The sequence below is a fragment of the Callithrix jacchus genome, chromosome X (genome assembly GCF_049354715.1).
Source record: "Callithrix jacchus isolate 240 chromosome X, calJac240_pri, whole genome shotgun sequence".
NCBI classification, from domain to species: domain Eukaryota; kingdom Metazoa; phylum Chordata; class Mammalia; order Primates; family Cebidae; genus Callithrix; species Callithrix jacchus.
This window is the reverse complement of record NC_133524.1, coordinates 115,089,857-115,161,945: the sequence shown is the minus strand read 5'-3', so window position 1 is coordinate 115,161,945 and position 72,089 is coordinate 115,089,857. Positions and strand designations below refer to the sequence as shown.

General features: G+C 41.2%; 1 protein-coding gene and 1 pseudogene across 1 annotated transcript; one reads left to right on the top strand and one right to left on the bottom strand.

The window, feature by feature from the left end:
• Positions 1-21,799: 21,799 nt before the first annotated feature.
• Positions 21,800-30,023, bottom strand: PGRMC1 (progesterone receptor membrane component 1). The gene is made up of 3 exons (XM_035288172.3): positions 29,586-30,023; positions 25,805-25,960; positions 21,800-23,152 (listed from the first exon to the last, which is right to left on the bottom strand). The coding sequence occupies exons 1-3, from the start codon at positions 29,911-29,913 to the stop codon at positions 23,049-23,051; spliced, it is 588 nt and encodes a 195-aa protein (XP_035144063.1). The 5' UTR covers positions 29,914-30,023; the 3' UTR covers positions 21,800-23,048.
• Positions 30,024-30,520: 497 nt separating this feature from the next.
• Positions 30,521-44,930, top strand: LOC144581058 (acyl-coenzyme A diphosphatase NUDT19 pseudogene; annotated as a pseudogene).
• The last annotated feature ends 27,159 nt before the right edge of the window (positions 44,931-72,089 follow it).

Below are 72,089 nucleotides of genomic sequence, written 5' to 3'. Positions count from 1 at the left end.
TTAGCTGGGATAACCTGTAATCCCAGCTGCTCAGGAGGCTGAGGTAGGAGAATCGCTTGAACCTGGGAGGTGGAGGTTGCAGTGAGCCAAGATTGGCCCAGTGCACTCAAGCCTGGGCGACAGAGCGAGACTCCATCTCAAATAATAATAATAATAATAAGTTTTAAGTCATAGCCTAGTAACTTGATCTCAGTGATTCCACCCATTTTGGTTATTATACTATAGATATTTTACTATATACCCATTTTGGTATGCATATTTTGATGAATATATAAATATGCATATAATACATAACTATATAGTATAATAACTAAGCATAGATTATATTTTTGAATGTTTAATTGGCTTAAACAGGGTTAAAAACAAAGATTGTGTGGGGGAGAAAACCACAAACTTTTATTTTTTTTTTTGAGACGGAGTCTCACTCTGTCGCCCAGGCCAGAGTGCAGTGGCACGATCTCGGCTCACTGCAACCTCCTCCGCCTCCTGAGTTCAAGTGATTCTCCTGCCTCAGCCTCTGGAGTAGCTGGGATTACAGGCACCCGCCACCACACCTGGCTTATTTTTGTATTTTTAGTAGAGATGGGGTTTCACCATGTTGGTCAGGCTAGTCTTGAACTCGTGACCTCAGGTGATCTGTCTGCCTCAGCCTCCCAAAGTGCTGGGATTACAGGTGTGAGCCACCACGCCTGGCCTGGTTGATTATTTTCCAAAAACATCTGCTTCTGCTGTGTTATAAATGATCATTTATGAGTTAAATACTCTGCAGCTAAACCAGGAGTGGTGGCGCACACCTGTAATCCCAGCACTTTGAGAGGTTGAGGTAAGAGAAGTGAGAGGATTGCTTGAACCCAGGAGTTTGAGACCAGCCTCAGCAACATGGGGAGACCTGTCGCTACCAAAATAAAAAATTAGCTGGGCATATTGGCACATTCCTGTAGTCCCAGCTACTCAGGAGGCTGAGGTGGGAGGATGGCTTAAGCCCAGGAAGTTGAGGCTGCAGTGAGCCTTGATTGTACCACTACACTCTAGCCTGGGTGACAGAATAAGGCCCTGTCTCAAAACAAAACATTTTGCAGCTAGAACAGTGATTGCTGAGGGTAGAGAAAGGATTACAAAGGGTCATCAGGAAATGTAGAGGGACAATGGATATTTTGGCTACCTTGATTGTAGTGATAGTTTCATTAGGTATGTATACATGTGTCAAAATTAATCAAAACATATAGTTTTGATACATGTGTAGTTTATGTTATGAAATATATAGTTTATTATATATCAATTTTGCCTCAATAAAGCAGTTCTAAAAAATAAGTTCTGCAGCCCATGGGGTCACTAGGATTGCAGTTGCCAAGTGAGCCTGTGATATTCAAAGTCCTGTTCTGATCTCCCAGGCTTCCATCATGACTTACACAAACTTTGACTATGGATTCAGATGCCTATAGGCATTTACAGTGATGGCAGACAGAGGGGTGCTTTTGGTGGGTGAAGGGAGTTGCTATTGTAGTCATCTTTTTTTTTATCCTTTTCTGGACAAGTTTGTGTCAGCAGTTATAAATTGCTTCCTTTTAATAGTCGTTTTTAAAATCCTTTTCTGGACAAGTTTGTGTCAGCAGTTATAAATTGCTTCCTTTTAATTTGAAGTTTAAACAAAGTACAAAATTAATACATTCTTATTATAGACATCAAAAATTGAAGCATTAAGAAATGTACAATATGGGCAGATAGAGTGGAATAATAGATTGGAGACTCCAAAAGGTGGGAGGAAAGGAGGGAAACGAAGATTGAAAAATTACCCTTTGGGTATAGTGTACACTATTCAGGTGATGGGTGCCCTAAAAGCTCAGATTTCACCACTACACAATATATGCATATAAGAAATCTGCACTTATACTCCCTAAATATATAAAAATAAAATTTAAAAAAGGAAATGTACAAAGCATTTAATAATAAGGGAAAGTTTATTCTTTTCCTATAGTCCCAATCCATTTTCTAGGGAAAATATTGGTAACAATTTGATGTATATTCTTTCAGACATTATATATTATATGTGTGTGTGCATGGTCATGTGTGTTTATATTACTTTTACAAGAGCAATATCACATTTTACTTTATTATTCTGTCACTTGCTTACTTTTTCTCTAAAAAGTCTCATAGGCATCCTTTTCTGTCAGTAAATACAGATCCACTGTCTGGCTTTCTGCCTCCCTTGCTACTTCCAAAAGGTGGGAGGGTGGGAGGGAGGTAAGGATTGAAAAATTACCGGTTAGGTACAGTGTACACTATTCAGGTGATGGGTGCACTAAAAGCCCAGATTTCACCACTACACAATATATGCATATAAGCAATCTGTACTTGTATTCCCTAAATATATAAAAATTACTCCCTCCCTCTCTTTCCCTCCTTCTCCTCCTCCTCTTCCTCCTCCTTCTACTCCTATATTTTTTTTATTAGTTTTCAACTTGAGGTCTCCTTAAGGAAGAAGCATTACAACAGGAGTTGGTTGTCGTGCACCTATGTACCAGTCACTACGCTAGTTAATTATTAGTGACCTAAAGGAAGTTGCCAATGACATTGCTATAGCAATGAAGCCATGACATATATAAAAAGCTTCTTGGTTCACACTAGGTCCTCAATATTTTTTTAAAGTAGGTTTGGAGAATTAGCCCTCTGTTTTGGGAGAGTAATTTAAGATAAAATATTTATTAACATTCAATTTTAAGATCGAAAGCCTGTAAACAACTATGAAAGATATGAGAAGAACAAATGCCTCAGTTTGTTGTCATTTTTTGTCCTTGGGAAACAGGAATTTAAGTTGTGAAGATTTTTAAAGGAGGTCATTTTATTTTATTTTATTTTCAAAAACAATTGGGTCTTCTTGGGAAAATCAGTTCTTTATAATCATCCATTTTATCCAACATTCTTGATTCTACATAATTTGTGATAATTTCTAAATGTCAAATCCATGATAAAGGAATTTAGAAATTGGCCTCCATGATGCTACTTAAACGAATGACACTTAAACGAATTTCAGGCTTTGAAATCAATCCAAGAGAAACATTCTACAGTGTTTTAAACAAAGGCAGCACTGCTGGAGCAAATGGAGAGCTTGACAAACCTGATTACTTTGAAGAGAGTAACTCTGTTTTGGGTGTATATTTTCTGGAATGTTTTAAAAAAACTGTTGCTTTAAATTAGATTGTGTAAATAAATACCTAATGATTATAAATAAATTTTAGAGTTCAGTATATCTTAATTGAATATCACATTAATTTTTCTCCTAGAGGGGGCTTAGTGTTGACTCTTATTGCAAATTATAGCAAACTAACTGGACTTTTTCCATTTTGCTATTTAGATAATGCTTTTGGAGAAAGGAAATATGTTTATTCTCATATCTCATTTCAGTGTTGCTGTCATAAGAGTTTCTGGAATGTGTCTTAGTTACTGCTTTTAATGACCTTTTATAAAATCAGTCTATACAAACTTTGTCTTCTAAAGGAAGTTAACTTGGATTGTCCTTTAGGGTTATTAAATAATTCTGTATCTATAAAGATTTCGCAGTAAATTTTGTATTAGAATTTCCATCATCTGGCCATATATGTTTGGGTCTAAATTTCCCAAAAGTTGACATTAATGAGAAATTCTGGTGACATAGAGTCTGAATATGTCCACTCAGAAAAAAACTCCCTTATTGGGAAGCACTATTTAAAGTAAGCAAATAGAAGCTTGAATCTCCAATTCCGAGCATTAGTGATCTTGTTCACCTTAGGACAGCTTTAAAGAATTTGTTAGCATCAAGTACCAGCAAGCACTCATGTTTTGGTTTTTTTTTTTTTCCATTCCCAAAGTACAGGGCAAATTCACTTTGTCACTCATTAGAAAAGGCTGTCTCCTCCTAACTTTAACTTAGAGATCAATTTAGTTAAAGTCAACAGACGGGAGGAATAAGAGTAGATATGCCCATTTTAGACTTGGAAACCAACCTGGACAAGGGATGCTAAGTCAGGTGTGTGGGTTAGAACTATCAGTTTGATGCATGTTCATTAATGTGCCACCCTGGCACTGTTTCTATACCATCCCCAGCAGGTTTTTAGTGGAACTTTACATTTAAGATCAATTGTACAGTAGGTTAGAGATTTGGAATCTTGATGTCTCAATATATGGGCAAGTCATTTAATTTTCCTAAATCTGTCTGGATTTCCTCCTCTGTAAAAGAGGCATGCAAATGCTTACTCTCCGGTTGCTTCATAAATCAAATAAGATAAAGTAAGAATACTACCACTAATAAATAATATCATAGCTTATGTTTATTGAGAACTTCCAGGCACATTCTAAGGATTTCACCTGTACTCACTCATTGAATCCTTTCCCAAATCTTATTACCTCTATTTTATGGTTAAGGAAACTGAGACACAGTATATACTCTTTGAAAACTCCAAAAATTTTAAACAAATATTATTAAATAAATATATATTATTATTATTTTTCCCTTATAGAACAGATATTATTTTTAATAGGCTTTATTTTTTAGAGAAGTTTTGGATTTACAAGAAAATTGAGCAGAAGGGGCCTGGCATGGTGGCTTATGCCTGTAATCCCAGCACTTTGGGAGGTTGAGGTGGGTGGGTCACCTGAGGTCAGGACTTCTAGACCAGCCTGGCCAACATGGTAAACCCCATCTCTACTAAAAATACAAAATTAGCCAGGCATGGTGGTGCATGCCTGTAATCCCAGTTACTTGGGAGGCTGAGGCAGGAGAATCACTCGAACCTGGGAGCTGAAGGTTGCAGTGAGCCAGGATCATGCCACTGCACTCCAGCCTGGGCGACAGAGTAAGACTCCATCTCAGAAAAAAAGAAAATTGAGGGGAAGGTAGAAGGGTCCTATATACCCCCTGTTCCTACACATGCTTAGCTTCACCCATTATTAACATCTCCTACCAGAGTGGTTATAAGTGTGTCAATCAGTGAACCTACATCATCATAACACAAAGTCCATAGATTACATTAGGGTTCAATCTTGGTGTTGAACATTCTGTTGTTTTGGATAAATGTATAATGACATGTATCCATTATTACAGTATCATATAGCATAACTCCACTGCCATAAAAATCCTCTGTGCTCAGCCTATTCATCTTTCCCTCCCCTCTAACTCATGGCAGCCACTAATCTTTTTACTGTCTCCATAGTTTTGCCTTTTCCAAAAGGTTACAAAGTAGGAATCATAGTATGTTGCCTTTTCAGATTGGCTTATTTCACTTAGGAAGATGCACTTAAGTTTCTTCTGTATCTTTCCAAGGCTTGATAGCTCATTTCTTTTTGGGGCTGAATAATAATCCATAGTCTGTATGTACCACGGCTTATTCATTCGCCTGCTGAAGAACATCTTGGTTGCTTCCAGGTTTTGGCAATTATGAATAAAGCTGCTATAAACATTATATGCAAGTTTTTGTTTGGACATAAATTTTCATTTCTTTTGGAGAAATACCAAGGAGTGTGTATTGCTAGATCATATGGCAAGAGTATGTTTTGTAAGAAACCACCAAATTGTCTTCCAAGATGACTGTACCATTTTGCATTCCTACCAGCAGTGAATAAGAGCATTCATTGTATCACATGCTTATTGTGATGCTTCTTCCTTAAGGAGACCTCATTTGGTGTGGTCAGTGTACTGGATTTTGGACATTTTAATGGGTATGTGGTGGTATCTCATCGTTGTTTTAATTTGCATTTTCCTGATGACATTTGATGTAAAACATCTTTTCCTATGCTTTTTTGCCATCTGGTATATCTTCTTTGGGGAGGTATCTGTTAGGGCTTTGGCCCAATTTTAAATCAGATTATACTCTTATTGTTTGAGTTTTAAGAGTTTTTTATATATTTTGGATAACCATTCTTTATCTTCTGCAAATATTTTCTCCCAGTCTGTGTCTTATGTTTTTATTCTCTTAACAGTGTCTTTTGCAGGGCAGAAGTTTTAAATTTTAATGAAATCCAGCTTATCAATTATTTCTTTTCTAGACTGTGCCTTTGATGTTACGTCTAAAAAGTCATTGCCATACCCAAGGTCTTGTGATGTCTAAATGTTCCAGCACCAATTTTTTAAAAGACTATTTTTTTGCTCTGTTATATTGTCTTTGCTCCTTTTTTTCAAAGATCAGTTGACTGTATTTATGTGCATCTATCTGGGCTTTCTATTCTGTTCTGTTGACATATTTATCTTTTCTTTTGCCAAACCACTATCTTGATTACTGTAGCTTTATACTAGGTCTTGAAGTTGGATAGTGTCAATTCTCCAACTTTGTTTTTCTCCTTCCATATTGAGTTAGCTATTCTGGGTCTTTTGCCTCTCTATATAAACTTTAGAATCAGTTTGCCAGTATCCACAAAATAACTTGCTGGGATTTTGATTGAGATTGCATTGAATCTATTGATCAAGTTGGCAAGAACTGACATCTTGAGTCTTATTTGTGGACCACATATTTAATTATTCTTTTCCTTGTATAGATCTTATACATATTTTGTTAGATTTCTAGCTAAGTATCTCATTGTTTTTTTGTGGTAATGTAAATGATACTGAGTTTTAAATTTCAAATTCCACTTGCTTGTTGCTGCTATATAGGAAGACTATTGACTTTTTGGTATTAACCTTATATTCTGCAGCCCTGCTGAAATAACTTATTAGTTCCAGGAATCAGAAGATAATATTTTTAATTCTACTTGTAGTATAGTTTTCCTTATCAATTTGTCCTAAGTCCAGCAGTGCCAGCACCCTTTCACAATTCAAATCTGTACATTACTCCATCTGTATCAAAATTTTCTCTTTCACTCTCTAAGGTGGTCTGAGGACACCATGACAATCACAGTGGTGTATGATAACTCTGAGGCAACAGAGCTCTGTGCAGCTCAGCACCTCTACCTCAAGCTCATAGCAAAATTGATGATCAGCGTATTGGTCCCAGTGAGTCTAGAACCTATGAAGCCCTTTTCTAACTGGGAAGTTCTTGACCTGCTGAAGAGCATGATTTTCCCTGACCAGTTCACCATAGATCAGCTCTTCAAGATAACAAAGGACTTATCAAATTTGAGAGTGAGGTTGAAACCCGAAGTTTGGTTCAGATCCTGAAGACAAAGTTACATGAGAAGATCTTCAAACTAACTGGTTTGAAAAAAGACTTAAAAGTAGTGACTATAGATGCCCAGGGAGACTGGGAGCACTTCCCCAAGGAAAAAGAGGCCTTGTTGAGTGACGGGGCTGAAGAGAAGGACAATGAGAAGAGCCCAGATTCCATATATTTTGAAGGCTTGCCCTGTAAATGGTTTGTACCTAAAGATTCTAGCAAGGAGAAGTCATGTGAAGAGATCCTTCAGGTAGTCTTTGAAAGTTTTGGGAACGTCAAGAATGTGGATATCCCTGTGCTTGACCCCTACAGAGAAGTGATGGCTGATGGGAGATTTGGGAGTTTTAGCTTTGGCTTGCAGACATTTGAGGCCTTCATACAGTACCAAGAGGCAACTGACTTTGTAAAAGCCATGGAGTCCCTTCGAGGAATGAAACTGATGCTTAAAGGAGATGATGGGAAAGCTCTGGCATGTAACATTAAGGTAAGAAGCAGCCAGAGTTTCTTTCATTTTCCACTGTTCAGGTAAGCCTGAGTAAAAGCTGTAAGGAAGCATCTAGGATAAATTTTCTTAGACCCTACTAGGCTCTGATCAATAGCTAATGTATAAAGACTTTTATTATTCTTAACAAATGGATGTTTAGGACGAAAAACAATTCTGATTTGAACACTCATTCTTGTGCTATCAGACATGCTGCCAGCTGTGACTTTAAAGTGATTGTTCTTATAATCTGAGGCTCCGTCCAAAATACTTGAGGGCATTAAAGAATTCTTCATGGGCCCTATGGAATTATTTCATATGCTTACTGCATTTGACAAGTTGCTGAGAGAGAGGAATACATGCAGTTTGAAACCACATGGAGGCTGGGTGCGGTGGCTCACGCTTGTAATCCCGGCACTTTGGAAGGCCGAGGCGGGTGGCTTGCTTGAGGTCAGGAGTTCAAGACCAGACTGGCCAACATGGCAAAACCCCGTCTCTATTAAAAATACAAAAATTATCCAGGTGTGGTGGCACGCACCTGTAATTGCAGTTACTTGGGAGGCTGAGGCACAAGAATCACTTGAACCTGGGAGGTGGAGGTTGCAGTGAGCTGAGATCATGCCACTGCATGCCAGCCTGGATGACAGAGTGAGACTCTGTCTCAAAACAAACAAACAAACAAAACCCAACAACAGCAACAAAAACAAGATGAAAAAACACATGGAAAGCAGTTTTTTCCCTCTCTATTTCTGGGTCACAACTTATATTTTCAGGATGTCTGTCAGGTAAACTGCTAAAATATAATCCTAACAAACTTGGATCCTTTACTTTCAAAATCAGCCTGTCTACTTCATCATGTCATCTCGTTGATGTCTGCATGCTTTGGTCATCTCCTTCTTGAAGTCTTAACCCAGCAGTGGAAAAGATGCAACTACACCCTCCTTTTTCTCTGAATCAGTCTTTAGCATGAATTTGGACTTTCAGCTTCCAGTGTATGAGAGAGAGAGAGAGAGAGAGAGTGTGTGTGTGTGTATGTGTGTGTGTGTGCGTGCACGCATATATGTATGTACATGTGTGTATATGTAGCTAGTTATGTTAAAATGTATATTTTTAAATTATGAGCTACTCAGTCAGACAAATGATTTAGCAGATACTATCATGATCACCTGTATACCACCGCTCAGCTGAAAAAATAAAAAATTAGGCTGGATGCAGTAGCTCGCACCAGTAATCCTAGCACTTCGGGAGTTCCAGGCAGGTGGATCATCTTGAGCTCAGGAGTTTGAGACCAGCCTGGGAAACATAGCAAAACCCTGTCTCTACAAAAAATATAAAAATGAGCCAGGCATGGTAGCTCTTGCCTGTGGTCCCAGCTACTTGGGAGGCTGAGGCTGGAAGCTTGCTTGAGCCGGGAAGCAGAGGTTGCAATGAGCCGAGATCATGCCACTGCACTCCAGCCTGAGTGACAGAGCGAGAACCTATCTTAACAAACAAACAAACAAAAATAAATAAATAATAAAACATTACCACAAGATGAGAGACTACCTCCCGCCATCCAGTGTCTGGCTATAATTTTTTTGTGATTTGGTTAACCAAAAAAACAAGAAAATTATAGCCAGACACTGAACAGCAGGAAGTGATACTCATTCCCAGTCACATCCCCTTCCTTCCCCTCAGAGCTAACCATGATCATGAATTTGTTGCTTACCATTCTCATACATATGCAAGTAGCTACTTCTGCCTGCTTCTATTTTGTAGGCAAGTCTATTTTGAAGTATCTCAATCTAATTTTCACTTTATTTCAAGATTTGAAAAGTTATTTACTAATCATGATAGATCTTCTCTCTCATCAGGTTACTTTTTGTGCATCTTTGCTCCCCCTGCGCCACACACACTTCTATTTTTGTTTCTGATGATTAAAACAAAAATACATTAACTCATTTGATCTTTTTTAAGGAACCAGAGGTAATATACTGACATTTCTCCACCTGTCCCTATTATGGCACTGTGATGCTGCCTATGACCTCAGGTTTTTTTAAAAACAGCTTTATTGAGGTACGATTGACAAGTAAAACTGTATAAAGTTAAGGTGATGATTTGATATACTTATTTAGGTAAGCTACTCAGGGTTTTTTTTTAACAGCTTTATTGCCAGGCATGGTGTTGTGTGCCTGTAGTTCCAGCTACTCAGGAGGCTGAGGTGGGAGAATCGCTTGAGCCCAGGAGTTCTGGGCTGTAGTGTGCTATGCCGATCGGGTGTTCACACTAAGTTTGGCATCAATAAGGTGACCTCCTGGGAGCGGGGGACCACCAGGTTGCCTAAGGAGGGGTGAACCGGCCCAGGTCGGAAACAAGAGCAGGTCAAAACTCCCATGCTGGTCAGTTGTGGGATTGTGCCTGTGAATAGCCACTATACTCTAGCCTGGGCAACATAGCAAGACCCCATCTTTAGAAAATAAAAAACAGCTTTATTGAGGTATGATTGACAAGTAAAACTGTATAAAGATAAGGTGATGATTTGGTATACTTATTCAAGGGTTCTGCCAAAGAAAATTCTCAAGACTACAAGTACTGTTTGGCTGGTGGCTAAGAGGCAGTAGGAATATGAGTACTGGGATGCAGAAAGGACGATTTGAATTCAATTGATTATGAATTACCATGTACCTTCTTAGTTTTATCTCTCTGACCTGGGACATACCTAGCCAGCTGGGAAGCTTTTCTAATGAAACTGAATTGTTCTGGAGCAGGTTACGTCTGATACGACCAAGCACTTCAGTGAAGGACCTATAAGGAGGAGAAATCAGGAAAGGTTAAAATTACAAGAACTAGAAGAAGAAAGGAAAAAAGAAAAGAGAAGAAGAAGTAGCTGAAAGGTGTGTAGACCAAATTTAATGACAATTTTTTTTCTTTTGATATATGGATTCATTCTTTTGGGTGAATGGCTAGACTTGGTAGATAACATTGAGCTAGGGGGCAAGAATTGGAGCAGATTGGAAAATGCCATTGACGGCTACAGTCTTTCAACTGTGCTGTTACAAAACCAAAATAGCAAAACTGTTGAAAATAAGAGACTTGGGCCAGGCGGAGTGGCTCACGCCTGTAATCCCAGCACTTTGGGAGGCTGAGGCAGAAAGATCACGAAGTCAGGAAATCAAGACCATCCTGGCCAACATAGTGAAACCCTGTCTCTACTAAAATACAAAGAATTAGCTGGGTGTGGTGGCACGCACCTGTGGTCCCATCTGCTTGGGAGGCTTAGGCAGGAGAATTGCTTGAACCTGGGAGGTGGAGGTTGCAGTGAGCTGAGATTGCACCACTGCACTCCAGCCTGGTGACAGAGCAAGACTTTGTCTCAAAGAAAAAAGGAAACAAGAGACTTCAAAAAAATATGGTTGTCGGGGTGGACAAATGATGAGGAATAATAGAACTAGATAAATTAAGATGTCTGGAAAGAAATGATTAAGAAAAAAAAAGGACCATAAACTTTGATAGTGAAAATCCTAGCCTACCAAATTCAGAATTTTACCAATTTACCAAATATTATCAAAATTACCTAGCCTACTATTTTAAAATTTTTAAGAATTTAGGTCTGGGATGGAATTTCTTCTATAAAATGGTCAATAATCAAGCTAACTTGTACGCAAGAAGGCATGGATTGATTGGGAGTATTTTTCTTGTTGGCCTAAATTCTGTCTCTGAATTTAAAGAGCCTCTATATTATTTTTTTTTTTTCCTTTTGAGATGCAGTCTCACTCTGTTGCCCAGGCTGGAGTGCAGTGGCACGATCTCAGCTCACTGCAACCTCTGCCTCCCAGGTTCAAGCAATCCTCCTGCCTCAGCCTCCCAAGTTAGCTGGGACTACAGACATATGCCACTATGCCAAGCTAATTTTTGTTTTTTTTTTTTTTTTTTTTTTTTTGAGGCAGAAGGTGGACCTGTAGATGCAGCCGGGAGAAATTTTTGTATTTTTGGTAGGGACAGGGTTTCACCATGTTGGCCAGGCTGGTCTCGAACTCCTGACCTCAGGTGATCCGCCTACCTCAGCCTCCCAAAGTGTTGGGATTGCAGGTGTGAGCCACTGTACCCAACCTCTTTGTATTTATTTCTTTAAGTTTATCATTGATGTCCAATTAGGAGTTTGAGTCTAGAAGGAGCTATTGGATTGCCAAAGGTTGCCAATCGAGTACAGATGAGCCAAAACTACAAAGCTTTCAAAGTTAAATTTACTTCCTGGCCCTTCCTCATGCATGTTTATTCTTCTATACTTTCATGTAAATTGTAGGCATTCAGAAAAGGAGGCAGGCAGGCTCATGCCTGTAATCCCAGCACTTTGGGAGATTGAGGTGGGAGGATCACTTGAGGCCAGGAGTTCAAGACCAGCCTGGACAACATGAGAAAACCCTGTCTCTACAAAAATTTAAAAAATTAAAAATTAGCCAGCTGTAGTGGCACCTGCCTGTAGTCCCAGCTACCCAAGAGGGTGAGGCAGGAGGGTCACTTAAGTCCAGGAGTCTGAGGCTATAGTGAGCTATGATCATGCCACTGTACTCTAACCTGGGTGACAGAGCAAGACTCTGTCTCAAAAAAAAGGGGAGATAAAGAATACCCTTCCATGTGTCCCTTACTTTTTTGACCGGTGGGGTGATAGGAATTACTTGAGGTCATGTTTGTGAAAGTTGGCCAGCGCTTGAGCCTAATAAATATAACTATTCCCCCCCCAATCCAGGTTGAACATCCAATTTAGATAATCCTCTGACTTTTGGCTAAGTTCTGACTTAGGTAATTATTCCTTCTTTCCCTTTCTCCATGTTCCCATAAGGTCCTAACTGAGATAGTTTTAATTTTCAGAAAACAGCAGGAAAACAGCCGTGTTCTTCTAAGCCAGTATGTTTTTCTGATAGTGTGCTGTGTTAAGTAATATGTACCAAGGACCAGTTCTTACCCTGAAGATTTTCCTAGTACTTCGACTCATCTTTATTTGTCTGTGTGAAGCCAACTCATAAGTTTTATTCACAAGCAAAAGGAAATAGTCAACATGAAAGCTACATCGTGTGATCCCTGCACGTGGTTTGAGAATATGGGGGCTAAAGGCCCCTCCATTGAATAGCCTTCTTTCTTTGATACACTTATCTCTGCAGAAGACCTCCTTTACAGCTTCTATTTCACAAAGAAAATGATGTGTCTTTCCCCTTGACTGATGCTTAACAGTGTTTTGTTTTGTTTTGTTTTTTATCATAAATTGTCTGTGTCAGGCCCTGGGGTTAGCAGTGGTGGATTCCTGGAAGCTGAGATGATCTGTTCTTCCGTGGCAGCGGGAGGGAGGGAGGAGGAGATCAAATGCCTGATAAATACCTTCTGAGTGGCTTAATCTTATTCATTGTCCAGAAAAAAGGTGATTGGCAATAGAAACAGAAGCCCAAAACCAAAGCTGAAGCACCTCAAGAGCCGGACTCTTCGGAGGAGTGAGAGAAGTACCTAGTGGCTCAGAGGTGAGTTAAGGCACTTCGGTTCCTACGGGTACTCCTGAGGAAAATTTCAGGAAGGCTATTGCCAAATTTTTCTTAAAATTTGGTAGGTACTAACCGTTCTGAGACATTACCTTTGCAGTTGAGCAGTGGCCAATTGAAAATTCACTCCATGGAAGACTCATTGCTTTCATTGGGGTTTATTTTAAATAGGCTGACCTCTAACAACCTGGTAGTAGATTTACAAAAGGGATATCCACATTATCTAAAGGAGTTACATCCCACCTCTTCCATTTGACTCTCTCTCTCTCTCTCTGTCACTCACTCTCTTTTCTAAACTTCAGTACAGTATTACCCAGAGCATTTAGCTAGTGTATAGACATTTCTAAGTTCCTAATGGATGTAACAGAAAAATGCCAGGGGAAAAGAAGTGGATGGGGGTGGGTGTTAGGTTTGTAGTCTTCAATTTACTTTACTTGTCCACTCATCTGCAGTAGCTTTGGAAGAGTCTTGAGCCTTGTGACAAGCTCATGATAGTCTCGTCTTAAACTATTTGATAAGGAATTTCTCACCTCAGAGCAATTGTTACGTTTGGAGAGTTTCATTTTTGGAAGGTGTTTCTTCCCCTTCCTGACCTCCTAAAGATAGCCAGATTCTGCAGATGTCCTGGATTAAAAGCCAGAAAAGCTACCAAAGTATTAATTTAAAAATCCATATCCAGTGTTTTAAAGTATGAATAGTATATGCCGTTAGGATTATGTAGAGTTAATTTTATATGTATTTGCAATTTTGACCTCTTTCTCATTAGTGTGAACAATCAAACTTAGTGAAATCAGGATCAGAAAAATCTCAAATTTACATTGATAATAAGACTAGCTAAATCTCTTTATTTTCCTTAATAATCTCTGAGGCTGACTCCTCCTAAAGAATTTATCTCTTTCAATATGTGTGGTGTCTGATTCTTGGCCCCATAAATACTTATACCCATTATGCAGCCTCAGGTTCTAATCCCAGGTAGGGTGTAGGCACTGTGCTCTGATGTGTGTCAGGTGTCAGTGGGAGCACAGTACAAAGCCTCCAGCAGGGTGGGGCCTGTGGGCAGCACCTTTCACCTGCTCTGTGGTTATGTAGAGCAGATAGCACTGCAGACATGACTATGGATAGAACCATAGTCACGGCCACATTTGCTACTTGCTGCCTTGCTTCTTACTGAGCACAGGGAGGTGGGAGGGAAACTTAGAGACAGCCTTACCTGCAGTCCATAGTAAGAGGCTGGTAGAAAAAGAAAGGAGTTTATCTTTTATGCTGGTTGACCCTTTTAGATATATATTTCACCTATCAGTCTTTTCTTGTACTGGGATTTTCTGGGAGGGCTATAGATAATTTCTTATTCCTCTTTGTATCTCCGGCTCCTAGCACAATACCTGGACAGCAGGCTCATTGATTTTTGAACAAATGAAAAAAGACTCATGTGCTTTTACGGATATGTAAAGTGTGCCTTCTCACATAAACATTGGCATAGACCTACTCAAAACAGTTCATATTAGACTAAGACATTTAATTTTGCCTTCTGTTTCTTCAGTGCAATATTGTTTCTCATTTGGATCTATCCCAGATATTAGAAGTATCTTCAGAACAATGTCAGAAAGTACAATTTTCTTTGGAATTTTTTAATCTATTTAGTTTTTCATGTCAGATTTTTAATCTTTTTCTTTGAAGGGATCCACACAGTTTAACCCACAGGAGGTCAACATTATAGGCACCAAATCTAACGATTTCTCCAGTGAACACATTGAAAACTCTAGAGGAAGAACAGCTAAACACTCTGCATCTTCAAAATCAAGAGGAAATATCAAAATACCAGGTTGCCAAGTCAGACAATAAACAAAAACAAAAAATGGAGAAAATAACTAAGGATCACTTACATAAATCTTCCCACTGCCTTAGGGAAGAAAATTTAAGGGGTTCACCTAGAGAACAGAGAACTGAAACATTATTAGGTGATGACAAATATGAATTCAGTTTGTTTTTTGAGTTTAACTCCCTGGAGATTACGTTAATTAAAGGCCAGCCTCTTGAAAATAAAGACCACCACGATTCTAGTGAATCTGGTTCCAGATTATCTGGGAGAGGTGATGGCAGAAAACTTAAGGTCTATGAAACAGATGCATTTTTTTACTATGTTTTCAATCATGAAGCTCCAGAGTATACTCGTATCTGCCTAGAAACAAGTCCTGCAGCAGGTACATGTCAGTGGCAGAGGCATGTCGAAGCTAAGGGAGATGGATTTCAGATTAGTTTGAGAAAGTGTGGGCATCATTCAGTCAACTCGAGCCAAGTGGAAAACCAGGAAAGGGAAAAACAGGTTCAAGAAAATGATTACTCATCAAAGATTTGTACTCAGGATCGTAAGCATAAACAAGGAAATGTGGATTATGCTAAAGAATGTGCTAATGACTTTAATACTCATTACCAGGAGACAGCCCATGAAGCTGGTGATCAGCTGTCCCCAACTGATGGAAACAGCTGTCTGTTAGAAAAAACTCACACTTACCATATTGAAGATTCCAAATCCACAAGGAAAAGCCAAGCAACAGGCTTAGGTTTACAGTTGACAGATTTCTTAGAGGATATTAGTAGTGATTCTGAATGCTTCAGTGAAACCCTTAGCATAAACAAAGAGGAGGAGGAGAAATCTGTGGCCACATTTAATAGGTTCTCAGAAAAAGAACCTCTTGATACTGACAAAATGATCACTTGCAAACAAGATACATGGTCAAATCAGCAGACCTGTTTTTCAAAGTGGGAGCGCTATGGTGAGGAAAAATACTCTAATTACAAGTTTAGGACCCCAGGCAGGAAGTTTGGGTATGAACCAAGATGGAGATTTTCATGGCATAGGGATAAAAGTAATTTCATTAGACGTGAAAACAACAATGGCCAAATGAAAAAACAACCAGCCCCTGAATACTCATTTGATGAAGGCTGCTACCAGGAACTCAGTTCCTGTTATCTATCAGAGGATGTTACAAGAAAGAAGAGGAGGTTTAGTGATAGTATGTTTGACCAGCAAGTGAACTATGGGCCCTCTCATTTGCCCGTAACATCACCAAGAAAACATCACTCTTTCTATTTTGGTGATTTTCGCAGAAGCACTCCTTGGAATTCAGAATATAACCAGAATGCAGGAAAGCTTAGAGGAGCTAACTATTTCAAGTTCAATTCTAATTATAGCAGACATCATGATCAAGAGTATGTTGACTATGGAAGCTACTCAGGAAATAACTGTACTGGTCCTTTACATTTTACACGTTTTCATGGCCACTTAGGTCAAGAGTATCCTTTTTCAGAATATAACCAGAATGCAGGAAAGCTTAGAGGAGCTAACTATTTCAAGTTCAATTCTAATTATAGCAGACATCATGATCAAGAGTATGTTGACTATGGAAGATATTCAGGAAATAACTGTACTGGTCCTTTAAATTGTACATGTTTTCATGGCCCCTTAGGTCAAGAGTATCCTTTTTCACAATAAACATGTTACAAGAAAATTTAAAAACAAATATAGCCATTATAATTAACTACAGAGCAAGAGAGCAAAAGCTTCAAAACCTGGGTGTTTTATATTTCCAAAGCTTGTCAACACACCTGGAGTCACTTTGACCTATGCTTTAAACTTTGGCAAGAGAAACAATGTTTTCTATTTGACTGTGCTCAGGCTTTTAAATGCTACTTTATCCAAGGACAGACATTTCTACAGTTCAACTAAAACTTTAATTCTATGCCAGTCAAGGAGCAGATTAACACTGAGAGGGGTTGAGATGGCCCTCTGTGGTTTCTTAGCTGTTATAACATCATCATTTAGTATCATTTATCTCCAAAGACGACAACAGTGTATGAAGAAGGATCCTTTTACATGTTCTTTGATTTGGTCAGAAACACCATGTACAGCAAAAAAAACTTTCCTGAGTTTTATTTAGAAATAATTGTAGATAAAAGAGATAGCAGTTAAAACATAGATTTCTTCATGACATTAAAGAGTTGCATGAGCACCTACCAAAAGAAAATTGATCTTATTACTACAATTAAATATACAAAGAGTTGTCTTTTTCAAGACAAAGTCTTAGAATAAGAATATAAAAGTGGTCCAGATTGTCCTTTGAGGTTTAAGTGGTTAGTATTTAAATCCATTAGCAGGGTTGGTTTTGTTTTTTTTTTTTAAAGAAGACCATGGCTTTCCATTTTTAGTAAAACAGCAGGATTGAAATGATATAACCAGTGGAATTTGCAAAAGGAAATATTAAAAAATTGTGAGGCACCAGTCATGTCACTTGAAAAGAGGGGATGTGACAGTATTCTATTTCAGGTTATGTAATCTTTTCACTCAGGGCTGGGTGACCGCAGTTTGTAAAAAGTCATTGAATATCCCCCAAACTGAACTTTATTTTTTTTTAAACAACAACAAATAAGTATTTATTGGTCACATCACTTAAGTCCAAAAGTAAAGTGGTCTTTGGACAGGATTTGATGTGAGTTCTAGCTGTTTTTCTGTAATTTTCCATTCTAAAGAATCACTAAAGCAAGAGTCCAGTCAAATCCAAACTGAACTTTATTAAGCAGTAGCAAGTGCCTCTCTTCTCAATCCTCAGTAATGCCATGGAGTTGTTAGAGTCAAGAAAAAGCCTATAGTTTTGTAGCTGGGGAAAAATGTATATGTGTAGAATTTGTATACTCTTAAGCAATTGATCTTTTTACCTACTAGTTTTTGACTTCATAAATGTTTTTAAATTGAGATATTTTATGGATTCTGGAAGACTTATATCTTAGTGCAGTGCAGGTTCTATAGAAAGTTCAGCTGATCAATTCTGCCTTACCTTGCATTTAGGACCAGGGGCAGTAGATTACCTTTTTTTTTCTCCAACAAAACTATGCCTGACCTGGTAATTGAAGACATTAATGACATTAGAGACTGTCAGCAACAGGAAAAAGTGATTTTTAATCCACAGAAGCAGTAAAGGGCAAAACTTTGATATGACGTGATTCATTCAAACACTCTTCATCTGATATTCTGTAGAAAAGTACCAGCTGGAAGAGCCAGGTAGAATGCCAGTCATTGTGGTTGCCCAGAATATCACAATGTATACTCATAACCAGCCTCTTGAACAACCTGGTATGTGAAAGGGCTACAGAGTCTTATTTATCTTAAGGAAGAGCCCCAAGTTTCATCGATCTCTTCTAATCATAGAGCTGTTAGTACGTGCAAATAGTCAGAAATGAATATACCATAGCAGATGATGTTTATTATTATTAATAACCAGCGGATGATGTGTTGGCTCCCTTGTGTTCAGTTTCACTTTCAAGCCAGTGACTCTTCCATCAAAACCAGATTTGGCTTGTCAAATCTGAAAAACATCGCTCATGGAGCAAGTGCCTTGACTGTTTAAATGTTCAAAGTACTGTTGTCCAGAGTAGCCTTTTAAACTACTAACAGCTTGTATTTTGTAAGGCAACTTTCAGTAAACCAGATATTATTTTCCTTTGACAAAAACCTGCCTCTAATTTTTCATGTTTCATGCCATTAAAACAAAGAATATTACAAGATTGTAATGACAAACAGCTATGCTTGCTTTGAAAAAATATCTTCTGTCACTTGACTTTTCAGAGTTTTTAGACGTGAAAACAGTTTGCTGCTCAGTAGCCATACATAAAAATAAATTGTAGATTACATGATGTGCAATTTTTATGTGTAATAAAACCAGTGCTAAGTCATTTCTATATAACATTTTTGTCTTGTTTGTTAAATACCATCCTGGGACTTAGAAGAAAGTAAAAATACTGGTTTTATGTTTACATTCTGTATAACCCTAGATTTTAATATGTCTTATGGTGATACATTCTAAATTCAAGCCAACTTTTTCGGTGTGTAGGCCTTAAATGAGGAAGATGACTTATCCTGTACTTTTTAATTGATTGGCTTAGGAGCAAAATAGGACTAAAATATTATAACCACCTTCTTAATTAACGCTGTTATTCTTTGTTGTGCTAAGTGGTGCAAAAGTATTTTCTTGCATTTTCTTTTGTCCTTTCTATGTCCCTGTGCCCTAAAGTTCACAGGGATGTGAAATTTAAACTTTGTGTTTTAAGTAGGTATTTTCATGTATGGGTTGCTGGTAGTAATGTGAAAAAGCTAAAAACATGTCAATGTGTTTAAATTTCTCAGGTAGAAAGCCATGTAACCTGGTAATTTTTGAAAATAAGAACCAAATAAACATTTTTACTTGTTGCAAACTGTTTGAAATATTTATTTTTAAATAAATGCTGGTATAAAGTTTGGGGGAAAGTTTCTACTTACAGTATGCTGTTTTGCACTAATATTGCTGATCTCTTTTCTCATTTGCATTGTTAGAGAAATAATACATATTTAATTTTCAGATATATTAAAAAATAGTGAATATTCTTTGTTCATGTATCACATATATTGGCTAGCATCTTGCACATCCACAATAACATTTTCTGTGGAAATATAGATGCCTAATTTTAGTATCGTTTCTATTGCAACTTTTCCCATTTTGTGGAAACTGACATTGTCAGTTCATGGGACAGCACATTTTATCAGTGCTAATAAGAGGTAGCAAAATTGACTCCATGGAATTTCATCTGATTCCTTCGGCTCCCCCCGCCCCCGGCTCCCCCCGCCCCCGGGTGTGGAAGTGTTAAAGTTATACAGTATCAAAAAATAATTGTGGGTTTGTGATGGGGAGTCTAGTCAGAGAAGCTAGGGTCCTCAATAATCAGTCTTTGACAATTCAAGAGTTAACTCAAATTTCACATGAAATAGATAGCAAACTGCCTCCAAGTATTATAACAAAGGCAGACTGAACCTTGGAGTAAAATCTGGGCACTTTAGAGCTGAAAAGGTCTTTGTCGGGTTCAAAGAGCTCTTTCTGAAACAGCAAGAAATGTATGGATGCTTGTTCTTGATCTAGGATTTGCATAAATTTGGCCCTCTGAAGTAAGGTGAATGTTACATTATGCAGGGAAGCTGAAAACATAGTGAATGCTGCTTATGAACCACAGATGCTGGTACTGTGAAGTCTCTGCAGCTGGTAGGATGCCAGCAGGTGGGGAGCAAACCAGATGTTAACACCTCCCTCCTTCACTGGACATGTGGTTCTAACAACTACCCCTGGACACCACCATCTTCTTGAATGGCAGCGCCTTTTGCATGAATATGGCTTATGTATATGCTAGCTGGATTTGAGAAGTTTTTAGATCAAAGTCCTGCCTTACAGCAATATTCATTTACAGGTAACCAACACAATGTTGATTCAGCTCATGGAGGAGAATCAGGTTATTGGGAGTGAAGCTTTAATGAAGCTCTAGATCAGGGGTGTCCAATCTCTTTGCTTCCCTGGATCAGATTGGAAGAATTGTCTTGGGCCACACATAAAATATATTAACAACAGCTGATGAGCAAAAAAAAAAAAAAAAAAAAAAACTCATGTTTTAAGAAAGTTTACAAATTTGTGTTGGGCTGCATTCAAAGCTGTCCCGGGCTGCATGTCATGGGTTGGACAAGTTTGCTCTAGGTATTTTCCTCTTGGCAGCAGACAAGCCTGTTTAATTTTGCAAAATGAGTAGCCTAAATCTTCACATGCACATGAGATTTTAGGCTGCAAAGGTGGGCCCAACTTCTCTCTCCAACTCCTTCTCCAAAGCATAAGGCATAGCAAGTTACATGGTACAAAACAGGCACTCAAACATTTGGTGAATGAAACCCAGTGGGGGGAAAAAAAACACATTAAAAAAAACCCACCTCACAAGTACAAGCAATGTGGTTTGATAACACGAAAAATGGAAATTTCTTTGATTTAGGGAGTGTATCTCTTGTAAGAAAACTCTGCCAATGTTAACATTAAAATGACAAAACACTAATAGGTTGTCTTCATTTATACAACTGACTGCATATGCAAATCCGTTATCCTTCTTTTGACATGAGGTGAATTAACTTTATTACTATAAGGATTCCTGATACTTTCCTGATCAGACAATACATAAAAAAAACCCAAAACCCTTCCTTAGCACTTGGCAATGACAATGCCTTCAGTAACATTACTTCTTAAGAACCTTGCTATAGACTTCAAGGTGGAGGTCTATCATTTACAGTTTAGAAAGTTCTGATTTAGGCAAAATTTTGACAAGTCACAAAAAAAAGCAATTCAATTCACTATTTATTTACTTTTTTTTGTTTTTGAGACGGAGTTTCGCTCTTGTTACCCAGGCTGGAGTGCAATGGCGCATTCCTGGCTCACTGCAACCTCCGCCTCCTAGGTTCAAATGATTCTCCTGTCTCAGCCTCCCAAGTAGCTGGGATTACAGGCATGTGCCACCATGCCTGGCTAATTTTTTTTTTGTATTTAGTAGAGACGGGGTTTCATCATGTTGGCCAGGATGGTCTCGATCTCTTGACCTCGTGATCCACCATCCTCGGCCTCCCAAAGTGCTGGGATTACAGGCGTGAGCCACCGCGCCCAGCCTCAATTCACTATTTCTTAACAGGACAAGCTGGCATTTGGTTTGTGGTGTAAGGTCTCCATGAAATTTTGCTGCTGCTTTTAGAATACAAAAACTCTGCACTCAAAAGTAAAACTGGATTTTAGGCCACAGTAAAATGACTGAATCAGATTCCCTAGAATAAAGTTTTTAAAATAATTTAAGTAAGTCACCACACTAGAGTGGGTAAAACCATTTTTATTAACTGACCAAAGCACATCATTTTGTTTTCTGATTTGAGGGAAAATCATTAAACACAGATCACAAGAAAATACAACGACTATTTAACTACAATTACAAGAGTTTGAAATCTCACTAGTTTTTCACATAATACTTTTACAAATTCATACAACTGTATATATAGTCTACTTAAGCATAGTGTTAACCAAAAGAGCAATATCAAAGACTGAGACACTTGACTACTACTTTTGCAGTGGGTGGAGTTTTATAACAATGAATGTTACCTTATGAATATGTTTTACTTTAAAAACCACTTGGCTAGTGACTATACTGTTTCCTCATGGTTCAGGGGTGTGCATGAAGGCTCTTAGGAGAGCAAACACCCATTCCTATTCTGTATGTCCCTCTCTCATTTTCACATGAGAATAAGCAATTGAGTAAAATAACCAAATAACCATTGCCCCACCATGAACATGAGGCTTGAGAAGACAGTCCTACAATCTTCATCATATATTTAGGTTTTTAGGCCAGCAAGCTTTTTACCAAAGCTTTCTTTTGACTGTTCAGATCCTATTTTAATGCTAACTATATACTACTGTGTGTGTGATGGTGTCTGAGTGTCTATGTGAGGGCAAGGACAACAATGCAGTCCAGAAACACAGTAAATATGCTTTTTTGCAGCTGAGCTCTGTTTTGATATTTCATTTTGTTGCTGGACAGCTTTTTAATCAATACCAAAGTCTTTGGAACACTGCAGATTTGCTTTAGAGGTAGATAAAACAGAAATCATGCAGTTAAGTCAATTGAGAGAAAAAAAGGATTTGCTGTCTCTTTAGAGAACATCATGACTAAAAGTTGATCCTTTGCTCTCGGTGCACATTTCAGATTTTTACCTGTTTGGGGAAATACCCAAGTCTTCCTTGTCTTTCAGAAAAAACACATTTAAATTCATCCTGTACTAACTACAAGACATTTAAATTCATCCTGTACTAACTACAAGTAGAAGAAAAACAGTATTAACATGTGTATTACAGCACTTCAGTTCACTTCCTGGATTTGTGACACACAAACACATCATGCATTCTAAGACGAAATTAATTTTATTAGTGTCACTAGTGATGTTAATTTAAAAACATATAGCAAGTATTTAAAACTTTTCTAAATATTGTAATCACTATGTTTTAAAGACAGAATGGACTGTTACAAATGATTTTGCAAAATACAAAAATAGATATACTTCCACTGAATGCTTTAATCATTTTTCCGAGCACTCTCATCTTTTGGTTCTTCCTCATCTGAGTACACAGTGGGCTCCTCCCCCTCCTTCAGCAGTTTGCCCACGTGATGATACTTGACTGGAGATAGAGAAGAAAACACAAATGGTCATTCTCATTCTTTCTAAAACATCATTACCACATTTCAATTTAAAGCATTTATTAGATGCCTACAATATACTCAGCAATCTGTTGGGCTTCTTAAAGGATACAGAGGTGGTTTATACCACCGTCCTTGCCAACAGGGAATTCATTTTGTACAGAAGACAGACATATAAAACAGGTGGCAATGTCTGGCAAGAGTGTGTAAGGTAATATCAAAATGAATTGTTTGTGTGTAGAGAATGTTTAGAAGAACAAGGGCATATTATAAGTTTGTTAGAAGGGTTATATAAACACTTCATGGAAGGAGGATATATTCTGGAAAAATGTAAAGAAGGATTTAGGGAGCGAGTTCCAGAAAATGAAAATACCATGTACAAATGCATACAGGTGAGACAACATATCTGGGAAGCAATAAAGAGACCAAGTTGGCAGGAGTAGAGTTAACATTTAGAAGTTAGTAGGAGATAAGATTGGCTAAGTAGTGTGGGGATATGTTATGAAAGATCTGAAAAGCCAGCCTGAGGAGTTTGGATTTACCAGTGGCAAAGGGCACTGAAGGTTTATGAGCGAAGGAATGACAAAGTAAAATAGAGTTTAACAATAGTATCAATGTGATGTATAGGGCAGATTTCAGTAAGGAGAGATCTGGAGGCTAGTGTGCAGATCCAGGTGCAAAGGAACCAGAGCCAGGAATAGGGTGGTGTCCAGGGGAATGGAAAGGGAAGGATGTGTACTTTGCAAGAAAACTGGAAGAATGAGTTAATTAAGTGAAAACGAGCTCCCATAGACCAAAATGGGAACTCTGTGGAGGGAGCCATTCTGGAGGGTCACATGACAGGAGATCTACAACATGGAATGGACAAGTGAAGTCAAGATTGGCAAGAAAAAAAAAGGTTTCCCCAGAAATCTTTCAAAAAGAAAGTTCAATCCTATTGTGGGGACAGAAGCCATATCGTAGGGAGGAAGAAGGTGTAGAGAGGAAATGAAGCAGTAGTTAGCAACAAAAACTTACAAGAAGTTTGTTTGACAGTGAAGGGAAGGAAAAATAGTCTCATAGATGAAGAAGATAGCAGGAGACAGAATGTTTTTCCCAGCACAGAGAAAAACCTATGGGTCGCTAAAGGAAGTGGTAAAGGAGCCAGGATATGACTGGAGGTGTTAGAGAAAACAGATGTAAGGGTGCAAACCAGAATGCAAAAGACTTGAGATGGCAGCAGCAAACCTCCACATCACTGTAGCCAAACTAATGCAGGGTCGATCATCTGAATATCCAAAGCCAAAAGTCTCCTATTCCTGAATATGAGTAGGAATTAGAGGAGTAACCAACCTGTCTAACCAGGTAACTAAAGCTGCTTTTGTGTGAAATAACCGTCAGGAACAAGTGGAACTGTACCAGACAAATAAAAGCCGGGTGGCGTCTGGGAAACCTGCCGTAAGGGGAATCCACACCAGCTTTGAGTGTAGCTGAGGTGTCAAAACAGCAACTGGGGCCAGCCTTAAAGTGGAAAAAAAAATCACTCCTTTTCTCCCACTGATGAAGACAAACCCTAGAAAACAGAGCTTTGTAAGTTAGGCACTACAATTCATTGGTTTCACATAGAAGACTAATTACAAAGGCATCCTTATGATGCCAAAAATTAGGGACTATATTAGGTAACTGAACTATGTTTTCCAAAATATAAAGATTTGCCTCTAGACTTGGAAGTTATACTTAGCCTGCTTGAGACCCAAACTCAAAGGCAGAGACACAGCTGGCTAATTATTAATCCAGAATTCTCTCTGAAGCCAGCATTATTTTCAAACAAAATGGCTGGACATAGCCAAGAGAACATGTAATATTTAACTAATTATAGAGAACACACATAAAAACTGTATTTTAAATGAAAAATCTTCAAATAAATGCTTGTAGTCTTTATATACTATTTCATAAAATCTGGGAAAGACTCTTATTCAAATTCTTGGCAGTGAAATATTGCTAGAGTGATAATTAAACAGATCTGACAGAAGCCAATTCCTGAATTCTCCAAATCTGAACTTAACCCCTCATTCCTACTTTTCTCCAAAGACCTCAGCCCATAGCATAAGCTAGAAACAAGCATCTCCTTTTTAGTTTCTTTTTAAAAATGCAGACACCATTGTTGCTGGGCACATTATAAGCATCATTTGTAGATGAGGCCTATAGTTAGGCTCAATTAGATTCAAAGAGAAGCTGTTTCACAGAATACAAGTCTCCTATTCTTCAACAGAGATGTGGGCTGCTTTTAAACGGCAAGCTCTACAAGAGAGGCTTATAAAAATCCCTTTCTGTAGCCAAGATGGCCACTGTCCTTTCCCTGACACACCAAGCACCAAATCCTCATGTGGAATCTACACAAATCTCTCAAAATTTAAAAAATCAAAACCAGAAACCCAAGTTTCCATAGAGAACTAGCTAAAAATTGATATGCAATCATAGCAAGTGACTCAGCACTGCTACAATTACTTCAAGCCATGAACTTGATCCATCTAAGATTAAGGAGCCTATGAAAATGCACCAAGTTTTAGGTTGCTTAGTAATAACTATTGTCCTGCCATGAATCCCCATTACTAGTAGAAATTTGACCCAGGTACAATTTTAAAAATGCTTACAAGTGAACTGAGACTCCCAGTCACTCAGAGTCTCCTGCTGGGCAGCAGTGAGGTCAGAAAGGTCATCATACTCATCCTTCAGTGCTTCCTTATCCAGGCAAAATGTGGCAAGGCCCCTGGATGCATCTCTTCCAGCAAAGACCCCATACGGACCCTCTTCAAAAACAAAACAACACAAAACCAAAGATCAATTCTTTATTAGACTCGATTTCTCTGTGATTTATACACAGAAAATGGCTTCCCCATTCATCAACATAGCCCCATTTTTGAATATCAAATTCCATTCAGAAACCATAGGGATGTTGATATTTCGATCATTATGTACGAGACACAGAAAGACCTGTTGTCATTAAACTTTTAAATAACTAAAAGTAAATCAAACTGCTATACATTTGTGTCAGTAACCTGCGGTTTTCAAACAGCTAGTAAAAGTCATACGTCATTAGTGATCTCTTGGGTAGTAGTAGTAGGGAATCACATAAGATAATACTGAGTCCATGGGTTAGAATTCAACTTTAGAACATTGAACTGGGAGCCTGACTGTTCTAGGCACTTGGGGCTACACCAATGAGAGTTATGGTTTCTGAAGATAAAACACACTGATGTGTACATGAAAACACATTTCCTTATAAATATATTCTGATCTGTTTTAAAGAATCAAAGTTATCTTATAGAGATCTTTGGTTGTAAGGTTCAATTAAACATTAACTCATGGCATCTGCAGAGAATCATTTTATAAGAGTATCAGTGGTTCAAAAATCTATCCACATTACATAACCTTCACTGTCAATAAATAAGAGATAACACAGAGATCAGTCTTCATGATCTGTTTTTGGTAGGCTTGAGAAGACTGTGAAAATACTAAAATCTTCATGGAAAAGAGGCTGAATCAATACTGCAAAATAACTCTATAAAACTCAGAATGCTATGATTTATGATATTATACTGAACTTTTGTCTAAGAGAGCAGAAAATCATTCCGTAGGTACACAAAGTGGATATTTAGACTTATTTAAATATTGCACAACTACATGAAGAGAATCCAGTGTACTTTAAACAATGTGTTATTTCCCCCAAGGCAGATTGAATAGCAGCCCTGACATTTAAAAGTTTGTAGGTAAACACTGTGCCAAATATGAGAATAGGTCAAGTTTCAATATGGCCTGGTCACCTGAAACCTCAATACACTCCGAAATTTTTACAAATTAAGTAAATTTTATGACTTTTAAATACAATTAAAATTCCAAAGAAAAATGCTTATTTTTAATCATCATTACATGCTGCCATATCCACTAGAAAAGATAAAAAAATTCCCACATTTTTCTTAAATGTATACCTCTAGTGGAAATGGCAGCACCTAGTACTTGAGAATAGCAAACGTAATGGTTTGAAGCTCACCATTTCAGAAATTATGGTCATTGGCTTGGTAGAGTGAGTCTTTACCAAGCAAACCTCACAGAATATTTAAACAAGGTCTAGTGGGAACATTAAAAGTCTTTAAAAAATACATATTATTCAGCTCAATGTATATTCACTAGGATGCAAGCAGAAATTTGTATCTGTTTTGCTCACTGCTATATTCCCATATCTACAACAGTATCTTGCACAGTTAACAGGCACTAGAATGACTGATTTTTAGGAATCCTTTACAACATGAAGCATCACTTCCTACCATGATGTCACGTAGTCATGGGCTCACTGAATGACAGTGCAAGATAGAGACAGAGATCTCACAATAGGCGATCTTTATTACTTTTCAGAGAGAAAACTAAGGCTCAGAGAGAACAATGCTTTAGACAACGTCACACAACTAGTAACGACCCAATCAGGACTAGAATGCAGGTTCCCTGACTCCTAGTTTTGTGCTCTTTGTGCAGGCTGACATTCCTCTCAATGACTCTGCAAACTACAGTCATGAAGATGCCTCATGTACATGTTTTCACTGCCTTACGGTTGTGTTTAATATTAACAGGTACTTACATGATTATGTTTATTGATAAAGCATCTATGTGTGCTACTCTAAGTGACAAATCATATGTGTGGTTTGGTTTTCAAATTATTCTGACAGTTACATGCCTACAGAAAGCAGGTATTCTAAAATATCCACAGGCCCAGTGTGGTGGCTCATGCCTGTAATTGCAGCACTTTGGGAGTTGAAGGTGGAAGGATCGCTTGAGCCCAGGAGTTTGAGACCAGCCTGGGCAACACAGCAGCAAGACCCCATCTCTAAAAAATAAATTTGTCTCTAAAAAAATAAATAAAATATCTGCAAGAGAAAAACTAAATGAGTGAGTTCCTTACCCTTAACACATCTTATTTTGATCAGTTGGACTGGGAGATTAACATGAATGCCCGAGTTTCACCTGTGTACTGCCTTCTGTACTCTTCCCTCTCTCAGGCCAGTGGGGAATGAGCACCGTTGATATGGACACCCTCTACACTCCCTGTCTTTAGAGTCCATATTGGAGGATCAAAAACCTCTTCTTCCTCCTCTCCAAGTATTCTATAAAGCAGGACTTTGCAAGCCTGGCTGCCTTTCAAATTTACCTGGGGAAGCATATTAAAATGCAGACTCCCGGACCATCCTGAGACTCATCTGCATGTCTAACTCATCTGCAGTTATACTGGGAATCTGCATTTTTCCTCAGATGCATCAGGTGATTGTGATACGCAACCAGGTTTGCAAAAACCTCACCTCTAAGGAACCCATCAGGCCTGCCTCCTCCGACAGCTCAGCAGTGCAGCAGTTATCCATTCTTCATTTCCCTCTGGTTGGCTTTTCCTGATTCCCCCCACCCAGCAGTCTTCATAGCTCTACTCCTTTTGTTTCTCGGTATCCTCCCACTTCTCCCTCCCTCCATTTTAATTTTTTTTTGGGGGGGGCTTCTAATCCTTTCTCTCCTCCTATAGACTAAATACCATACTACCTTAAAAGCTTGCCATGTTACCATTGCCCACCACGTTCAGCCTTTATTCCTCTCTCAAACAGTCCCCTTCCTCCTTGTTCACCTTCCAGCGTTTCCCCATCTGCCCACACACAGCACAAGCGCACACATACCAAACACATGCCACACACATACCTGACGCATGACACATTTCAAGTGCGTGTGCACACACACCATACACACACCCCTGATAAATCATACACTAAACACGCACACACCGCGCATGCACACTTCGCGAGTGCACACACACATCACTATCCACCAGGCACAATGCTTTTACCTGCGGTTAATCCTATCTCTGCGGTTTCTCTCACACACTCACATTCGGAATCTACTCCCGGCGGCATTGGCCTTCCAGTCTTCTCTAGCTCTGGACCTTCTCTCACTCTCGCCCTCTCCTCATCGCTCCTTTATTTCCCCTCCTAGAACCCGACACTACCCTCTCCTCCTTCCAGGAATCCTCAAGCCCAGCACCTTCGGAAACTCCCCCAACAGCCTTGGCTTTGATGTGCTCCCCCCACAACGCCTTCGAGCTTTGCGGTCCCACCCACCCCCAGCTTAAGCGCCTCAGCCTTCTTTCTCCAACCCCCTCCCAGCGCTGTCAGCGCGGGCCGGGGATCTGCGTCCCCGACTGGCCCGCAGCCCCTCTGGAGTGCCTCTTACCCCCTGCCAGCCCCGGGAGCCTCCCAGCTCTCCGATTGCCCGGCTTCCCTAGCTCGCCGCCATTCCTCCCTCCGCTCAGGGGCGCCCCGCTCCCGCCTCGCCTCTCTCCCGCCCAGCCCCGTGCCGGGGGGCCCCCTTCTTTTGTCTCCGCGGCCCCCTAGCTGGCCGACGTACCGGGCCCATAGAACTTGCGGCCTTTGGTCACGTCGAACACCTTGCCGTTGATGGCCATCAGTATGCGCGGGTCCTGGACGCCGTCGAAGCGCCGCAGCTCGGCAGGGGTGAAGTCGCGCCGCTTAAGGCGGGGCAGCGGGGGCGGCTCGTCGTCGTCGCTATCGCCGCTGGCCGCCGGCTGGTCCCCGCGCACGATCTTGTAGAGCAGGAAAATGCAGAGGCCAAGCAGCAGGAGGTTGAGCGGAGACGTGAAAATCTCGTGCAGCAGCCCGCCGTTCTCCAGCTCGCTCGGGTCGGCGCCGGTCGCTACCACATCCTCGGCAGCCATGATCTCTAGAGCAAAGGTTGGGCCGGGCTAGGCAGGGCTCCGGAACTCGCCGCTTTCTCCTCCCTCCGAGCGAGCGAGTGGCGCGCGAGGTTCGGCGGCCGCCTAAGACTAGCCGGGAGGAGGCAGGGCCGGAGGGGCGGAGCCTCCAAGCCCCGCCCACCCCCCGAGGCCACCTAAGCGCCCCGCCCTTCTCGGTTCCGCTGGGCCGCCCTCAGGTCCCCCACAAAGCCTCTGGAGTCCGGCGCCGCTGCTCCGCGGCTGCGCGGTGCTCCCTCAGTTCTACCTGGGAGGCCCCAGCCGAACCTCACGCCATTCTCCCGCCATCCTCTAGCTGAGCGCGACGTACGCGCTGCCCTCCTCGGCACCCCTTTTTTCCTCCTCGCAGACCGACCCGCTGGGAGAGCCTCTGCTTTGCCCGGCTCTGTGCGAGCGCCCCTCTGCCACCTGATGCGCTCCAGACACCGACTCCATTTCTCTTGCTGCAGGCTTTTCCCTGCTTCCATTCCACAGCCCCTCATCTTCCCCCGGCCGTTCCCGGGCCCTGGAAGCTGTCTTAGGAGACAGGAAACTCATTCTTGGAACTCCATTTTCTATCTCAGAGCCCTACATGACTCATTTTCACCTTGGAAACCCCCGTTCGCTCTCCTTGATGGCCCTTCCCCAATTCTCCCCCAGAAGCTGTGGGACCGACTCCCCGGGCATAGCTAAAGTCAGTGCAAATCTCTCCCTATTATCTGCGAAAACGAATCGGATCGCCCAGTTAACTTTGTGTTTGTTGTCCGAAAAACCCTTTTGCAATTATTGATTTGCTCAGTCACCAGGCATCAGCAAGCAACGTTCTCTTGTTGCTCTTTTTTTCCTCCTCAGAATAATGTGCAAAGTTTCTTTGTTTGGCAGCGTTCTTCTATTTGGACTCTGTCAGTCTACCTTTAACAGTCACAATAACCCTGAGCTGGAGCCCAGACAAAGGCGGGAATTTGTAAGGATCCTAGGCCTGGTCCCTTCCTTTCCTAGGTACTTCACCCGGCCTTTGATGTGCTAACAAGCTGCACAGAAGTTGGCCTCCAAGTAGGAAGGGGTTGCCTCGTCCTAATTTGGCCCTTCTTCTGGTGGCAGGGGGAGGGGAGCAGAAGAAAGGATAGAGAGGGAAACAAATAATTAAAACCAAGCCCTGCACACATCTGCCGCCCAGAGCAGTACTTTTCCACCAAGCGTTGTTGGCTTGCACATAATTTACTCCTCCTCCCAACACGCAAGACACTTGAGTAAAGAATGGCTTCTTACCTCAGAATTCTAAAAATTTCTGGCAAAAACTGCTTCCATCCCTGCCCCTCACATCTTCTTAAATCATTTTAAAGTGATAACAAACAACCTTTGTATCGGGCCCACGCATTTTTCTCAGAGCTAAATTTGGGATTCGCTGAAACAGCCCCTCCAGATCTTTTGTCAAAACCCTTCGATTTAATCACGGGATACAGGCTCAAACTGAGGGCCCCTGGCTGTAGTTAGAATCTATCTCTCTTAACATGTATGGCCAAAAAAATTAGAAAGCTAATACATTTATGAAAAATATTTTCATTTGCAACTAACATGACAGAAGGTTAATATTTCTTTGAGGGTTCATTTGGATTGATGAGAAAATCTACAAGATTCTAGTCAATAAATGGGCAAAAATAGAAACAGGTAGTTCACAAAAGAGAGCATGCCAGTGGTGAATAAGCATTTGAAAAATGTTCAGTCTCATTTGTAATAAAAAGAAAACATGGAGATGCCACTGTCACCTACTACTTTTCTGCAGGAAAGATAAAAGGGAAAAAAAGGATAACACAGTATTGGCAAGAGAGTGGTGAGACTCTCATACGCTGTTGGGTACAACCTTTTATTATTCATAAAAATATTTTCTATTCATTAATTCCACTTCTAGAAATCCGTTCTTTGGCCCAGTAATTCCATTTTTAGGAATCCATCCCAAGGAAGCAGAAATGTAGACAAAGATTTCTTTACTAAGATGCTCAGCAGAGATTCATTTTTAATACAGAAAAGCTGGAAATAACCTAAATGTCCGACTTCAAATAAAATGACTAATTAAAAGGCCATTCAAATATTATCATTGTGGAGTCCTAATTAGGGAAAGGGAATCAGGCTGGTGGGAGCATGAAATAGCAAAAAGAAAAAGAAAATAAGCTACAAATCTCCCTTTCTTCATGATCCATGACACAGCCTTTCTGCGTAAATAACTCACAACCTTCCCATGCCCAACTATCACCAGACACCTGTAAGTTAGGTCATCGCAACCTTGTCGTTTTCAATACTACACAAAGACCTCTTCAACAGACAGCATAAACACCATCCTATAAAATTTCCAGCAAGCCTTTGTCTCCTGGCAGTCGGCTTCTCTCTTGCAGGCTGCCTGTTGTCTCTCTGGCAACATATTTTCCTACTTTCTCTCATCAATCTACCTTCCTTTAACTAAAACTGTCTTGGTAAATTATTTTAATCCCGTGCCAGCAGCCCAATCATTCCTTCCCTACACCAGTGATGACATGGCAAAATGCTTGTGTTTTAATCTTGAGGGAAAAACAGGATACAAAATTATATCCAGTATGAGCTCAACTATGTCAAAAAATTCATAAAAGTAAGTGTGAAAGGAAACATGTTAAAATGTTAACTGTTGCAATTGTTAGTTTCTTCTTTATACCTTTCTACATTTTCCACAATGGGCACATGTCACTTTTAACCCCAGGGGGAAAATTGGTTTATTATTTATTTTCTGAAAAAAATGTAGAGTGATAATACATGTTCACGATAACAAACTTAAACCTGGAGTGTATGAAGTAAAGAATGAAACTCCTTTCTCCCTCTCCCAGTTCCCCAAACAGTACTTACATCAGGCCCATACATTAGCTGTTTGGCTTATATTCTTGCAGACATATGCAACACGCACACACACACACACACACACACATATTTTGTTTAATAAAACGGGGGTAAATTTGATCATTTTTTTTTTCTAATAAAGAGAGACACAGAGTAAAAAAAACAAAACAAAAACCAAGCCATTAGCTCCCCACCCAGGTAACCCCTGCTGGAATGTTTTTTCAAAGTAATATTTGTCTAAAGTTAGAAAATTCAAACTATGGGAAAATATAGAAGATAACTGAAGGACGTTTCCTCACTCTTGATTCTCTTTCCTCAAAGGTAACCACTATTAAATCTGGGGAAAGTCTTTTCATGGAGGAATGCGGGGGATTTACAATTCTCATTTATCATAGTCCAGTGTCCCTTCTGCTACAACGCCGTGTCCCCTTGGAGAATAATGAACTAAAGGAAGTCCTACTTCACATGGAGGGTAGAAAACTTGTGCTACTTAAGACCTCAAGAAGTGATACAGTTTAAAAATATAAATGCTTGCAAACCAGATTTGATGTTCAATAAAGTGGGCGATTAGCTAACATTGGGATGTAGAGATTATTGAAGAAAAGCATCCCATCATTCAGGCTCATGTCAGAATCAATGCTGGGTGGAATGGCTTCCTCCAGGGTGGCAGTTCTCAAGTTATCTGGAAATAAGCAAGAGTGCTCCTGAATAAACAGCCCCCTTCAGAACATGAGAGTTGCCTTAATATGCTCTTTGGCTCCAAATCAATTCCTAAAGCCGATGTGCTTGACCCAGGGGCTACTTATTTCCCAAGATACATGTTAAGTCTTTTAGTGTTTTCAAACTTCTGTCTCCTTTTAATTATTTTCAAAGGTTTTAAAGAGCTTTTAAAGAAAAATAGAACAATTGTCTGATTAGCTAGAAAATGTTTGGGAAATAATTCAGCCTCACTAGGAAGCAAATAAATCCAAAGGAACATAACAACGCACCATTTCTCATCATCCAAACGACTGGAGAGTGCTTTTTTTCTCTTTTGTTTCTTGGAGCTTTTTAAGAATGGTAATACTTGGTGTTGGCAAGCACAGAGCAAAACAAGCACTCTGACACAATTGGCAAGAGTGAAATTGCTAGAATGCAAGATGCGTTTTGTTCACCGATGTATTTCAAGCCCCTAGACCATATCTGGCACATAATGGGCATGCAATAAATATGTGTTGAACTTAATTATATTGTAAGTGGGTCTACACTTCCTAGAAAGCCCTTTGGCAATATGCAATAAAAGCCTCAAACTATTCTTAGCCTGTGGCCAAGAAATTTAACTTCTAGGAATTTCCCCTGGGAAGTGTTCAGAGATGTGAACAGAGATTTGTGTAGAAGAATCACAAAGCATGATACATGATAGCAAAAAGCTGGAAACAGCCTGAGTATCCAGAGATGCTCCGCATCTCACTCAGCGTAAATGCTCAAGTCCTTATAGCACCTACCAGGCCCTACAGGATCTGCACTTCTCTACCCACTCTTACCCTTAAGACGTTAGGATCTCACCACTTCCTTCCCTGGGCACTCAACTCCTGCTGCAGTGCCTCCTTGCTGCCCTTTGAAGAAGCAGGTATATTTCCAATTCAGGGTTTCTGTACTTGTCATTCCATTTTTCTGGAATGTCCTTCCTCAGCCATTCTCATGAGTCATTCCCTCACCGCTTTCAAATCTCATGCCACCCTCTTCCTACTCCTCATCCTCCTTCCCCGCTTATTTTCCCCCATTGCATTTACTGCTTCCTAATTATACAGTATCATTTCTCATTTTTTAAATCTCTTCCAACTTGAACATAAGGTACACAAGAACAGAGGCTTTTTTTTTTCACTGCTATAATCCTTGTACTTAGAATAGTGCCTGGCATATAGTAGGTGCTCAATAAATATTTGTGGAATTGAGTTTGGGTATGGAAACCCATTATGTCAAATACTCATGCACAGAAAACAAATCTGTACTAAATGGACTGAAAAGTTAAGAGTTATCTCTGGGTTGTGAGATAGTAGGTAATTTTTGCTATCCTCTTTATCCAGTGACTATAAACTCCTTTGATTATTGTAACAAGCAATAAGAAGCTTAAACATTTAAAGACCGGAAAACAAAATTCTACTGTTGCCAACTATGTTTTGAGTGACAGAATATGGATCCACATTTCCAATTTTAGAGACTGGAGACCCCCAAAGGGACCTGCCCATCTACATCCACTCAACCAGCCTTGATTGAGCTCTAGCTCCATGCTAAACTCTGTGGTGGGCCTGGGAAGCTAAGTCCTTTCCCTCAAAGAAGGAGCTCACAGTCTAGCAAGGGGAGACAGTCAAAAGGTACAGATGCTGCAGCTGAGGTCTCCACATGGTAAGGGGGAGGTTGGCGAGGTATGGTGGGAGGTGTGATCTAGGAAGGTTTCATACAGGAAATGATATTGAGCTGAATCTTAAAAATGTTCATGGCCCCAGTTAAGGCTATCAGTAAAACAAAAAAGAGAAAAAGAAAAAAATTTCACAAGGTGGACAAAGAAGGGGATAACTTTTCCAGGGAACCAGTAGTTCTTGAACTTTAGTGAGGACCAGAATAATCTGGACAGGGGGGAGGGTACTTATTAAAATGTCTATTCCTAGGACCAGCCCCCAAAGATTCTAATCTAGCAGGTCTACGGGAAAGCCTAAGACTCTTTAGTAATAGCTGACATTATTTGAGCACTTACTACTTACCAGGCAATGTTCTAAACCCTTTTGTGGATTATTTCGAGTACTGTTCCTAAAACACTGTGAGGCAGGCCTGGCATGGTGGCTCACGCCTGTAATCCCAGCACTTTGGAAGGCCAAGGCGGTTGGATCACAAGTTCAGGAGTTCAAGACCAGCCTGGCCAAGATGGTGAAACCCCGTCTCTAACCAAAAATATAAAAATTAGCTGGGCATGGTGGTGGGCGCCTGTAATCCCAGCTATTCGGGAGGCTGAGGCAAAGAATCACTTGAACTCAGGAGGTGGAGGTTGCAGTGAGCCAAGATTGCACCACTGCACTCCAGCCTGGGAGACAGAGTGAGACTCCATAAAAAACAAAACAACAACAACAACAACAACAAAACCCACTGTGAGGCAGTTGGTTATATTATCCCATTTCACTGCTGAGGAAACAGTTACAGAAAAGTTAAGGAACTTTCTCTACTGTCACACAGCTAGCAAGTGGAATGTAAGAATTCAAATACCGTCAGTCTGGTTCAAACCTTGGCTGTTTACTATTAAGTTATTTTACCTGCATTCTCACAGGTGAACAGGCACCCCAGGTGATTCCAATCCAGGTCAGAAACACTGAGATAGAAGAGGCAATCTGGGGCCGGGCATGGTGGCTCACACCTGTAATCCCAGTGCTTTGGGAGGCCGAAGCTGCTTGACTGCTTGAGCTTAGAAGTTCAAGACCACCCTAGGCAACATCGTGATACCCTGTGTCTACTAAAAAATGCAAAAAATTAGCCAGCTGTGTGGTACATGCTTGTAGTCCCAGCTACATGGGAGGATCACCTGAGTCCAGGAGGTCAAGGCTGCAGTGAGTCATGATCGTGCCATTGCACTTCAGCCTGGGCAATAGAGTGAGACCCTGTCTCAAAAAAAAAAAAGCATTCTGTGAACAAAGGTACAGAGGTGCTGAATAGCATGTCCCATTTTAGGAAAACCCTCTAATGACTTCCCATTTTCAGTGAAATAGAGTCCTTGGCACGGTTTACCCAACTGTGGTGTGATGCCCACCCAGATTTTACCTCCCTCCCCCACTTCAGGACCCATGCACTCATTCTCCCAGGTCCCCAAATGCTGAAGTGTTGGTGACTGACAGCTTGCAATGAAATCCTCTTCCTGAGATTGCACTGGGCTGAAGAGAGCTTTCTAGCCCAAAGTCACAAATCCTTCTTAGTGCAGCCTGCAGGTAATGAATGGCCAATACAGGGATATAAAGTCCTGTCTGCCTTTCCCCATCTAAGGACAACTCTGAGGAGTCATACCAGGCTTAGAGCTTCCTGTGGGATTGATGGAAGCTGCACTGTGACTGCACTGAAGCTCAGCTTGTCCCACTGCCCAGTCATACTCCCTTGTCTTACATTTCAGGTGTAGATCCCAAGAGCACCTTTCAGTCAGTTTTCTACATAGTAAACTCCACTGCAGAGTCTCTTTCTCAGGAAACCCAATCTTCCATGATCTGGCCTCAGCTAACCTGTCCAGCATTATCTCTTGCTACTTCCTTCTTACTCTCAACACTCCAACCATAATGAAGCTAGGAATGATATGGCCAATGTCACAGCTAATGTATATTTACTGAGTGCTATGAACACTTTATATTTGATTCTATTTATCTGGAATGCTCTTCCCCATGTATTATCACGGGTCACTCCCCTTCCTGCTTTCAAATCTCATTCATCTCACAAGTGAGATTCTATTATCATCCTCTTTTCATAGATGAGAAAACAAATACATAGAAAGGTTAAGCTACTTGTTCAAAATCACACAATTAGTAAGAGGCAGTGCTGGGATTTAAACTCAGCAGTCTGGCTCCAGAGCCAATGCTTTACATGAGATCATTTTGCTTTTTCGAAGTGTCATGTTCATAGGAGCACAGAAGTTGCAATTGGAGGGGTAGAGACTGGAGCAGGGACACCAGCCTTACCACAGGAGAAAATGAAGGTTTAAATCAATGTTGGGATAGTGAGAACATAAATGCAAGGACAGATTGATAAATGTTAAGGAATTGGATGGGACAGGGCTTTGGATTCCTCCTCCATTTCTCCCATTCCTTCTACATCAGACTTATGCCCCAAATTTTTGCTTGAGTGGATGTCATATCATTGATCAAGAGATGATATATAGCGAGAGTAGCAAACTTGCAGAAAGGACATTGTATGCAAATGGGGGTTGTATCTTAAAGTGTGGTTCATAAACCAGCAGCTTTGGCACCCACTGGGAGCTTGTTGGAAATGCACGATCTTGGGCAGTATCCCAGACATACTGAATCAGAATCTCTATTTTATCAAATCCCCAGATGAGTCACATGCACATTCATGTTTGAAAAGCACAGGTATAAGGAACATTCTGGTGGGGATATCCACTAATATATTCAGTTGGATATTTGGGTTTGGGGCTCAGGATGGAGGTCTGGACTGGAGGGGTAAAGATGAGGTATCAGCCTATGGGTGGTAGTTGAATCCACTGACATCAAATTAGATTCCAAGGAGAATATAGGGCAGAAGTCTCTCTCTTCAAGGCTCATTGTACAATGTCCTAAGCCAAGGTTGAAGACTGTAACCTTGGCGACTACAGCTGGCTTGAACACATGTTTATTTGACCCTCACATTATTTTAATTTTTAAAATATTAGACATAAGCACTTAATCAACAGATTTTTACATAAAACCTGTATTTCCGACGTAAAAATCTTCTCTTAAAAAATGAAAAGATCATTTTGGGAGGCCAAGGTGGGCAGATCACTTGAGGCCAGGAGTTTGAAACCAGTCTGCCCAACAACGTGAAACCTTGTCTTTACTAAAAATACAAAAAATTAGCCAGGCGTGGTGGTACACACTGGTAATCCCAGCTACTTGGGAGGCTGAGGCACGAAAATTATTTAAACTCAGGAGGTGGAGGTGGCAGTGAGCCGAGATTGCACCACTGCACTCCAGCCTGGGCAACAGAGCAAGACTCTGTCTCAAAAAAACAAAAATGAGCAACAACAACAACAAAAACCCGAGAAGATTTGGCATTATATCTCTGATTAGCAGCTGCCTCCTTTAGCAGGCACACCTAAAGAAGCCCCACTTGTCCCTGCTGTATCCCCAATGCTGAGAACAAGTATCAGTCGTCTTTTATCACAATTGCTCTATTTTCATTAAAGCAGAATTAAGTGGATAATCAAATTTTTTTTGTACCTATGACTCTATCAAAAGTAGAAAATGAAAGAGAACAGGGTTACTATTTCAAAATAAATACAGGGCAAGAACACATTTCTTTGTGAATTCTGGCATATACTACATTGCCACACAGCAACCGGACTCAGATTACTTACTTATATTACTGGCCTGGCATTTATAGGCAGGTTGCAGAGGAAAAATAGAGCCAAGAGAGAGTCTTGGGGAAGATTAATATTGTAGGAATAAGTGGAGGAAGAGAAACCCACCAAGGAGATTGAGAATAAAACCCGCAAGTGGTAGGAAAATGGCAGAATAGTGTAGTCCAATAGAAACAAAGGGAGGACAGAGGGTTTCCAGGAGGGAGAGGTTCACAATGCCGAGGGTTGTAAATGGATCAACAAATATGAAAATTAAGGTGTAAGTTGGACTAGGCAGTTAGGAGGTCCTGGGTTCCCTATGCCAGACTCCTTTTAGTGTGGCATGAGAAGGGTGGAAGTCTGGTTCCAGTGGCCTAGGGAGTGAGTGGAACATGAGGATTGAGGAGATCTACCTCTCAAACAAGGTTTTTTTTTTTTTTTTGAGATGGAGTCTCACTCTGTTGCCCAGGTTGGAGTGCATTGACATTGATCTCAGCTCACTGCAATCTCCGCCTTCCAGGTTCAAGCGATTCTCCTGCCTCAGCCTCCTGAGTAGCTGGGACTACAGGTGTGTGTCACTATGCCTGGCTGTTTTTTGTTTGTTTTTTGGTTTTTTTTTGCATTTTTAGTAGAGATGGGGTTTCACCATATTGGTCAGGCTGGTTTTGAACTCCTGACCTTGTGATCTGCCCACCTCAGCCTCCAAAGTGCTAAGATTACAGGCATGAGCTACCGTGCCCAGCTTCAAACATGAAGTTTGATAAGCTTGACTAAGGAAGAGAAGGTAGGGAAAAGAGGAAATTGGATTTCCTGGTTTGATTTTCATTCTTCTGAAAGTTGTTATAGACTTCAGTTGCAGCAAGATAGGTAGTAATGCTTACAGGTTGAAAGTACAGGACAGAATGGGTATTTTTTTTGTTTTGTTTTTGAGATGGAGTTCTGCTCTTGTTGCCCAGGCTGAAGTGCAGTGATGCAATCCTGGCTCACTGTAACCTCCACCTCCCAGGTTCAAGTGATTCTCCTGCCTCAGCCTCCAGAGTAGCTGTGATTACAGGCGCCCACCACCACGATTTTCGTAAATTTTTTAGTAGAGACCAGTTTTCCCCATGTTCACCAGGCTGGTCTTGAACTCTTGACCTCAAGTGATCCACCCACCTTGGCCTCCCAAAGTGCTGGGGTTACAGGCCCCGCCCAGAGTGCGGGGCTACCACACCCCGCCCAGAGTGGGTGTTAATCAACCCCGTGGCATGGAATGAGTCAGGAGACCAGGAAATTGAAAGAACAGGTGGAAGGATCATAGCTTCTCCTTTAAGAGGAGAGGGAGAGGGAGTTCAAACCTGACAGCTTCAATGTTTTCCATGAAGTAGGAGGCAAGGTCAGCTGTAAGGGGAGCAGAATGGGGAGAGAGGGGGAAACAGCAAGAGCTTGAGTGTTAGCCAACGCTAATATTTTCACCATTCCCTGCATAGGGGCTTTTGGAAACAGGAAGGAACACGAGAAATACAGGCATTATGTTGCCTAGGAAACACAGTGGTTTGCTAAAGCAATAGTAAGGGCAAATCTTATTAACCCTTTCATAGCCATTGTCACCAGAGCAATCGGTGAATAGGGATGGAAGTAGAGAGAACTTTGCTCCATAGAACACACAGTGGACATCCTCTCTAGCTTGAGGAAAATATGAGGGTATGAGTAGCCCTGGGACAGAAGACTTAAATAAAATAGTAAAGACCATCAAAGGAGTGGCAGGCAGTGAGGTGTCAAAGGCATTCCCCTATTTCCTTGTGCTTGTGAGTGCCCCCCCACCCCCCCCCACACTCCATCCCTTTGCATGTATACAGGTGCAATCCCACTTTCCCATCAACCAGAAATATCTAGGGCTAATATGTGGGAATTATCCTTTCTTGATTTTTCTGTTTTTGGTATGGCAAGATAATCTAATTGAAAATGAATTGTCTTCTGTTTTTTTCTGCTATGAGTTCATCACTAAACAAAATTTATCTTTTTTTCCCTTACTCTCACCACAGAGGATGGCCAGGGCTTTGTGACAAGGAGATCTGAGCTTTACTTATGCCAGCAAGAAAGTAGAGAGCACTTTGTTTCCCAAAAGTCTCTAGGTTATTGAGAGCTTTGAGCTGAACAGAGAGTGAAGGTCTCTGAGGATGAGAAAGAGTGGAGTGTGGATCAGCTATATCCCCCAAGCCTGGACACATATAGTGGTTGGGAGGCAGTGTCTCAGAGTGTCCAGGATCCATGCCCTGGTCCACACACCCGCACCCATGACTCCCCAGAAGCCCATAGGTGTGTAAATTCTACCGAGGAAGACTTTCCTTCCAGACTCAGTTGTCCTGCCTAAGCTGATGCTGGTCCATCATTTTTACTGACTTTAATCAATGTGGATGACCCATCCCACACCATGACCTTCCACTTCCTTGACTTTCTTCACCTCCAACCACGTTTTCCTCTTTGACATAATCATCTATGTAGAAAAGCCAAAGAATTCTACAAATAAGCTTCTAGAACTAATGAGTAAGTTAGCAAGGCTAAAGGATACGAGATTGACATATAAATATCAATTTGATTTCTATATTCTAAATATTTGATAGCAATGAACAATCAGGAATCAAAATGAAGAAAGAGACAATAACAACCACAACAACATTAAAATATGAAATAATTAGGGACAAAAAGTATATAACTCCATTTAGATAAATGTGTAGAAAATGCAATCTAATATATAGTGACAGAAAGCAGCTCAGTGGCAACCTGGGGATAGTGAATGAGGAAGAGCTCACCCAAAAATTTTTCACCAAAAGTTACAAGTGAACTGTGCTGTACAAGAATTATACTATATAGTCGAGATCGATTTTCTCTCCCACTCTCATTCCCTGTGATGACTCTATGATGCCATTTTCACTGTCTACAAACCTTCAGCGTCTCCTCTCTATTCCCACTCTCAGCTGATGATACTGCATTTCATTTCATTAAGAAAATAGAAGGAATTAGATGTAAACTATCTTCTCCCTGACACCAAACCCACCAAACTCTACCTGTAGCCCTATTCTCTGTTTTCCTTCTTGGTACCCTGCAGAGAGTGTCTTTACTCCTATCAAGGGCCTTCCCCTTGAACTCTGCATCTGTTTGCCTAATTCTCAAAACGCTGGCTTCCACAGTTTATCTTCTTCTCTCCTTGATCATACTTATGAGCAGATAAACATGCTTGAGTGTTTCTTCTTCTTTTTTTTTTTTTTTTTTTTTTGAGACAGAGTCTCACTCTGTCACCCAGGCTGGAGTGCAATGGTGTGGTCTCAGCTCATTGCAACCTCTGCCTCCTGGGTTCAGGCTATTCTGCCTCAGCCTCCCGAGTAGCTGGGACTACAGGTGTGTGCCACCAAACCCATAGTCCACACCACACCGGGCTAATTTTTGTATATTCTGTAGAGACAGGGTTTCACCATGTTGGCCAGGGGGTCTCAAACTCTTGACCTCATGATCCACCCACCTCAGCCTCCCAAAGTGCTGAGATTACAGGCATGAGTCACTGCTCTCGGCCTGTTTCTTCTCTTTTAAAACAACTTCCCTGGGACCGGGGGTCAGGAATTTGAGACCAGCCTGGCCAACATGGTGACAACGCGTCTCTACTAAACATACAAAAATTAGCTGGGTGTGGTGGCACATGCCTGTAATCCCAGCTTTTTGGAAGGCTGAGGCAGGAGAATTGCTTGAGCCTGGTAGGCATAGGTCATAGTGAAGTAAGAGAGTGCCATTATGCTATAGCCTGGGCGATGGGAGAGAAACCCTGTCTGAAAAAAAACAAAAACAAAAAAACCATCCCCTGACCCCAAATCTTCCTTCTCGCTACTGCCCTATATTTTCTGTTCCCTGTGTATCCAAATTTCTACAAAGTTTTCTCTCTATATATCATCTCCACATCCTTGCCTCCTATTGTCTCTTCCACTCACTCTACTGGGCTTTTGCCTGAATCATCCCTTCAATGCCATTCTTGTTTATGTTCTGATTCCCTGGACATTTTTGTAACTTTGTCTTTGGACTCTGTCTCTCAGAGTACCAACTACAACCCTTTGTTCTCAGAGGACTCTGCACACAGAGTACAACATTTGACAGAGTTGATCACTACACCTTGAAATACTTTCCTTACTTTGTTTCTGGGACACATCCTACATCCTTTGATGGGTTTCCTCCTTTCTTATTGACTACTCCTCAGCTTCCCATACCATTTCCACCTCCTTTGTCAGACATGCAAATGTAGGAGTGCCCCAGATATGTCCTGGGCCAGCATCTGTTCTCATTCTCTCCTCAGGTGATTTCATTCAGTCCTAAGTTTTTCATATACTTATAACTCACATATTTAAACTTTGTATGAAAGACAAAAGGCAGGAGGAAAAAATGTAAACTTTTGGCCAGGCACAGTGGCTCACACCTGTAATCCTGTCACTTTGGGAGGCTGAGATGAGTGGATCACTTGAGGTCAGGAGTTCAAGATCAACCTGACCAATATGGTGCAACCCCATCTCTACTAAAAATGCAAAAATTAGCCAGGCGTGGTGGGGGGCGCCTGTACTCCCAGCTACTTGGGAGACTGAGGCAGGAGAATCGCTTGAACCTGGGAGGCGGAGGTTTCAGTGAGCCGAGATTGCGCCATTGCACTCCAGTATGGGAGACAGAGCAAGATTCCTTCTCAAGAAGAAAATAAATAAATAAAATAAAAATAAATAATAAGGGCCGGGCGCGGTGGCTCAAGCCTGTAATCCCAGCACTTTGGGAGGCCGAGGCGGGTGGATCATGAGGTCAAGAGATCAAGACCAACCTGGTCAACATGGTGAAACCCCGTCTCTACTATAAATACAAAAAAATAGCTGGGCATGGTGGCGCGTGCCTGTAATCCCAGCTACTCAGGAGGCTGAGGCAGGAGAATTGACTGAACCCAGGAGGCGGAGGTTGTGGTGAGCCGAGATCGCGCCACTGCACTCCAGCCTGGGTAACGAGAGCGAAATTCCGTATCAAAAAAAAATAATAATAAATAATAAATAATAAACTTTTTACCCTGGTCTTACCCCTGAACTCCAGATCTGTATACATTAGGCATATGTGACATCAATAGGCATCAGAATCTTTACATGTCCTAAACAGAACTTTTAATTTCATCCTTGCCTTAGTCGGTGTTCAGTGGTGAGAAACAGAAACTGCTTATTTAGAAGAGAAAAGGATGGAACACAGGGAATTAAGGGCTTACAAAAATCAGTGGAAGGGCTGGAATAACGAGCTATAGCCTCAGGGTGTAGGAATGACTACCAGGACTCTATCACTAAATAGGCCCATTAGGGGTACTGTAACCTCTGCCCTCAGTCAGAAACGGGGGTTCAGGAAGCCTCCTCTAGGATGCTGGGCTTCCAGAATAGAACAGCGCCCAGGACCGCCACGCCCGGCCCTGCAATAAGAGCCTGGCCTCTCCCTCGAGCCGCAGCTGGGCCTGGCTGCCTTCTGCGCCCGCTTGCACTGGCCGTGCCATTTCCTGGGGCTGTGCGCGCACCTCGACTGCCTGCCCGACATCTGGGCGCTGAACCACTGGAGCGTCTAGCTCACCCCTTTCTCGCGCGGCGCCACTTGCTCTTCGACGCGGCTTTCTTCCTGTGCTGCCTGCGCGAGCCGCTGCTAGTCTACCCCGACTTGGCGGAGGTGGTGGGCAGCCAGTGGTGATCTCCATCAGAGGCAACTGAAAGTTTCTTATCAAAAAAATTTTGGCTGGCACCCCCACAGTTCTACGAAATGAGAAAACTTGAAAACTTTGCCTCTCTCTGACTTGCACAAATTATGTTTGGATCGTGCATTAGAAGGACTGGAAAGGTGGCTGCCCACCACCGTGTTAGCTGCTGATGAGATGCTCCAGCTTTTACCAGATGATGAGCTAGACTTAGACGATTCAGACTTTTTAGAAAATCTTTTGTCTGCTGAAAAAAAAAAAAAAAAACCGGAAGAAATCATAAAGGGCAAGCAATTTCACCGGATAGTGATATACAATCGCCATCTTTATGATATTCACGTGACTGTTAATTGTATCACGTGACTGTTAAAAAGTATCGTTTATCCTAAGAACTCCATATTAAGAGCCATTTGTAGGGTGCTCACGCTTGTATATAAACTGGCCTACTTGAAGTCCTTCTGAATAATGAGGGTCGAATTTCAACTTGCTTAAAACTTAAGGAAATTTGTGCCTATAACAGTTATTATACAGCCATGCGTGGTGGCTCACGCCTGTAATCCTAGCACTTTGGGAGGCCGAGGAGGGTGGATCACTTGAGGTCAGGAGTTCGAAATCAGCCTGGCCAACATGGCGAATCCCCATCTCTACTAAAAATACAAAAATTTAGCTTGGGCATGGTGGCACATGCCTGTAATCCCAGCTTCTTGGGAGGCTGAGGCAGGAGAATTGCTTGAACCCAGGAGATGGAGGTTGCAGTGAGCCAAGATTGTGCCACTGCACTCCAGCCTGGGTGACAAGAGGGAGACTCCATCTCAAAAAAAAAAAGAAAAAGTTATTACAATGCAGTGTTTCTTATTTCAAGTGTTTTAGGGAGTTCTCTTGCTTATTTTATTCTTTAAACCTTACATTGTGCCATATGTATGATGTTTGTAAAGTATTAATGATCTTGTAAACAAAAACAAGAAAAAAAATTCACAATGGTTCCCACTTCTGTATTGTTTTATTATCTCAAAAGTTTAAATAAGATGTTCTTCTGCCATTGTTCTCGATGTCCACTGTATTAGCACCTTCCCTGATTTGCTTTGGATGTTGATCGGTGAATTTCTTAGACTTTCTGCTGGAATTACTTTAAGGGTGGCTGATTAGATGGTGAAAATTAGACTGAGACACCCTTCAAGTGGCCATGTCATTGTTTTCTTACTAAGTCTTTAGCTTGATGACTAAGATACAATTCTTCTTAAAACTAAATGCCATTAACTGTTTCCCAAATTAGACATCTATTTTAGTTAATATTTTAAAGAAACATGAAGCCATAACAAAAATCATTGTTTTTACTCATGAGTGTTAACGAATGTAAAGAGGTTACAGATATTTCATTAATGATGTTTATTTTTACTATATTAAATATGAGTAATTTTTCATTGTCTTTAGAGAGGAATAATGTCTGTTGATTAAAGGTGAGAAATAATAGTTAAGACACCAATTCTGTGTCAAGATCTTTGACTGTATTATGCATTGTACAATTGACTTCATTTTTCATGAAATGCCTTAGATTTCCTACTATAAAATAAAAACAATGATGAATTAAAAGAAAGAAACAAAATAATAGAACACCATAGCTGCAACCCAGAGAAGCTGAGCCACTACCACTGCCACCATAAACTGACTCTCAACAACCATGAAACTAGTGACTGAGACACGGAAGCACTGACTTGGATTGCTACAATTATTGCAAAAGTCTCTTGACTACCATCTCTCTCTCCTCTGCCCCCTTCTCAAACATGCACACACACATGAACACACACACATTCCAGCCAACACATAACACTTGGGATGTGCAAAGCAGTATTCCAAGTTCCATTCTTATATTATTTCTATTATTATAATACCATTTTACAGGGGAGTAAACTGAGGTAGAGAGAGGTTAAGTAGCCTAAAATTACAGTTATATATATATATACAGCCTAAGAGTTGTATATGCTATTATCTGCCCTGCTCTTATCTCTGAACATTTCTTTGTCAGAGTTTTCCATGAATTTACAATTCTTCATGAACATATTTTTAATGACTGTATACGATAATATCATATGTATTTACCACAATTTATTTGGCCATTCTCCTATCTTGCATATTTAGATTTATTTCCAATTTTCTTTATGAACAGTAGCTGCAATGAGCACTCTGCATACAAATTATTTTGCCTATTTCTGATCATTTTCTTAGGATACACTCCTTAATATTCAACTCTTGGGTCATAGGCTATGAAGATTTCTAAAACCAGTATTTGAGGGTCAGTAGTTGTGAATATTTTTAATGCACTTGAATATATTAATGGGCATACCAGCCAGTAACATACGAGAATACTTGTCTCACTATGCCCTCCACACTTAAACCATGCATTTTCATCTTTTCCAGTTTTTGCTATAAGTATGCTGCATGCAATATTGACATGCTTACATTAAAAATGTGTTCACTGTTTTTCTGAAATTCCAACTTAACTGTGTATCCTGTATTTTATTCAGCAACCCTACTTGAGGTGGATGTCCAAACGCTCTTCTTTTTTGAGGTATTCCTCCATTATGAGCCTGGAAAACAAGGCTGAGGCCTCCTACTGTGGAAACGAAGGGAAGCACATATTCCCTCTTCACAAGTTCTGAGTGGTTAGGAAGCCCATGGGGGACCCAGGCTCTCACTGAAGACTTTGGATCTTGGAGGGTTTATACAAAAAGTGACCATTTTGAATCCATTCATAGAAATGGCTTCTAGCAGACCAGAATGTCAGATCAGTGGGGTCCAGATGTAGCAGTGTTTTTGCGGTGGTGGTGGTGTGTAGAGGTGGTAAAGGTGGCTGTTGCTGGTAGTGACATACTAATCAAGCTGGTCCTATGGCAAATCTTGACTGGGGTCCTCCTATGATTCCTGACAATTTCTTTATCCTGGTTTACCTGCCTTTCTGTTGATTCTGCGAAATGCCCAATAATTTGCTAAATTCAGCTAGAGTCAGTTTCTGTTGTTTGCAACCAAGAGCCCTAACATTTATAAATACAAGCCCAGATGGACTGGAGAAAAATTGAAATACTGATATTGCCAAACTCTTTTGTATTCCTAAAATTGGAATTTTAAAAATTCTCCTCACCAAATGACTGTTAAGGGAAAGGAATTTAGCATTTTCCAAAATAAGCACTAGATGGTGCTATGAGATAATACGTTCGTGATTGTATCATTGTCCAAATAATAAGGATTAAGATCACCAATAACACCATCACCAAGGATACTGTCAACAAGAATAGCTAACATTGAGTGCCTCATATATGCCAGAAACTGTTCTACGTGTTTTACAGAGTCGTAAACCAAAAATAAAATTCTAAGACCTCTGCCCCCCAACCAACTGATGGACCCTCTCCTTGGCCAAGTGCATTCCAAAATTAACTTGGAAAACTAGTTCAGGCCGTGATGGGAAGTGGATGTCAGACATGCCTCATTATGCCCCTCTCCCTCTTGGAATTCAGGCACAGCTGACTAGAATTAATATCAACACAGAGACCTTAAGACTGATAGAGGCACAGCGGCTCATGCCTGTAATCCCAGCACTTTGGGAGGCCAAGGTGGGTGGATCACCTGAGGTCAGGAGTTCGAGACCAGCCTGACCAACATGGTGAAATCCCATCTCTACTGAATACCAAAAATTAGCTGGCTATGGTGGCACATGCCTGTAATCCTAGCTACTTGGGAGGCTGAGGCAGGAGAGTCACTTGAACCTGGGAGGTGGAGGTTGCAGTGAGCCAAGATTGCACTACTATACTCTAGTCTGGGCAACAAGAGCAAAACTCTGTCTAAAAAAAAAAAGACTGAGAGAGCAGACTCTTAAGTATGATAAGAAACATTTATAATCTATTCGCTCTGAAGTCTCCTATCTGGAGGCTCCATCTACATGACAAAACCTTGGTCTCCACAATCCCTTATAGTAACCTAGACATTCCTTTCTATTGATTCCAGGTCTTTAGATGATAACTCTTTCAACCAATTGCTATGAAAATAAATACATAGAAAATCTTTTAATCCATCTATGACTTAGAAGCAACCCCCTCACCCCTGCCCTTGCTTCCAGTTGTCCCTCCTTTTCCAGATAGAACTAATGTACATCTTACATGAATTAATTGATATATATCCTTAAAATGTATAAAACCAAGCTGTAGCCCAACCACCTTGGGCACATGTTCTCAGGATCTCCTGGGGCTTGTGTCATGGGCCATCGGCCACTCATATTTGGCTCCGAATACATCTCTTCAAATATTATTTTACAGTTTGACTCTTCATTGACAGAGTGAACTCATTTCTTAAAACCAATGAAGCAAGTAATTGTATTAACACATTTTACAGAAGAAGAAATCAAGGCATATTCAGGTTAGCTAACTTATCCAAGATCAGAAAATCATTTACTGGTGAAGATAGACTTGAACCAAAGAAACCTGGCTGCAGATGCTGTACTCTGAACCAAAATGCTCTACTACCTGTTGTAATTATATAATATAGCCGACATTTACTGATGGCCAACTGTGAGCCAGGCATTTTGCACAATGGGGTCATTATTGCCATTTTCCGTATGAGGGAACCGAGGTTCCAAAAGGCTAAGTAATTCATGTTTCCACAGACAGAGACACAAAGCTGAGAGCATTTGTAAATGTAATTCCATGATGTTAGTAATGAAATGAAAATAAATACATAGATAAAACACTAATGTTTGTCACTTTAGAGAGCAATTTCACTTTGGGCAGAGGGAAAAATATACTTTGAAAATGATTGATTTACATTCCAATTGTTCTGTAAAAAAATTAAAAAATATATGATTGGCATGATAAATGATTTCCTTTTCATTTCAGCTCTTCAGAGAAGTGTAGACAAAATATTTTCCCTCTTTTGATTTTTCCCTTTAGGAGCCAAAGGCAGTATGAAAGCTAAAGGTACAATTAGAGCCTGGCTTATTTGGGCTCTTGCATTTCCTAATTATGAGGATGAGTGTGTCTCATGATCAAACTAGATGAATTACGCAGCACCCAAAACATGTAACTTAGGTAGGCTCTGGAGAGGAACCGGTCCTCTTAACAAAATGATTGCAATTGTTGTCTGGAAATGTGAACTAAGTTAAATAGCTAATAAAAGTTTGAGGCAAAGGGGTAATGCTACCAAAATGTATTATAAAATGGCAACATTTAAATCAGAGTGACAGGGATGCAAGAAGAGACAGATCAGTGGATCAGAACAGAAATAAAATAAAGCAAAAATATGTGTGTATATGTACACATGTATACATATACATACGAATTTATAGGGTAAAGGAAAGATCACATTTCAATGGGAAAGGGAAGGATTATTCAATAAATGGTATAGGGATGATTTGCGATCTGGGATAAAACAATCACATCATGTACTGAAATAAGTTACCATTTATTTCTCCCAACTGAAACCTCCTTTGCAAAAAAATATATCAGTGAGAAAATTATGGCAGCATGGTGGGGGACTGGAGATCTGATCTGGCCAACCTCCCTTTTGCCTTTAGCTTTCAAGCTGCTTTTAATTAATCCTAGGCTTAAGCCAAGCTAACTTTGGGAAACGTTTAGTTTACAGTTTAAATGATAATTGTCTTTCACCATAACTCAACCGCCTTTGTAAAGCTAAGGAGAGACCACCACACCAAGCAGGGTAAGAGGAGGCTGAATTCTGCTAAAGTGCAGACATAAACAATTACCCACTGTTATTCTGGGGGTCACAAGATATGCAACTTTCCCAGTTACTGCTGCAGATGACATCCCTATTGCTGAACTTAAGATTGGCCATTTGAAACGTCTTTTCAGGTTTGCTACATGTCTGACACTGATGGCTCCACCTGGACCTGTCAATCCCGCCTGTGGCCCTACCCAGAAGCAACTCAAGGCAAGAAGACAGCTTCGATTCCCTGTGATTTAATCCAACCAAACTGCACTCCCCATCCCTATCCCCCTGCCCACCAAACTATATTTGAAAAACCCCTAACCTCCAACACTTTTGGCTCTCCTCAATTAAATTCTTTCTTTACTGCAATGTCTTGAATTTATTTTGTTTTTGCAGTGGGCAGGAAGAACACTTAGGGCAGTTACATAACTGCAACTTTGTACCTTTTGACAAACATCTCCCCATTCTCAACCCCCACTGCCACCCCCAGCCTCCGGTAACCACCGTTCTATTCTTGCCTTTATGAGTTAGATTGTTTTAGATTCCACACATAAGTGAGAACATGTGGTATTTGTCTTTCTGTGCCTGGCAGCAAAGATGTTTTAAAAATCATGACCCTGAACATTATAAAGCTCTTTCATGTACTGGTGAGGAGGAAAAATTGCTCTGGTCTTTCTGGGTGGCAATTTGGCAAGATGAAAGAAGCTTAAGAAAAGTTTGGATTTTTTTGTCCTAAAAATGTCATGTCGAGCAATTTTTCCTAAGGAAATACTTGTAGTACAGATAAAGATTTCGGTACAAAGATATTATTCATGTCAGCCTTGTGAATAACCATTAAGAGAATAGTTACATTATAGGACAGCCATATGATAGAATGTCATGCAGCCATCAGAAATGATGTTTACAAATTTTTTTAATGACACAGGAAACTATATGATAATAAATTAGATAATCCAGATGAATAAGTTTCAAACACTCATCAGACCTATAACAGGTAAACAAATTTATTTATTCAGTGATTAAAACCTCCACAACACCAACACTCCCTGTCTGCACCTTTTATAAAGAAGAGTCAAAAAATAAAAATAAAGAGGAGTCATTTTGTGATGAAACAAACTATAGAAAGCTTGAGGTTCAGGTTCTGGATCAACGCAACATTGGAAGGGGGGTAAGGTTTGTCTTCCCTTTACCGTTTGTATGTTTTGATTATCTCGGGGCACTATTTTCTCTTTCCAGTTGCCTCCTGGAACAGCGCCTCCTCCTTATTTGACAGAGAAGGGAAAGAAAGGGTCTCCTGGTATCACTTTCCCCTTTAGCAAAATTTTTTCTAAGACAAAGAGCAAGTACACTAATTTATACACAATTATACTTTTTCCCAAGAATATTTTCATGCGAATAGAGGTCAAAAGCCTAAGCTAATAGAATGAATCCCTGATAGCCTGGCATTCAAAGCCATTTACTACATCCTCCTACTAGTCTTCTCACGACTCCCCTATGTAAACTAAGCTACAGAAACAGTCTCTTGCTCTTCCAGACCAAGGTATCTACTTACTGCACACTCTTCCCTGAATCCTCCACCACCAAGTGCTCAAGTTCTGGAGTTTCCCACAATTCCCTTCCATTTAAAAGCTTTCTTGCCTACCTACTCAACTCTTTTTTTTTTTTGAGACGGAGTCTCACTTTGTCACCAAGCTGGAGTGCAGCGGTGTAATCTAGGCTCACTGCAACCTCTGCCTCCCGGGTTCAAGCGATCCTCCTGCCTCAGCCTGGTGAATAGCTGGGACTATAGGCATGTGCCACCATGCCCAGCTAATTTTTGTATTTTTAGTGGAGACAGGGTTTCACCATGTTGGCCAGGATGGTCTTGATCTCTTGACCTCGCTATCTGCCCGCCTCGGCCTACCAAAGTGCTGAGATTACAGGCCCGAGCCACCACGTCCAGCCCTCAACTCTTACTCATCCTTCAGGTCCACCTACATCCCATGTCACTCCTGAATTCTTCTTTATTTACTCTTTAACTCAGTTTCATTTATTCTTTAATTCTTTAATTGAGCACCTACCATCTTCCTGGCACTGTTCTAGGTACAGGAGACATAGTGGTGGTGGAAACATACATGGACCCTGGCATCATGAAACTTAGTTTATTGGGAAGCATCAACATCAAATAAGTAATCAAACACATGTAATAACTGTATATTGTGATACATGGACTGAAGGAAAAAACAGTGCAGTGAGAGAATAATGAGGTGAGGGGAAACAGCTTCCTTGAGTAGCCCAGCTGTCCCTGACTGCTCCCTAAGTTAATCCCCTAAAAAATTTCCCTTACTGTGTTCAGATACCCACTCCAATAGGTATTAGGCATCCTCTATGCACCAAGCTCTGTGCAATAACAACGCCAGTTACCACTGATGGAGCAGTTGCTATATTTCAGACACTGTGCTGTACACTTCATATATATCATCTCATTTAGTCCTTAAAATGACTCTTTGAGGGGAGTATTATTATTATCTCCATTTTACAGTTGAGATGACTGAGTCAGGGAGTGGCTCAAGCACTTTCCCAAGGGTCATTTAGTTCGTGACAAAGCTTGGAATTAAACCCAGGTTGTTCGGATACTGAGTTCAGTCACTTAACTGCGATACTCTATTGTACTCTGTAAGATGTGTACGTGTGGTATATGTGTGTGTTGGAGAGGTTACACAGTTGAAGAGAGCAGCCTAATTGCTGGCTTGCCATGCACGCACTGACCATATCACGCCATATTTGAATACTCTCCTTAGTGGCCAAGGGAAAGGGAAATAAATCCACTCTTCTGGGAGTCAGGGAGTGGGGTGCATGGGCAGTGGGGCTCCCAAGATGGATCTTGGCTGAATTTGTATTTGTTTGACAGAGAAGGGAAAGAGATTGAGAGGCTTTGAGAACAGCCTGTCCAACAGCACAGAGATGGAAAGAACACAATACGTTTGAAGAATGAGCAATGTGCTGTGACCATGCTTGGGGCTAAGGCTAGCACAGCGGAGGCGGGAGGCCGGGGGGGTGCACAGATTCTTCCTTCCATTTTTGGAAATATATGTCCTCTTTTCCCAGTGAAGGTGTCCATTTTTTTTCTCATGTTGAAAGCAAAGCCTGGAATTTGAGGAAGGTACAGAGACAGAAGGTCACATACCACCCCTCTGCTTTCCAAAGAGTAGAAGATGGTAATCGTAGGAAACACGATAAAACTGTTAAAGGCAAACTACATAAATTTTGAGATAAGTCATGGCTGTCTTTTTTTTGGGGACAGTCTAAAAATTGAAAATTTCTCCTCAAGCAAGAAAATGAAAACTTTCCATAGCGAGCAGTCTGTGCTCTCCCTTGGTTCCTTAAATCCTTTCGATGACTTTATGCTGGGTAATTGACATGATTTTTGTTAATAGAACTATTCCAGATTTTAGCGACTCTACTGTCCCATGCCTCTACTTTCTGGTATCTCCTCTAGTTTCCACAAACGCACTAAGCACAGACTGGTGCCACCATTTCCTCAACTGCAGAAAAGGCACAGTAATAGTCCCTATCTCACAGAGTTGTTGGGAGGATTAAATGAGATATTGGAAGGAAATAAAGTTCTTAGCACAGAGCCTGGCCCACAGTAAGCATCCCCCATCAATGTTAATATTACTGAGATTTGTTGGTTGAGTGTGGGATTTTTTGTTTGTTTGTTTGGTTTCCAAATAGTAAGCTGGGAAAAGAGTCATTTGATGAGGGACAAAGGAATCTTCTTGTTCTTAACAGTCCTAAACACAGACAATTTCTAAGGTCAACCTCACTGGGGTTACTGTAATCATTATGAACTTAAGAAAGATTTCTAACCAATCGCTAAAATGATTCCCATCTCCACTGGCTTGCTTCTTTATCGAGGGCTAGCAAAAATCCCCTATTTCTCCATGGAAATCAGCCTATGCAAACTTCATACTGAACAGGCCATACCTTCTTGCTTCCTGCCTCTTTTTTCTTGGCCTCTGGAAGTATCCCACCGATTCTTAATCCTGGTCTCAGCATTAACCTCCTATCTCTGCTCTTCTAAGTTGGTACACTTCATTAGCTATGGTTCCATAAACTCTAAGATGGCCAAACTGGAAAGAGCCTTTGATAAAAATTAGTCACACTCCTTTCCCTCATTTTCGAAAAGAGAATGCACCAGAAATGGGGGATGGCTGATTTAGCCAAGGTCACACATTGAGTTTGTGGCAGAGCCCTCCTTAGGGTCTGAAGGCTTTGCAAATACAGCACTGCATTCGTTCTCTAAGTTCATGAGACAGGTAGCCTTCAGTGTTGACAGCAGTGTCAAAATGATTTTCCAGACACATCTCATGGGTATAAATTAATATCGATTTATGGGAGTGTCTAGGCACGACTATGAACGATTATCCCACTATGACTATCCCATAGAAACGTTTAGGACTCCCAGCCTGACCCAGCAGCACAGCTAGTCTTAAACAGGAGTGAAGCCTGATTTTGGTGTGTGCTCATCACACCTTTCCCTTTCCCTGGAGTATTTTGGCGCCCACTAAACACTGCTCTGGAGAGCAATTACACAGCGAGGGGAAGAAGAGAGCCTGAAGTTGTTTTGTTCTTCTATGATGCCTTGTGCATGGTAGGGGCTAAACAATTGTTGAACTGAATTTCATTTAGCTCTGAGGGGACATATTCACCACAGTGTACATGAAGATGTGCGCTGGACTGCACACTGAGAACACCCTTGATAGCTCATTCGAGCTGGGGAGGTGAATTAAATGTCTGCCAGATGTTAAGGAAAGACATGCTCATGCCTAGACTCTCAGGAAAATAAGGGGAACACAGTTCATCCTTACGTCAATGTTCCTCAGAAACACTGCCAAGGCCAGTGAGACATTAGGTTTTCTGAAATGTGTGCACCAACCACTTTCATGGAGTTTGTTGGGCTTTTGGTTTGTTTTGGTAGATTTAGTTGAAATCTTTTTTTTCCACCCTATAGCCTCATCATCAGAGAAAATAGCCTTCCATCCACATTCATTTACTCCATCATTAGGCTTTCTTAGTTTGAACAAAAGAGGATTTAGAAAATTTAAAAGCTATTGCTAAATATTAATATAGCAATTAATATATTATTATTAATATAGCAATTAATAATCAACTTTTTTTTGAGATGAAATTTCTTGTCACCCAGGCTGGAGTGCAGTGGTGCAATTTCGGCTCATTGCAACCTCTGCCTCCCAGGTTCAAGTGATTCTCCTGCCTCAGCCTCCTAAGTAGCTGGGATTACAAGCATGTGCCACCATGCCTGGCTAATTTTTTGTATTTTTAATAGAGATGGAGTTTCACCATGTTGGCCATGCTGTTCTCGAACTCCTGACCTCAGGTGATCTTCCCACCTCAGCCTCCCAAAGTGCTGGGATTACAGGTGTGAGCTACCGCACCGGGCTAATAATCAACTCTTAAGAGCAATTTGAGAGTGAAAATGCAGCCAGTCCCCATTGTGTATAACTATTTAAGGGCTTTGTATGAGACACGAATGCAGAAATCTACCTGATTTTTTATATAACAGCTTTACTGAGCTATAAATCACATATCATAAAATTCATTCCTTTAAACTGCATTATTTATGTTTTTTTTAGTATATTCATGGAGTTGGCCAACCACTATCATCACTATCCAATTTCAGAATGTTTTCATCACCCCAAAAGGAAATCCTGTACCCATCAGCTGTCACTATTTCTTCCTCCCCTAGACTCTGGCAACCACTAATCTGCTTTCCATCTCTATGATTTTGCCTATTCTGGAAAATACAGTCTCTTTGATCTGAATGTCATGCTCCAGTACTGAGCTCTCTATGTTGTCCTCTGAGCACTTTTGTCTACATCATTTTCTAGGCAACAAACACAAGAGAAGAGGCCACCAGGACAGGGGAGTCAGGAATGTACCCAGAATTATGAGCACTTGAAAAGTTGGTACCACAAAAATTATCACTCTGTCACCCAGTCTAGGCTCCAGTGGCCAGGCAGACCTGGGATGGTACAATCATGGGACAGGCCTCAGGGTTAGTGCAGTGAGGGGTAGCTGAGGCCTTCCGAATCTCTACACAGCATGTCAGGGTGCAGCCCCGGGTCTATTTCTTGCCCAATTCAGACTACTAGGCAAACAGAGCTGCTCAGTAGCTCTGTTAACAGGCAGTATAAAGGAATACAATGTGAAGATATGCTTGATGGTAAAAGCATCACGTTCCTTGTCCTGGTCACCATGGCAATCTAGACAGTCCCTAATCTCAAGCCAACGTCGTCACATTCTGCTACTTCCTCTCTCCTTTAAGGCAGATTTCTCCTGTTGAGAATGCTGGAGAAGAAAAAAAAAGAGAGAATGCTGGAGGATGAGGCAATTGGGGAGCTGGCCAATCTTAGGATCCCCCTAAAATATGAAACCTTTTCAGTTGCATTCCTTCTATCTGCAGGAATTAGTCTCAAGCTACCTACTCCAGTGGAGTGTTGTGCTTCATTTAGTTGCCTTGCTGTCTCCAGGACACAGACTGCCCTTTCTTTCCCCTCCAAACTGAGCTCTCTCTCTTGTTCTTTCTCTTAAAGGCAGTGTCACAGATCCAGTTCCCCTGCCTGGAAACTCTATCCACCTTTAACTCATCCATTTCCTTCATATCCAACAAGGCATCAGTTTTCAGAATCTATCACCTTGACGACAGTCCTTACTGGACTCCCTACCTCTAGTTCTGCCTCTTTAAATATCAGCCTCCACACCACTCCCAGATGAATCCTGTCAGACATTACTTTTGGCATGTCATGATCATGCTCAGAAGCTGTCAAATATACCCTATCCCATTCCTGCCTTAGCAGTCAACTGGAAAGCTCAACCACACAGATTCAGCATCAGGTGCCATGCATCAGCAGAGCTGCCATCTGGTCCTTCTCGCTGCCTCTGTCTTGCTCCCGTGCCTTAGAGCTCATAGACTTCCCTACCACACACAAATGGACACAAATGCACATGCATGCATGCTGTCCTAATGGCCCCAAGTTTCATGTAGTTTCTCTGGAAAAAAGCACAATCAACCCACTTATTGAGCACCCATTTTATGCCAGGTGCTGCAACTTCATCATCTCCTCCAATGCATGGTAGTAAATGATATCCTTATATATTACAGAGGAAAAAAGTAGGGCTCAGAGAGCTTAAGAGAATTAATCAAGCACCAGAGCCAGCATTGGATCCAAGATTTACTCTGACTCCAAAAACATTTAACCACCAGGTTAAAAAATCAACAGTATGAAAGCCAAACTTTTCTTCTCGGCATTTCAGATTTTCAAAAAACCAGTCACATGAATCCCCAATGCACTCCATCTGCTCCTGTCATTTGCTTCAGATGGGTAGTCTTATCTCCCCAACTAACAAAGAAGTTCCTTAGGGCAGTGATAAAGGCTTTACTCATCTTGGGGTCCCTCACAGGTGCTAGAGAAGGATGCAAAGCATTAGTTCTTGTGGGATGGAATAAAAATGCTTAAAATTCAGTTCATAAGATGATAAGCCTTGCAGAGCTGGCTGTGACCTGTTCTTTGACCTATTGTTACGAGTGAAGCACAAACACTTCTCTGTTCGCAGAAGCAAACTAGAAATGCTGCCCCAAAATCCCAATCCAGACTTGGAGAGGAGGTAATAAAACATAAAAAGAAATAGACTATCAATGGAAGTATATAGAAGGAACCGATAATAGCGCTTGCCTCTGGTAAGGGAACTTGGGTGGGAACAGACATAGGAAGGAGGTTTTCCCTGAATGTCTTGTGAAAATATAGAAATATCCTACATTTCTATGAGGTTTGGAACATAGAAATGCCCTAATAATTTAAAAAGTAAAAAATAAAAATAAAAAATTTTAAAAGAAAAATTGCATAGCTGAATGAGATACAGGATGGTATGGTTTTCACTTCTTGTCCTGAAATTGTTTTATTTACTGTACTACTCTATAAAACAGATCCCATTGCACTTTATCTGGCTCTAGGGTCTGAGGCCAGCATTTCATGGCACCACAATATTCAACTGCTTCCCTCAACTTGACCATAGTCCTTGTTTATCCTTCAGAGTCACCAGTGCACAGACGTCTGCATGTGGTGGAAATAGATGGGAAGGAAGCTGACATCATACCCAGTAAATCTGCAGGAAGATGGATTCTTCTGTTACCTTCAGAAGTACCTCCTAGCCTCAGGAGCTGGAGTTACTTGCATACAACTATTTGGGAGTCTGGGCCTGAGTGGCAGCCTCATATCTAGGACAACAGTGCTGAATGACTTGGACATGGCAATGGGAAGAAATAAGTTCAAATCAAGTTGACTTAGCCAGTCTTTGGGATCTCCCTGAAAGAATGCTTACTGGGCTGACAGATGAGATAGAGAAGGAAGGCCAAGTCATTTTTTCTGGTTCCTTTTGCCTGATAAAACAATCAAAAGAATTTTCTTGGTTGAGAGAGCCTGAGATTTAGAAGGTTAAAAGTACAAAGTAAGTAACATCATAAAATGATGCAAGATGCGTTTTGATCTTGGGTCATACTATATAAATAATTTTGATTTACCTTGTGGGGTAAATAAAAATTAACAGAGATTCAAACACCCCACCAAACCTTCCGAGCCCAATATACATGTACATTTTTAAAGTTCCCTTGGTGCTGCAGCCAAGTTCAAGCGTGTGGCACTCTTTACTCCCTATATCTCACTTTGCATAAATCTGCAGTCACCCAAGATACCCTAGTCAACACACTCTCTCTGTAGACATAATAATATCCAGAAAATTCAACCCCCACAAACAGCCCAAATGGCTAGGAACTGGAAGCACAAGTCAATGAGATCAAATGTGGGTTAAAGGACATGAAACTAAGAGAAAAAAATCATTATTTGGTAATTAAGTTCTAGGTTAATAGACAGTACTACAGCCTTACTATCTGGCTATTGTCTTTTGCCTTTGAATATAACAATAAGAAGTAATCTTGGTCATTCAAGAAGACAGAGGGGATGCTTTGTGAGTCAGAGAGAAGGGAGGCTTTCTGTCATCTGAAGGGGAAGAGGAACAGATAGGTTGCCACTTCCTCTAATCCAGAGGATCTTAAAATGGGCCCCAAGGACTGCTTCTTAGGAGGTTACGAACACTGCTAAAACTGACGGCATAAGTGTGGGTGCATCCCAAGGGGCATTGTTTTTCTGGAAAGAAGGTCCAAAACTATGTTATCAAATTTCTCAAAGGTTCTGGGATCCATTGATCATTAAGAACCACTGTCTTTGACTACTTTTTCTTCTGCACCCAACCCCACCCAACAGCCCCCTTGGAAGTCCCTACCTGTGCTCTAGCCATAATTTGGAAGGAAGGAAGAGAGTAAGATCTAGCTAAGAGAATATGGGGCTCTCCACACATCCCCCTACCCAATTCCTTGTGCCTTCACCCCCACCCCACTGCTCAGAGGGAAGACTGTGACTGGAGGTGCATGTTTGGGGGTGTACAAGGCCCATGTGTAGGCGCTGGTGGGAGAAGAAGACAGTCTGCTCTTTGGTGCTGGAGCAAACAAATGTGAGTAGGAAATGGTGCTTTTACTGGCGCTGCCCCAGGGAAGAAAGAAAAGAAGATGCCATCTTTCAGATGGATTATCTTATGGGCTTCCCAACCCATAGGAACTGTGCCCAAATGAGCATGGGCATGGGGCTGGGCAAGACCAACCCTGGGCAAGACCCTGGACCACGTCAGTAAAGGAACATCAAGGTTTCCTTTATTCTCAGGAGTCCTATGGGAGCTGCCAGCATTCTGAGGGCCTTCATGCCAGGCTCCCACAGGCCCACAGAGCCAGGGCCTGAGCCAGGGGCTGGCTCAAGGCAAAGTTGTGATAGAAGCAATTGTAATAGAAACTCCAGTGTAATGCTTCCCCTGCTTGTGCCCCACCTCCCATCAAAACTTTCTTGCAGGCCAGGCACGGTGGCTCATACCTGTAATCTCAGCACTTTGGGAGGCCGAGGAGGGCAGACCACCTGAGGTCAGGAGTTCAAGACCAGCCTAGCCAACATGGTGAAACCCCATCTCTATAAAAATACAAAAATTAGCCAGGCTTGATGGCGGGTGCCTGAAATCCCAGGTACTTGGGAGACTGAGGCAGGAGAATTGTGTGAATCAGGGAGGCAGAGGTTGCAGTGAGCCGAAATTGCACCATTGTACTGGGTGACAGAGAAAGACTCGGTCTAAAAACAAAACAAAACAACAACAACAAAAAAAAAAACCCCTCTCTTTCAGGCCTATCTTAATATCCTGCTGTGTGGGTGGAAAAGACGTAATCAGCCAAATGTATCTAAGCTCAGGTGCCTCCTTCCGGAGAAGCTTTACGTCATTGAACACTATTAAATTCTGCACCTGTGTGCGAGAGACACTTGAACACAGGAAGACCTTTTGTTTTGGTACTCCTTAAATCATATTTTCATCTCCCATTAAATCCCCAGAGCAGCAGGTATCGAGTGAGGGCTGCACTTCATTTCCCTAAATCTGGATAAAAATGTAGATGACTAAGACAAAGTCAGCAAGGGTTATAGATGAACTCATCATCATCAACCAAGTAAGATGTAATTGACGTTGAAAGGACACTGTAATCAGTCCAGCAAAATACACATTCTTTTCAAGTGCACATGGGACATTCACCAAGATAAGTCATAGCCTGAGTCATTGTTGTAGGCTGTTCTGTGCTGTTATAACAGAATATCTGAGAATGAGTAATTTATAAAGAACAGAAGTTTATTTCTTTGAGTTCTGGATACTAGAAAGTCCAAGATTAAGGTACTGGCAGATTTGGTGTCTGGTAAGGACCTGATCCCACAATGGTGCCTTGAATGCTGCATCCTCTGGAGGGGAGGAATGCTATTCCTTGCATCACAGAAGAAGAAAAAGGAAAAAGGCAAGAGGGGGGCAAACCTGCCCTTTCATAAGGGCATTAGTTCCATCATGAGGGGAGAGCCCTTGTGCTCTCATTACCTCTTAAAATCTTACCTTTTAATCCTTTTAATATTGTTATAATGGCAATTAAATTTCAACACGAATTTTGGAAAGGACAAACATCCAAACCATAGCAATGATAAAATAAGTCTCAACAAATGTAAAAGAATTAAGAACCAGGTATGATGGCACATGCCATAGTTCCAGCTATTTGTCCCAGCTACTTGGGAGTCTGAGGCAGGAGAATCACTTGATTCTAGGAATTCAAGTCCAGCCTGAGCAACATAGCGAAATCCCATCTTAAAAAAAATTTTTAGACCAGGCACAGTGGCTCAAACCTGTAATCTCAGCACATTAGGAGGCCAAGGCAGGCGGATCACCTGAGGTCAGGAGTTCAAGACCAGCCCGGCCAACATGGCGAAACCCTGTCTCTACTAAAAATACAAAAATTAGTTGGGAGTGGTGGCACACACCTGTAATCCCAGCTACTTGGGAGGCTGAGGCAGGAGAATCACTAGAACCTGGGAAGCAGAAGTTGAAGATTGCACCAATACACTCCAGCCTGGGAGACAGAGCAAGACTCTGTGTCAACAACAACAACAACAACAAATTTAAATAAAGACTTTTAAAAGAATTGAAATAACAGAATATGTTCTTTGACTGCAATGGAATCAAGCTAGAAAACAATAACAGAAAGGTAAAAAAAAATCTCCAACTACTTGGAAAGTAAACCACATAATTCTAAGTGACCTATGGGTCAAAGAGAAAGATTTAAGGAAAATTAGAAGATATTTTGAATGAAGATGAAAATACAACATATCAAATTTGTGGGCTGTGGTTAATACAAAGCTGAGATGGAAATTTGTAGTATTAGGGTATAGAAAAAATTCCCCAGAACATAGCTCTTTGGCATGCTCAGTGTTTTGAAAATTGAAAGGCCTCAGAAATAAGCCTCATAGCCAAGGTCTCGCTGAACAACCCCTGCTCGCCACCCCCCACTTCCCTCTCTCTCTGATCCCTTTTCCCCAAGCACAGGAAAGGACTCTCCCACTCTGGAGTTTCCTTACCTGCCTAAGAAAGCTTCTTTCCAAAAGAAATGCAATTGTCTTAAGACCTCCACCCTAGGGATCTGATTAAATAACCAGGAAAGATCAATCGCTGGAGAAGAGAAGAGACTGGGGGTCATCACGGTGCCCAGACAAACCTTCATGGATTCTTCTAAGGACTGCTCCCAGAGATTACCTGGGAGACTTTGTTTGCATAATAAGACAACTTTGGTTCCTGTGCAGTTCTGCCCCTCATCTTCCCAAGAGAATCCTTTACAAACCGTTGTCTGAGCATTGGGCCTATTTATTCATCCATTTCCCTTTACCCTATGAAGAGGGCCTTTAAGCCTCAACTATCTGGTCCCTCTTTGAGTTCATATTTTGTATGACTTCCATGCACACATGTGCATGCAATAAATTTGTCATACTTTTCCCTTGTTAACCTGTTTTTTGTTATCGGGGTATTGGCCATGATCTTTTATAAATGGGGAGAAAGGGGATCACCCCTTTCTGTCCCTACAATGGCATTAAAGGCTTATATAAGAAGAAACATCTCAAATCAATAATCTAAGCTTCTACCTCAAAAAACTACAGAGTAAAATAAACCCAAAGCAAACAAAAAGAAGGAAATAATAAAGAACAGACATCAATGAAATTGAAAATAGAAAAACAATAGAAAGAAACAATGAAATCAAAAATAGGTTCTTTGAAAAGATCAATGAAAATAACAAATCTGTAGCAACACTGACAAAGAAAAAAAAAAAGACACAAATGATCAGTACCAGGAATGAAACAGATTGATGCCAACACAGGCGCTGAAGACCTTAAAGGAATAATAAGGAACTACTTCCATCGACTGTATACATGAATTTGACAATTAAGATGAGATGGGAGGGGGTCTGGTGCCGTGGCTGTTGCCTGTAATCCCAGCACTTTGGGAGGCCACGGCAAGTGCATCACTTGAGGCCAGGAGTTCGAGACCAGCCTGGTCAACATGGTGAAACCCTGTCTCTACAAAAAATACAAAAACTAGCCAGGCATGGTGGTGCACATCTGCAATCTCAACTACTCGAGACACTGAGGCACGAGGATCACTTGAACCCAGGAGGCAGAGGTTGCAGTGAGCCAAGATTGAGCCACTGCACTCCAACCTGGGCAACAGAGTGAGACTCTGTCTCAAAAAAAAAAAAAAAGAAAAAAAAAGATGAAATGGACCAATTCTTTGGAAACCATAAACTACGAAAACTACCCAAGATAAATTAGATAACCTGAATAGCTCTACAGTTATTAAAGACATTGGATTAGTTAAGACATTCCACAAAGAAAAGCCCAGGTCCAGATGGCTTCATTGGTAAATTCTAACAAATATTTAAATAAAAAGTAAAAGCAGTTCTACATAATTTCTTTCAGAAACTAGAAATCACCTTATGAGGCCAGCATCACCCTGATGCCAAACAGAGACAAAGCTAGTCCAAAAATAAATCAAGCAGGCGATCAGTCAGTCAATTAGTCAAACTACAGACCAATGTTCCTCATGAGCATAAACTCAAAAATCCTCCACAGTATATTATCAGATGGGATTCAGCAACTTATCAAAAGAATAATACATTATGACCAAGTGGAGCTTATCCAGTAACGTTTCTAGGAGTTCCTCAAGACCTGCAACTCTTCAGGATAAAGAATGCCACTCTGACCTTGGCATGCAAGGCTTTTTGTGAGCAAGCCCCTGCCTACCACTCTACTCCATCTCTCATTGCCTCTGTTCAAGCTAGGGAAATACCCAACAACTTGGAGTTAACACTGCACTCCACACGCAGACACTGCTATCCCATCCATCTCTTCTAAACCCCTCTCTGACCCTATCCCTGTCCAGCTCAGCCCAGTCTGGTGCAGTCTTTGCCTTACCAATTCTGATTCTTCTTTCATGACTTGGTTTAAATGTCATCTCCTGCAGGTTCCCTTCCCTGGCTTTCCAGGCTGGGTCAGGTCTCCTTCTTGGGAATCCCACAGCTTCATTGGGCTTTTCTTTCTCAGATTCCCGGTCAAACTGTATTGAGATTGTCTGGATTGTTTGCCTTACCCATCTCTTTAACCCAGTGCCAACACAGGGTAGGTTTCTAGCACTGAGCACTTAAACAGCTGGGAGGCAAGGGGTCCCTCCTATAATTGTAGAGGGGGAAGGTGGTTAAACAAGGGGCACCTCTGGAGTCCCCTCAAAGGCGAAGGGACCAGTGACAGATAGACACCTGGAAATCCTCCTCTATTCCAGGAGGCTGATTGGGGGGTTATCTGAGCCTCATTTCTCCAACTGTGCCCTGGTTGCATGCTGCCCTTTCATCTGTGTGGAGGCAGCCATAAGCGTAGGGTCAAGACTCCAGATGACTCTCTGTTATCTATTTTAAGTAAGTGTGTATATGTGTGTGTGTGTGTGTGTGGGGTGTATTAGTCCGTTCTCACACTGCTAATAAAGAATGGCTAATTTTTAAAGGAGAAAGGTTTTAATGGACTTACAGTTCCACATAGTTGGGGAGGTCTCACAATCATGGTGGAAGGCGAATGAAGAGTGAAGTCACATCTTACATAGTGGTAGGCAAGAGAGAGTTTGTGCAAGGGAACTCCCATTTATAAAACTATCAGATCTTCTGGCTTATTCACTACCACGAGAACAGTATCGGGGGGAACCGCTCTCGTGATTCAATTATCTCCACCTGGTCCCACCTTTGACATGTGAGGATAATTACAATTGATTCAAGGTGAGATTTGGGTGAGGATACAGACAAACCATATGGGAGGGTGCCGTGGGGGGTACTCAAAAGAGATTAGAAGTGCAAGCCACTCAGCAAAACTAGGGGATTCTAACAGTGATTTTCAACTGGGTTATTTTGTCTCCGAGGGACATTTGGCAAAACCTGGGGGCAATCTTAATTATTATGACTAGGAGAGGGTTGTGCTACTAGTATCTATTGGGTAGAGGGTTAGGGATGCTGCTAAACATCCTATAATGAATATTAATATTGTGGTGACAGCCCCTTAGATAAATGAAAACCTGGCACTGAAAAAATGATGAAAAAGAAGAACATTAAGTCAACTGTAATTGACGTAGGGTTATGGGAATATGGATATATATACACACATATATGTTAATGTGTGTGTATATATGAATATAATATAGTACAGTAATATATAGATCTTATGTTCTGTAATTTTGGGAGGGTTTAAGGAAACTAGGGTTTGCTGTAGATTGGATGCTATCAGGAAACAGGGTCAATTCTATGACTAGGTATTTCAAGAAATCTTATCTAGAGAGAGGGCAAGCTAGTGAGGCTAAAGCTGTAATTGGCAGAAAAGCAATCCTTCACAACAAGGAATTATTCACCCCAAAATAATAACACCAAAGTTGAGAAACCATGGATTAGAGAGGAGTGAAGAATGGGGCCCAGAACTGCCCTGAATGGTGAAGAGGTGTGCAATGTCTGAATGTGTTCCCCCAAATTTATGCATTGAAACTTAATCCCCAATGTGATAATATTGTGAGGTGGGGCCTTTAGGACGTGAATGGAATTAGAGCCCTTATAAAAGATGTTGAAGGGGCTGGGTGGGTGTGGTGGCTCACACCTATAACCCTAGTGCTTCGGGAGCCTGAGGCAGGAGGATCACTTGAGGCCAGAAATTCAAGACCAAAGTGGGCAACATAGTGAGACACCATTTCTACAGCAAATATAATAAAACAAATTAGCCATGCATGGTGGTTCATGCCTACAGTTCCAGCTCCTTGGAAGGGCTGAGTTGTGGAGATTGCTTGAACCCAGGCTGCAGTGAGCTAGGATCACGCTAAACTCAAGGCTGGGTGACAAGGTGAGACCCCATCTTTAAAAATAAATTAAAAAAAAAAGCTTTAAGGGAGAGCTGTAGCTGCCTTTTGCCCCTTTTGCTCTTCTGCCATGTGAAGACATGGCGCTTGCCTTTTCCACATTGTGAGGACACCATGGGAAGATGCCCTTACCAGACACCATGCTGGTGTCATGATCTTGGACTTCCCAGCCTCCAGAGCTGTGAGAAAATACATTTCTGTTCATTATAAATTACCAGGTCTCAAGTATTTTGTTATAGCAGCACAAATAGACTGAGACAAGATGGCAAATTACTTTGCTGAAATGGCCAGAGTAAATGTATTGACTCAATGTGACTTTGCTCCATGAATCAACTGGAGACCACTGATGGTGTGTGATGGGTAGTTGGCCTTGCTGTTTCAAAATAATTTAACAGGTAAAGTCCCCCTACAAAGGTAAGAAGTCTGATTTATAGACTGTTTTCAAGTAAAACAGTAACTAAAACTAACACCTAACAGGGTATAACTAAGTAGAGGTTCCCTTGACCTTTGTTAATGAATAAAGTAATTAGCACATAATTAGCATGCAAATTGATTCTACTTTAAAACTAGCAGAACTGTCTCCCAGCCACTTTTATTCGATGATTAATTTTCATAGCTTGCTCTTCATTTTTTATAGTTGGGGCAAAGGTAAACCTCAGCTGCCTGTTACAGTACTCATCAAATATTGTGAGTTATGGCTCTTTCAATTAATGAGACTTCACTCTTTTTTTTTCCAACTTTAATTTTAGATTCAAGGGGAACATGTGCAGATTTGTTACATAGGTATATTGTAAGATGCTGAGGTTTGGAATACAATTAAACCTGTCACCCAGATAATGAGCATAGTACCCAATAGGTAGTTTTTCAACCCTTACCCACCTCCCTTCCCCGCTCCTTTTATTCCCCAGTGTCTATTGTTCCCATCTTTATGTCCATGTGTATCCAATGCTTAGCTCCCCCTTTTAAGTGAGAACATGTGGTATTTGGTTTTCTATTTCTGTGTTGGTTTGCTTCAGATAATGGCCTCCAGCTCCATCCATGTTGCTGCAAAGGACAGGATTTCATTCTTTTTATGGCTGCACAGTATTCCGTGGTGTATATGTACCACATTTTCTTTATCCAATCCACCATTGGTGTCCACCTGGGTTGATCCCATGCCTTTGCTATTAACTTCATTCTGCTTTTCAGAAGTCAAACCAAGTCTCCATTTTAATGTTAAATGAAGAGATCAAAACTAAGACCAAATCATATAGAAAAAAATGCATGTGTGAAATACATCTATCTGTTGATCTATCTGTCTATCTATCTATCTATCTATCTATCATCTGTCTATCATGCACACATACTCCATCCTCTCCAGCAGCAAGGAATAATACACACTCTGGGAAACCATGGCCATCTCAAGAAGAGAGTAGAAAGCACTTTTAGGACTTGGGCTTGTGTTCTGTTATTTTGGGAGGATTTAAGAAAGGTGGGGTTGGCTCTAAATCAGATGCTATCAGGAAGTGGAGCAAATTCTGTGACTAGGTATTCTTGTGTAGAGAGTATCCAGAGAGAGGGCAAGCTAGCGAGGCTAAAGCTGCAATTGGCAAAGAAGCAGCAAAGCAGCAGCAATCACTCTTATTAGCCAGGAGAGGGGGACATTTGATTATTTATGTGGCTTGGACAATGTTCATGTTTAGTCTTTGTTAAGACATAATTATGGTGTGGTCTGGTTTTTGCCTTGGTTGATTGTTGTCAGATACTGGCCTTGTCTGATGTTGCTATTCTGTGAGACTGTTCATGCTCAACAGGAAATCACCATGGTCCAGCTGTAAGTGCAAGAACAGCTGCCACCAATAAATACCAAGACCTAGTTGATGGCACCAGACCAGCTCCTGGATGCCAGGGGATGCCTCTCCTTCTTAAAGTATATATTACTGTACTGTATTATATTAATGTGTGTGTGTGCGCGCACACACACACACACACACACACACACACACACATATCCATTATTCCCATAACCCAGAGTCAACTACAATTAACTTAATGTTCTTCTTTCTTGTCATTTTTTCAGTGCTAGGCTTCATTTATTGGTTTTCTTTGCATTAAGACTTTATCCCTGTTGTTTGGCTACCTTAGGAGACACTGGTTTTCCCTTCTGAAACATTCACCAAGTACATTCAGTTTCACTCCTTCCCCAACATCATTCTTCAGTTCTGTCCTCACTCTATCACGGTCTTTCTCCCTTCTAACTTATCCATTCTCTTTATCTCCACATCCATCAAAAACTTCTATCCTACTTGGGATTCGCTTGGAGTTCACTGCGAGGTCACCATGGCACGCAGTCTCTCCTGGAGAGGTTTGCATGTTGACAGCTTAGAGGACCTAGTGGGTCCCTACCTCACACAGGAGAAAAGAGGGCTGCTGGAAGTTCAGGTATAGCAAATGAGGGGTGGGGTAGGCACTCTGAAATTACACTGTGCAGATTTTAGGTGTCCTCATTTTCTGGGGTGGGGGTGGAGGAGTGCCTAACTTGATGGAACAGAATATTTGAATCCAAACACATGACCAAATTGGGGTTCTGATCATCTTCTGACTCTTTATCTGATCTTCATCTTACTGCCTGTTACCAGGGAAACGGGAGCCTAACAGCCATGTGTGCACAAGTGCTGGCTGACTCCTAAGGAAGGAGAGGGTGCCTGGAGAAGAGGCCTTTGGACACTTCTTCAGGAAGGCCTTTCCTGACTCCTCCATCGGATGGAGTCCTCCCTATTATGGTTTCCTTCAAAGTGGACATTTGAGACAAGACTAGACCTGGGTTCTTAACCTGGCTCTGCCAAACTTTTTGACCTATCTGAAGCTGTTTCTACATCTTTTAAAAGGTGCTAAACATACTACCTTCTTTGTAGGATTTGTTGTGAAAATTAGAGAAAATGCATGCATAGTTTCTCACACCTGAAACATGGTAGCTCATATCATCTTTTTCTTCCTCCTTCTCCTGTGCATCATCATGGGCCTGCTTGCTCTGCCCTGTTGAACTGAATTCTCAGCAATGAATAAGAAGGGTGAAGGATGCACCCTGACATGATAAGTTGTCCACACAGGCCCTGGCAGACTTATACAGGAAAAGAAGACTTCTCCCTCTTCTTATCCATATTACCTGTTCCCTTCTTCTCCCACGTGAGAGATGTCATAGTCTCCTCCTATGAAAATCTACGCTTAGGTAAGATAAGGCTTATAACAGAGAGTCTAGCCTTAAGCTAAAGGACAGAAAATCTATGGGGAAACTATTCTATAGTTATATATATTATTCCTATGTATTGCTATGTACATAAAACTATTCTATATATCTAAAAATAGTCCATTTTTTTAAGGTGAATTTTGGTCAGGAGGGAGTTATTAAAGAAGTAATATGGCCCTAGTAGGACACAGTTATTTCCACTGAGGTGCCATTAAGGGGGCTTCCAGTCCTGAAGTTTCCCTGACATTTGCCCCTCAGATTTTCAGTTAAAGGGTTGGGCCGGGCGCGGTGGCTCAAGCCTGTAATCCCAGCACTTTGGGAGGCTGAGGCGGGTGGATCACGAGGTCAAGAGATCAAGACTATTCTGGTCAACATGGTGAAACCCCGTCTCTACTAAAAATACAAAAAAATTAGCTGGGCATGGTGGCGCGTGCCTGTAATCCCAGCTACTCAGGAGGCTGAGGCAGGAGAATTGACTGAACCCAAGAGGCGGAAGTTGCGGTGAGCCGAGATCGCGCCATTGCGCTCCAGCCTGGGCAACAAGAGCAAGAACTCCATCTCAAAAAAAAAAAAAAAAAAAAAGGGTTAGTAACCTGTGAACACATCAATAAATGCAGGCCGGTCTTTCAAAGACTTTTAAGGATATTACTTCTGTAACCTCAACTTCTAATTTGCCTAATTACAATTAGTTTTTTTCTTTAAAATGTCCTCATGGTTTCCCTTTCCTTCTCCATTCTTTTCTCATCCACTCTGTTTAACACTATGAGTCTCCCGGACTCATGAATGTCACCCTAGGCACAGGTTCCTTTATTTCCCTGTCCACAGGGCTGGACTAGAGTCTTCCCGAAAACAGGGGGCAGTACCTAGTTTTAATAGTAGCTACATTTTATTGAATGCTTTCTTATCTTTTCCTCTTTTTTTTTTTCCTTTGAGACAAGGTCTCACTCTGTCACCCACACTGACATGCAGTGGCGTGATCACATTCACTTCATTCCCTTCACCTGGCCAGAATACCACTTATTTGATAGCCACTAATCTGTTCTCCATCTCTATAGTTTTATCACTTCGAGAATGTTATATAAATGAAATCATATAGTATGCAACCTTTGGAGGTCAGCTTTTTTCACTCAGCATAAAGTCTGTGACATCCATCCAAGTCTTTACCAAGCCCTTGATTTTGAAGATTTTCTCCTATGTGTCCTGAGCTCCACTCTAGATAATGGGAATGAAGCCTCCCTTCCCTGAAGCTCCATAGGCAATCCATCACAATGTTCTGTTGATTCTGTTTCCTGAATATACGTCTGGACTCTGTCCATTGCTCTCCATCTTTACCACGCCACACTAATCAAAGCTTCTGTCATCATCTCCCACCTGGATGACTGTGGCAGCCTTCCAGCTGTCTCTGCACTTTCACTATGTTGCCCCCGCAATGCAAACTTGATTTGGCCTCCTGCCCAAAGCCCTTCAGTGACCCCCCAAATTTCTTATGATGAAACCCAAATCCTTATCAAGGCATGTGAGGCTCTGCCTGTCTGGCCCCTCCTTACCTATTTCCCAGAACTCATCTTCAGCCTCTCTTCCTGCTTCAGTCAGCCCCAACCAGTGTGTTCTTTCAACGTACCACACTATCTGGCCTCTGCGGTTCCGCATTCCTCCGCATGTCTGTAAGTCAACACTTCCTCCTCTCCTACCTCCTCACAAATCTGGCTTGTCCCTTAGGCCTCAGCTGCAGAAGTCATCTCCTCAGGAAAACCTTCCCCGATGCCTCCATTGAATGATGTTCTCCCTATTATAGTCTCTTTTAAAGCGCTTAGTACAGTTGTTATTAATTAGTTATTCATGCAATTAATTAATCTCTGTCTCTCCCATGGACTAGACTGTAAGCTCCTAGAGAACCCATGGCTATCTAATTCACCCCTGAATCTCCAGATTCCAGAGAAGTGTCATCTCTTTGTGGATGTTCAGTAGATTCTTCTTGAACACGGGAATGAAGGAAAGTAAAGCCGACTGCTCCTAAGTTACTGTGCCTTTAAGACAGGGAGGAACTTTATGGAGCTTTAGGGAGTAAGCAAGTACTAAATTACACACTGACCGAACAGCTGGATGTTGAAGAGCCCCATTGCAATGCCCTTCCTCCTTCAAGCCTACTTAAACCTCCCTGTATGCTGGTGAGAGGCCTTGTAAGGGGGAAGGTTTTTACGAGGTGCTAGGGACCCATTTTTGAGTCTTGTAGGTCTGCAAAATGTTGGCAGCTTCTTCAGGATGCTGTTCAATTTCAGGTTTGGCAGTGGCCACTGGAAAGCATCTGTGGATCTTTAAGGGGTAACTCTTAAAGTGTGACTTCATGGTAATGAGAGGTCTCTTTTAACACCCTATTTAGAGGAGCTCCACCTCCTCCTCATTCCCTTCCTTTGTCTTTTCCCCCATTAGGCTGTAAGCTTCAGAAGGGCACTGTTGTATCTTCAGTGCCCAGCTCATAATAAGCACTCCATGAGTACTTACTAAGTGAAGGAATGGTTCATGTGTGAATGAATACATGAACAAATGAATGGCTAGCCAGTTGCTGAAGGTCCCACAAGATGACTGGAAGCCAAAACTGACTGGCCTGAGCATATACTCTTGTCTTCATACCTCTTGCCTCATGTCTCCTCTGGGAGTTCTGTCCCTTCATTCTAGATTGAGGGCAATAGGAGGGCAGGAACCGT

Bases quoted from the DNA above. Each gene is read 5' to 3' on its own strand.
- PGRMC1 (XM_035288172.3), bottom strand. From the start codon at position 29,913: ATGGCTGCCGAGGATGTGGTAGCGACCGGCGCCGACCCGAGCGAGCTG. The intron at 25,961-29,585 runs GTACGTCGGCCA...TTGTTTTTGAAG, and splicing joins CCGCAAGTTCTATGGGCCCG to AGGGTCCGTATGGGGTCTTT. The intron at 23,153-25,804 runs GTAAGCATTTTT...CTCTATCTCCAG, and splicing joins CTGGGAGTCTCAGTTCACTT to TCAAGTATCATCACGTGGGC.